General features: G+C 36.4%; 6 protein-coding genes and 1 pseudogene across 9 annotated transcripts; 3 read left to right on the top strand and 4 right to left on the bottom strand.

Annotated features, from left to right (window-relative positions):
• The first annotated feature begins 3,077 nt into the window (after positions 1-3,077).
• On the top strand, positions 3,078-5,250 carry LOC110725107 (small nuclear ribonucleoprotein SmD3b-like). Its single transcript, XM_021904574.1, has 7 exons — positions 3,078-3,134; positions 3,269-3,322; positions 3,960-4,055; positions 4,540-4,592; positions 4,674-4,740; positions 4,837-4,893; positions 5,016-5,250. The coding sequence occupies exons 1-7, from the start codon at positions 3,078-3,080 to the stop codon at positions 5,073-5,075; spliced, it is 444 nt and encodes a 147-aa protein (XP_021760266.1). The 3' UTR covers positions 5,076-5,250.
• An 896-nt stretch (positions 5,251-6,146) lies between these two features.
• LOC110725307 lies at positions 6,147-14,269 on the bottom strand (annotated as a pseudogene).
• A 5,479-nt stretch (positions 14,270-19,748) lies between these two features.
• LOC110725305 (histone acetyltransferase of the MYST family 1-like) lies at positions 19,749-27,537 on the top strand. The gene is made up of 9 exons (XM_021904797.1): positions 19,749-20,194; positions 22,301-22,389; positions 22,764-22,823; positions 24,465-24,674; positions 26,011-26,079; positions 26,268-26,429; positions 26,544-26,637; positions 26,814-26,956; positions 27,110-27,537. The coding sequence occupies exons 1-9, from the start codon at positions 19,882-19,884 to the stop codon at positions 27,311-27,313; spliced, it is 1,344 nt and encodes a 447-aa protein (XP_021760489.1). The 5' UTR covers positions 19,749-19,881; the 3' UTR covers positions 27,314-27,537.
• A 6,682-nt stretch (positions 27,538-34,219) lies between these two features.
• Positions 34,220-38,819, bottom strand: LOC110725304 (vacuolar protein sorting-associated protein 9A-like). 3 transcript variants are annotated; one of them, XM_021904794.1, is made up of 5 exons: positions 38,383-38,819; positions 37,244-37,391; positions 36,969-37,139; positions 35,641-35,820; positions 34,220-35,278 (listed from the first exon to the last, which is right to left on the bottom strand). In XM_021904794.1, exons 1-5 carry the CDS (start codon positions 38,490-38,492, stop codon positions 34,334-34,336), a joined length of 1,554 nt encoding a protein of 517 aa, XP_021760486.1. In that variant the 5' UTR covers positions 38,493-38,819; the 3' UTR covers positions 34,220-34,333. The 3 variants fall into 3 exon arrangements, with proteins under 3 accessions (XP_021760486.1, XP_021760487.1, XP_021760488.1); XM_021904795.1 differs by lacking the exon at positions 38,383-38,819 and having other exon boundaries at positions 37,221-37,312; XM_021904796.1 differs by lacking the exons at positions 37,244-37,391; positions 38,383-38,819 and adding an exon at positions 36,260-36,384 and having other exon boundaries at positions 36,969-37,082.
• Positions 38,820-39,129: 310 nt separating this feature from the next.
• On the bottom strand, positions 39,130-43,852 carry LOC110725303 (beta-1,3-galactosyltransferase 7-like). Of its 2 annotated transcripts, none has more exons than XM_021904792.1 (11): positions 43,388-43,852; positions 43,151-43,247; positions 42,984-43,042; positions 42,668-42,882; positions 42,524-42,587; positions 41,253-41,325; positions 41,045-41,165; positions 40,806-40,893; positions 40,565-40,690; positions 40,134-40,243; positions 39,130-39,737 (listed from the first exon to the last, which is right to left on the bottom strand). In XM_021904792.1, exons 1-11 carry the CDS (start codon positions 43,480-43,482, stop codon positions 39,589-39,591), a joined length of 1,197 nt encoding a protein of 398 aa, XP_021760484.1. In that variant the 5' UTR covers positions 43,483-43,852; the 3' UTR covers positions 39,130-39,588. The 2 variants fall into 2 exon arrangements, with proteins under 2 accessions (XP_021760484.1, XP_021760485.1); XM_021904793.1 differs by having other exon boundaries at positions 42,668-42,873; positions 43,388-43,850.
• Positions 43,853-46,077: 2,225 nt separating this feature from the next.
• Positions 46,078-48,018, top strand: LOC110725106. The gene has a single exon (XM_021904573.1). The coding sequence runs from the start codon at positions 46,078-46,080 to the stop codon at positions 48,016-48,018; it is 1,941 nt and encodes a 646-aa protein (XP_021760265.1).
• A 3,000-nt stretch (positions 48,019-51,018) lies between these two features.
• On the bottom strand, positions 51,019-53,054 carry LOC110725105 (scopoletin glucosyltransferase-like). Its single transcript, XM_021904572.1, has one exon. The coding sequence runs from the start codon at positions 53,052-53,054 to the stop codon at positions 51,516-51,518; it is 1,539 nt and encodes a 512-aa protein (XP_021760264.1). The 3' UTR covers positions 51,019-51,515.
• Positions 53,055-56,140: the final 3,086 nt, after the last annotated feature.

Genomic DNA, 56,140 nt, shown 5'->3' with positions numbered 1-56,140 from the left:
AGCCTAGGTGGACAATACATTGGGAATTAGTTTATAAACCAATGCAAAGCACGAATAAATTTTTGTTTTAGCAATTTTCATGGATAACGTTTTGATGTTTTATATCTTTTTTGCTAAATGCCTTTATTTTCATAAATTATAAAACACATTAATTATCAAAATACACATTGTTACGAATCTAACAAGAATCTTGAGTCAAGTTGATAATCAATCTAGATCAATAAAATAAGTTTATATCTCTCAAAGCCTTAATCCCATAAGTGGGGTCAGTTACATGAACCAAAAGTGATTATTCCGTGTAGTCATCGACAAAAATCTTCATCCTCCATCCCTTACGATCGAATGCCTCATCGTCATGCAAATCCATATACTTCATATCCTTTCTAACTCCTTCCAACCAAGTCATTTTCGGTCTCCCTCTCCCTCGTTTAACCCCTCCATGGTCCCACTCTTCCACTCTTCGAATCGGTGCACCTTCGGGTCTTCGTCTTACATGCCCAAATTAACGCAGACGATTTTGCCGTAGTTTGTCTGCAATGCCTGCCACACTTATTTTCTTGCGAATAACCTTATTTCTGATTTTATCTCGTAGAGTGTTCCTGAACATCCACCTTAACATGAGCATTTCTGTAACCTCCATCTTTTTAATGTGCTCCTTCTTAGAAACTCAACATTTTGTACCATAGAGCAACACTGGTCTTACGGAAGAAAATAAGTTTATATCATATTTATATATAAAAAAATAACTACGTAAATTCAAATCAGATCTAATAGGCTATAATAAAGTGCACTCTTCATTTTATTTTGTACTCATAGCTTATTTTACTTACTTCGTATAGTAGTAATGTGTAATGGAAGAAACACCGTACCGTATATTTTCTTTTTAGATTTAGATTACGGAGTATATATTTATGGTAGAGAAAAATTAAAGTTCAAAAGTCAAAACAAAATTCATATATACTTGCAAACATATTTATGGTTGAGAATAATTGTATACATTTACACCATAGATTGAAATAAAATATGTTTTTTTTTTTTTTTTAAAAAAAAAAAATCTAGTTTCCAAATATGTTAAATAGGTCAGTTGGCTCATTCTTTATTTTTCGTAATAACCTCATCAGGTCGCCCATTCTTCACATCTTGTAATTATTTCATTTTCGTTATTGCTCTATTCATCCTCCTCACATTAAAGTCACTACATATGGATGGCACTAGCAGTTTACCACCATTTTATTAAATTTGAAGTCACCGCTACATACAATCAATCTCTCAAACAAATTTCTCTACCACTTCTATATATACAAAACCACATACCGAGTGTGTAAACCTTAAGGGTTGAACAAAACCTATTTTCACATGGCCAATGGACCATACATGTGCCTCACTGTGTCTGAAGTGCCAAAACTCAAGTTGCCTAAACCCAAAGTGCTTGAAGTGCCAAAATCAGAGGTTCTAAAGATACTTGAAGTACCAAACCTCCCAAACTTACATCACTAGAACTACCTAAGCCAGAGGTCCCAAAAGAGTAAGAGAAGCCCGTGATGACTTAATTAATTGCCTAGACAAAATATTTGCTTATAATTAGCATTGGATTAATTTTTTTTAATACTATATTGTATCTGTTTGGGTATTAAGATGGTCCTATCCATTTTAGCTAGGGGTAATCCTACCCCTCCATTTTAGCTTAAGGAGTATCAAATGCCTCAAAAAGATCTAAATAAGCCAAATACAATACATGGGCCTAGTATTGCCCATTCATATGCTACTATATATACCCCTCTTGGGAGCCATGGTATAGAAAGTCTCACTTTTAGTATGTAAGAGGACCATCCACCATTCTTTCCCTAAATGTTCTCAAGTTAGACATTGTTTGACATCTAACTTCGGTGCCAGAGACTCAGCCCCAAGATCCACTTCGAGGCTCGGAATTCATCTTGCATGTTTGTACGTGACTCGGATTCGAGGCCCACAATTTTGTTGCCGAACCAGTTTGGTGTGTCTGTGGGAAAACGAGCACAATAACCTATGAAAATTCACTAATTCATAACTACTGTATTTAGCAAGAAAAATAAGTCGTAAATTCTAACAAAATTAGCTCAAAGATCTAAATTTCTTTTGCTAATGAAAATATATGCCTAAAAAAATGAATAACAAAATCTCCCTATAAAGGTAAAATTTAAAAAGACATCAATTTTAATTTATCCTCATAAAACAATAAAACTAAAATTCAAGCAATTTTTTGATGACAAGACTAAATTTAAGCAGTAAACTCCCACTATTTAAAAAAAAAAAAAAAAAAAAAGAGCTGAGGGTTAAGGAGTGGAGGGATGTTAGTCCCTCTATCTTCCCATACCGGTGTTCGATCCTCACTCCTACCCCTCCTGTGATTTTCTCTTCGTCCTCTCCGTCTCTCCCGCTAACACTTTTCCGGTGAGAAGACAAAAGATGAGTAGAAGCTTGGGAATTCTGGTTAAATTGATGCACGAATCCACAGGTCATATGGTTACTGTTGAGCTCAAAAGCGGTGAGCTTTATCGAGGTACCATTATTGAGTGTGAAGATAACTGGAACTGTCAACTTGATAGCATTACTTTCACTCTCTCATAGGTTTTCCTTTTTTAGGGATTTTTGCAATATGGGGCTTTTATAATTGCTGGCATTAATTTGTTTGTCTTTGAAACAATGGTTCATTGATATTTTAATTTGATACTGTATGTTTTTATGGTTTTGGAATCTGATTATAATGCTATGGTTGATGATGGTGTTTGGAATATAATTGATTTTCATATGAATTGAGAGTTTGCATTTTTTTTTTTTCGAGGAAAAGCAAGAGAGTTTGTAGTTTTGTACTTAAGTTCAAAGAAAAGTATTAATAATGTGAGAGAAATAAGTTAAAATTACTTTTATTTTGTACTTACATTATGGTTTTAATGTGATTTGATTGATTATTGTGATTGATTAGTTTTGGCCTTAGAAATTTCAATATTAAGGGTGTTAATTAGATGAAAAGGTAAGTAAAAAGATTTGGAGGCTATAATCAGTAAATCAAGGAAGTTTAGAGACTGGAGACTTGAATCATGACTGTGTTAGTTGTTCCGTGGAACGAGGTCTACTGTGACTGGTACTTTACACTGGTAATTTCTGCTTAGAATAAGAGCTCGCCAATTGATTTCTTTGGAGCTTTGGTTCTGATCACTCCTTCCGATAGTCAATGACACCTGCACTTTTATAAGAATGAAGCTTTCTTTTGGGTTGGAAATGGTTGCAGGGTCAACATTCAAGACGCTTAAGAGGAAACTTGGAAGTGTTCAAGAATGGGAGGGTATAATATGCGTACTAATATGATCCTAAGTTTGGCAACTTGCTTATTGTAGTGGGTTATTGGGTCATCAAATAACTGTTTTAGGACTCCCACTTTATCTCTCTCACTGATGAGGGCTTTTTTATTCGTAGGATTAAGAAAATATGGCATGATCCGGTTGACAGGCTTGTGTAATTGATGCACGGATCATAACAGTTGGGTGTAGCTGCTTAGCAATTGGGATAGGGAAAGGTTTGGAGAGTTTATCCTAATAGGTGCTTAGATAGTTAGATGAGTTAAAGGACGTTGAGCTGTAGATTGTAGCCAGTACAATAAGGATTTTGGAAAAGATTAGCCATGAAAAGTGATTATGGACTTTCTTGTGATTTTATAGACCAAGGCCTGTTGTGGCTTGATTCTTATGAAGTTATATTCTAGATTTCAAATTGCCTACTGGGAATTTTGTAGACCATGGCCTATCTTGGCTGATGAATTTCCCTGCTAAAAATTTGAGTTGTGTGTCTGATGTTTACTACTTGCTAGGTTCCTTTTTTTTTATTGATTATTCCTTTGGTAGTCAATGTCTCTAGCAAAATAATCAAGGACCAAAAAGTGGCATTTGAAGTTGTAGGTAGTTATTCGCAAAGGTTGCATTCAGGTCATTCAGTCTGGGTCTATTTTGGTCGTTCAATTTCCAAGTCTAGTTCTTGGGGTGGTGGGGAGGGCCGGAGGGATTGCTTTATCTGGGGTTCGTGTAAGTAATATATTTTGTAGGCTGGAAGAGCACTTGTAACTGATGAAAGGAGAATGATGCTTACTTAAAGAAACAAAGAGGGGGGGGGGGGGGGGAGGCTCTGAAGTGTCAAGGGATGGACCTGTGATTAGGATTTTTATGACTTGGTTATTTATTGGTGTGAAAGTGGCTAATTATAAATGTGTGAGCTGGTATGAATAGGATTTTCTGTATTTTTTAATAGCAAAGGATGGGAATTAGTATTAGGGCATGCTAATTACTTCCATAGGTTTTAATGAATTAAGGTACACTTATTACAATCTCTATTCATGAGTTCTGGTTCCCTAATTAAGCTGGAAATGGTGCTGAAATACGTTATTCTCATGCCACTTGTTTTAGAATGATTATTCCTGTTTGGAATTGTTAAAAATTTTATGTGAAGGATTGGCTGGTGAATCATGGAATTTCTTCTTTCTAACATTGATATTTGTCGTTTGATCTGCAGGATGGAAAGATCTCCCAACTTGAGCATGTATTCATTCGAGGCCGCAGAGTCAGGTGAATAACCATCATAATTATCCCCCCTGAGATTGTGTATTTTATATTGTGAGGCTAATCGTTATCTGGAAATTCTTTCAGGTTTATGATTACACCAGATATGCTGAAGAATGCTCCAATGTTTAAACGTCTAGATGCCAGAATTAAGGTTTTTAGCCAATTCTAGTCTGTCACTCTCTTTTAATCTTAGTAATGTCTTCAAGACTATATCACATAATTGATTTTCCATTAAAATTTCTCTCAGTGCAAGCGCACATCACTTGGAGTTGGTTGTGGTCGTGCTGTAGCAATGCGGGCAAAGGTAAGATTCTAATTTTGTTGCCTCACTCTCTCTCTCTCTCTCTCTCTCTCTCTCTCTGTGTGTGTGTGTTTTTTCCCAATGTTTCCGTATGCTAACGTGTCTGGTCATCTTTTCTTTTGTAGGCACAGGCTACTGGCCGTGGTACTGCTGGCAGAGGAGTTGTGCCACCAGTGCGAAGGTAAAAATCTGTCGGATAGCAGGTCCAACTAGTCAACGTTCAGAGTCTTGCTGCATCAGTGTAATTATACGAGGATTTTGGTTTTCAGGCTGAAATTTCTGTTTTGTATCTGAGTATATACCTGAACCCTAGATGTAATTTGATTTCAGAATGGCAATATCTAGCTTATTTGTTCTCAACGTTCTTAAAGTGTTTTCATTTGTCTTGAATAGTTTAATATTCATAGATGAAGGTTTTTGGGTAGTTTATGGAGTTGTTTGGCAATCGGCGGTTAGCTGTTGGCTTGTTTGACTAGGTGGAAGTATTAACTGTATGGATTAACTATTTAAGTTAGTTGTTTAAGCCAACTGTTTACAAAAGTGTTTGGTAAAATTATTTATGGTTGTTAGCACTTTATTAGTGATAAAGTGGGCCAACAAGCCAAAAGTCAATGAAAAAAGCTACTCCTATTAGCTTTTGGCGGAAAAGTTAGTTTAAAAGCCAACAAAAAAGCTAACTACCAAACAGACCAAACTAAAAAGCCAAAAGCTAGACAAAAAGCCAATTGCCAAACACTCCTATATAAATGAACTTGAAACATCTGTCCCAATTTTGTGTACCTCATTTTGTGCTAGTGTGCAACTCTTTCTATTGGTTCATGTTGAAGCATTCTCATTTTTATTATGGAGTAACAAAAAGTGATGGGCATAATAGCATATTATAAGTGCTGCCATAGGAAAGTACAAAGTATGATAGTGAAGGAACATGCATATTCGACTTGTGATTAATGACTCACTATCAATTGGTCTGTATTACCTGACCTAAATTTGAATTGTTCACGAAATAACATAGTAACTTGATCTTGCCTGACTTGAACCAACCTAAAAGCCAATAAATCACACGCTAATTAACAATGGATCCCAATGAAATCCAATGCTACTGAGTACTGACCCTATTTTATTTTATTTTTTATTTAAACGGATTAACAGAATACATTACTTCTTTGAAAAATTTGGTAATCAATAGTTAGTACCCAGCAGTCCAGCATGGGTAAGTTTTTCTAGAAGCCGAATAGTTTGTTACCAAGCAAGGCTAATTTATACAGGCAAAAGCTCATGCATGTGGGCTTTAAGTTGCCTTATGAAAGTTCAATCGGGCAATATATATATAACATATACAGAGTCAAATGTCAGGTATTTGAGGCACTGTGATTCAAATGTGCCAAATTCTGTACCCAAAAGTTTTGTGGAAGCTCTATACATCATACTGTTCACACCCCTCCACAACACAGCAAAAGGAAGGGAACAAAAAGAGAAGCCAGTATCTTATGCAGTATTGAAATATCACTGCAATACATTAGGCAAGGGCTCCGACATAAGAATGTACTGGTGAATTAACCATCATGTAGACTTATCTCCAACGTTGCATTCCCGTCCCTGACTAAGTTAACAAGATGGAAAATGGAGCACAAATCACGGACAGCAAGAACAGTGCAAATTTGTGACGCTTTACACATGATAATCAACATCCTCTTGTGCATTCTTCAAAGTTCTAAAGTTTTTACTTAATTACTCTTTGACGACCAATGACCACGGATCATGTATCCCCTATAGCTTTGATCACTGCTGCTCTCACCAGCACTTTCACCTGCATAACCTGATTTTTAATGGTGCTTCTGCTTTCTTCCTTTTGAGGCTCCACTATCACTGATGCTACCATTTAGAAGTGGGTCATTAATACCACAAATCACTCTCCTTGGGGGTGAAGATGTGATGCAGCTGTCAGCCTTTGTTTTATCTTCAATAGAATATCATTCTATTAGAAAAAAAACATGATAAACGCCCACACATTCAATGTATTTCAGAGGTTTTCTAACGGCAGAAGACCAGGGAACATGCCAAATACCATGGCATGGGAGGGAAGCAAGTTCAACTGTTTTAAATCCATATTCGCCAAAGGAACAATGCACAAGCAAAAATGAAGACCCAACAAACATCAATACTCATTAGATCAGCTCTTCCACATCCCCTTTAATGCCTCTTTTAAGGTGCAGTGGGGTCCAACAGATAACAAGAAGCCAACAACCCACTACTTAAGTTGCAAATCGGTGTCACACTTGGTTATTACTGGCATCATCTTCCACCCTTTCTACAGGCTCGCCCACATCTCCATCCATCATAAGTTTATTCCCATCTGCCTCATTGATCTGGTTACTGAGCTCCCCATCTATTCCTTGTGTCTCCAGTTTAGAGATAGAAACAGGCTCTCCATTGACAAAACCATTATTTTCAAGAGCTTCCCCTACAGGATGATCTGTATCATGCTCCTTGGCAGCTTCAGATCCCTTAGCCTCAGAGGCAAGAGAAATGCTTTGTGTATGCGCATTTGATGCCACTTAACCATCCTCCTGAGGTTTTACATCATCAGAGGAATCCACTTCCATGGCTCTTACAGGCTCTGGAGTTTCATAGCTCATTAGTGAAGCCTGATTAGCTGCTTTCTGAGCCAACTCTTCTGAGTGTTTCTTAGCTTCTATTTCTTCCACTTTTCTGAACTGATCCATGAGCTGCCGGATCCTCTCCAGTTCAGCAACACGATCTCCATAACGTTTCTGTAATGTTTTCTCTACCTCTTTCTGCTTCTGGACTTCTTCCCAAAGGCCCTTGATCCTAAATGAAGCTGCCATATTTTCCTGTCTCTGCAAAGCTAGGAAGCAATCCAATTCAGTCCCAGCAGTATTCATCTGTTTGAATGTGAGCTCGATTTGTGTCTTCAATTTATCAGCCCGCATCTGAAATAAATGAGCTATCACAGCTTAGCATCATCATGGTTACAGATATTACAAATACTACATCTAATGTGCTCTGTATAACAAAATAACTGGTACACAAACACAAAGATGAGCAAAGGCTGGCTGTGGTCTTGACCTATAGTCAGAATGAACCAGCAAGATAATAACTAATAATGGTGAACACCCCATCGGAAAGCAATAAGAAGTAGAGCCATGAAGAGCATGTTACCTCACATGCAAAACCATTTATATGTGATAAATCTGTTTCTATAGACACAAACAAGCTAGAAAAGCATGCCAAAAAATTGTACATTTAAATCTTGTCATAGCCATCATATCCACAATGCTCCAAGAAATTTGCTGGACAAATCTACACTAAACCTTCACATCAAACTTTAGACATAAAAGTAGCAGCTTCACAAAGAAAGTAATGTCTTCTGTCCTAATCTCCCTAATCCATAGTACTTGACTTAGTGTAAAAACAATTCTAAATACAATATATTTCTTGAGAGGATCCAAAGAAATTGGATTACCCTGTAATTTGTCTCTTTGGTTACAATGTGAAGAACTGAAGATACATTGTCCTCTAAAGTAATCTGTTACTTGATTGATTAATAATTTAATATAATACTTTTTTCTTATTTTACAAAAAAGAAATCTATGTATGATCTTTAGATGCATAACATTTTTTTATTGCTAATCAGAAACCAAACCATTTCAATAAAACCTCAAAATTCCAAGGTAAAATGAAGAACTTTGCTGTCAATCTGTCATCATAGTTGTTTGGCATATGTAACATAAAAGAAAACGTGACATTTCACTAGGCAAGTACTACTCATAAAACAGGTCTGGGCTAGGCTTAAGACAGCCAGAAAGTTGATCTTCACTATAAGTACATGAAGTAGAATGTAAAAGGTCAGTGGCTCAATGACACTGTGTTTCAATCTATATGTGATGTCATGCAAATTAAAGTATGAAGTTGCTCAACATATGCTGTCCTTACTGAGCAACCCCAACCCCCTAACTTAACACAAAAAATAAATATAAATTAATAATTGATAAACTGAAACAAACTGTGAATACAGAAATATCATTAAATAGAAATGTAACATAAAAACCAACCTTATAACCATGAGTAAGAACATCAATCTTTTTCTCAAGCCGTTGTGCCTTTTTATTATCATCATCCATCTTCTTCTTAACATTTTCAAATTCATTTTGTAAGGCAGCAAGTTTCTCTACAGTTCCAGCCACACTGGAGAGACCATAAGCATTACGAGTGGGGAAATACATCAAATCATTTAAGCAACTCTTGTGTGCCTCAACAAAATCATCTAAGGTCTCTTCCTGATGTCCCATTGCTACACATAGATACTGCACCTCTTCCTCAATGAATGAACCGGCCTGACATAGAAAATACAAGCCATTAAAACAAAAGAATATGAATTATACATATTTGATAATACTCACAACATTGAACATCAGCAAATGAGGAAACTCGCGCACTTCAATAATATTAGATATATGCAGCAAACAGAATCGTTTCACAAATAATTCACCTACAATAACCAATCTGCTTGAATGTGCACAGTGCAAGGAGCACAAAATATAACTCATGCTTGAGAATGGATAAGGGGGAAGCAAGGGGAGGAATCAGCAATACAATTCCATCATCATACCCATATAAGTGATGCACATGATGCAGATTTTTTATTTTTGAAAGAAGCAGTCATTGATACGATATAAAATCCATATTTTCTCAATGGTTACAGCAATGTACTTTGGCCCTGTTTGGCAAAATGTAGTATCACAGGGGTTGCTGTTAGTTTCTCTGTAGTTGTGGTAGTAGCGGTTAACTGAGAACATGATGTTAGCTGGGAAGATTGATAATTAAAGTATCAGTGTTCAATAAAGTAGCTGTTGACTAGCTGTTAGTTGTTACCGGTAAAAATTATCAACGGCTACTTGCCTACTCTTGCTAGATAAAAGCTACTCCATAATAATTTTAGCTTTGATAAAAGCTACCTCCACGGCTCCACCTAGTTACACTACCCCTGCCACTACATTGCTAAACACTCAAATATTTTATCAAGGAATGGTTTGACTTGATCAAACCACTAAAAGCTACTCAAAAGCTAGTGCCAAAAATGCCCTTAACAGTTTACACAACTTCCAAGTTGGGCATAATTAGAACACAGATTGGACCCATTCGTGTAGCATCTAGAATTTCAATTTATTGCATTGTGTTTAGCCAATTAGCCTGATTGAAAAATAAGTAAACCTACCACCCACAATCAATTTCAAAATATTGACTTTCTCTTCCTGGATAATACTAGACTTTCTGTCAGCCATCAATCACTGAGAACTCTCATACAGTAGTCACTAATGGGACAACAAAACAACACAATGTAGAACTCAATTGAAGTTATCAACAAAACAAAACAAAACAAAACAAAAAAGGGACCATATGATTCTCTCACAACTGTAAGATACGAACACACATTGCTCATCGCAATAATCATAAAAGGTAGATATTCTCTCGTACATATTAATGATATACTGCACATTAGGAAATATTGAGAATCATGTCATTTAATAGCCAAGAGAACAGATGACATGAGCTAAAAGAACACAAGTGATCAAACAATGGGAAAGGGTTGCCTCATCATCGGTAAATGCCCTAATGTTCCAATCTATTACATTCAAGCAGATGGCTCAAAATTTAAGAATGAGGGATTTCAAATCTAAACCCTAGATTTGAGAGTGATATACTACTTATATATCTTCTTTTTCAAATTTTAAAAAATAAAATAAAATTGTTCCTAGACCAATAAAAGTATAAAACAGAAACAATACTTTGTCACTTTTTATTAAGTGTGTCTCAATTCAATGAGGTGTGCCTAAGGAAATCCCGATCACCTTGGTGAGCCTTAGCTGCTTAGTGCACCTTCAGCTTTTTTTATACATTACCCAAATCATATACCATCTTAGGCTTTCAGCAGTCAGCACAGGATCCTAGATTATTAGATCCACTATGGGGGTTTGGTATAGAGGTTCCTATTTCATTTGTTCCAGAAAAAGTACCATCAATCTCAAAACTTTGCATTGATGAGATTAGTCACACGGATATTTTAGGGACAAGTAAAATTCTTCAAAAGACAATAATATTTCTAGGATGGAATATTAAAGCAGCTGACTGGTAGAAAAAAAAAGCTTTGTCAAGGTTTGTTGTGGTGGCTAAATAGTATATGTTATCCTTAAAGATAAAGGTAGAGAATAGTGCTTCTTAATTAATAGATTCTCAAAATCAATTATGAGATTCATCATCTGATTTCCATGTTGCAAAAAATTTAAATAAAACCATTGTAGATTTAACAATTCAAATGGAAATGAACAAGGAAAACAGTGCATGAATAAATTTGTACCTCGTACAGCTCATCCACTTCAAAATCCTCAATGACAGGTACTGTATTAGCACTTCGCTTATGTGCTTTCTTCTGCTCTTTCTCACTAAGTGGATACTTGGCATTATCATGCTCTAGCAAACTCAGCAACTCTTTTCTTACCATTTCATCTGCCTGCTCAATGTCAGTAGGAGGGACAAATGAGCTCTTGTCTTCACCAGCTCTCATCAATGAATTCTTAATGAGCCCAACATAGGCAGAAGGAGGTCGAGGAAGCTCCCTTTGCAGCACTTTCGACCTCTTTCTGAGTAACGTCTGCAGTCTCGCTTCTTCTGCAGCCTTCTCACGGGCTAACCTATCAGACATATCTTCTTCAATCTTCTCCTCTGGATCCTCGGAATCCTCGGGTTCTGGGCGAACAACTACTTCATACTCATTTTTGGGCTCTGGTAGACCACTTAGACCCATACGCAGGTTCCTTTTCAGTTCAGCTTGCCTGCGAAGTTCAAGTTTTGCACTATCATGCATATCCATTTCTTCATTAATACGAAGTTTATCCCTGATAGGAGTTCCTTTTGGGGTCATGCTGAAAGAATTTACATCCCTAGAGGGAGTCATACCAATTCTCGGAGTAAGACTTGTTCCTCCAGGAGTTGCTGAAGGAGTAAGCATTGGATTAGGAGTTTGAACATCCCTTTTCTTTGGAGTGATGCCAGAAAAATCTGATGGATGCAAATCTGGGTTGTCTCCTCCAAGCAATGGTGTTTGAGATTCCCTTAGTCTTGCCAGATTTTCAGCTTCCATCATGATAGCATCACCCTTCCCAGCAGGGGTTCTCTGAGGAGTACGCATGGGTGTCATCCCCTGTCGAGGTGTCTGGGAATAATTTGCAAGAAGAGCATGGGTTGCACCACTCCCATCCGCAAGTTCCTGATTTCCAGCCAAAAGATCAGTAGCATAACCCATTCGTGCAATTTCTTCCAACTCCTGGTCAGAGATCTGTGGAGGAGGAAGCATCAGTTTTGACCTTTTTCTAACTGTCCCTGGATCATTAAGTTTGTTGGCTTGCATTATCGCTCCTGGAGCGTCTTGCCTCTCAGCAATCTTATTCTTTGCAATGTCTTGTTTCCTTAATCGGGCTTCCCTATCCACCCTTCTCTCTCCTTCAAGTTCATCAATTGTTGTGGGAAATTTAGGTTGCTCTACAGGTCTTTCTTCTTCAACAACATCATAAAACCCTGGTGGAGGCCTTTTCTCAAAAGGGATCTCGGCATTATAATCTATCCCTTTTCTTTTCCTCTTCCTTTGCCTGATGTCTATACCAGCTGCCTTGAGTTCTCTTCTTTTTTGCAAAGAAGCAAGCCTCCTCGCCTCTTCAAGCTGCTTCTCTCTAGCTTTCCTTTTAGCCTTTTTACCCCTTGTATTGGCTAACCGAGCTCTTGCTTCAGAGAGCATTCCTTTCTCATCTTCATCCATATCAACAGGATCTGGCCGTGCCGGTTTAGACTCTGGATTAGGATCAATTTCTCCAGGACGCAATTTACGCGGGTCATCTCCAGGTTCATAATTATCGTCCTTAGTACAGGCTGCATCAAGAAGCTTCTCATAACGCTCAAGACATTGAGATGGAGTCCGACCAACAATAGGTGCTATAGTTCTCCACTGAGTTGGCATAAGCTTTGCAAGATGAAGTAGCTTTTCATCTTCTTCTCTAGTCCACTCTGTCTACAAGTTTCAGGGAGATTCAGAATCACTCCTAAGGCTTATTCAAGTTAATTTAAAAGAAGGGGAGAACGTAAAAAAGCAAAGAAAAGCTCTATTAAACCTTTGCCAATGTACTTGCTACCAAGAATGGCAGAGTAATACTGCATTCAATTTAATAAACAAACTGAAAAAGGAAAACCAGATTGGAGGAGTAAATACAGTAATAACAAAAAGGCTATCAAGAGGTTTACCAATATCACGCGCCTCCAACAACACCCCAGCTTATGAACTACACAAAATGTGGTCACATATGCTCTGGAACATCGCAACAACTTACGTGTAATGATATCCTATATCCCCCTCATTCTCTCTCTCCGCCATCCAATTAGATCAATTCTTCTATTTAATCAACATCTAATTTCTGCCAGTGTGAATGTGTGATTAGCATAATAGGATATCAGCATACATGCAATCTTCGCTACCCACGTTACGAAATGCATATAACTCCGGAATCCAAGATCAAATTTAGCTAAGTAACCACATAATTACACTCATGATAAATAGGATGAACTGAAAATCAATCCTTCAGCTTTGAAAACCTTATGAAGAAGCACATTGCAATCACAATCACCCTCACTAATTCAACTTCAGAAAGCATAAAAATCACCAAAAACAACCTTAAATTACATAAAATCAAACCCCGTTAACTTGAAAAGAGAAGATATAATTCATGAAAAAATCATGAATAACACTGAATAATCATTCAAAAATGAGGAGAGAGAAAGTAAAGAAGATGAATACCTTCTTAATGGAAGGGTCAAGCCACTCATACCAACGAGCTTTACACTGTTTAGCAGATTTACGAAAGAGAAGAAATTCGAGCCCATTGATTCTTCCCATATTTCATAACAGCAGCTTTAAGGATTTCATCTTCAGTGTTCTTCCAAACACCTCCTTTGATCATAATCCTCATCTTGAACCCCTTTAATTAATCGAACCACAATCAATTTTTTTTTTGATATGGCTTTTTGTGTTTCGATTCAGCGAAGTTCGAATTGAGGAAAACCGAGAAATTGTTCGCTTTCTTAATGGGATTTTTCTGGGGTTTGAAGCGAATTGATGGTGGATTATTTGGGTTCATGAGCTCAGAAATTGACGGCAATGGCGGATTCAGAGGAAATGGAAAGGTGAAAGGGAGTTGGGGAAGGGAAGAGAGAAAAGAACGGTAATTTTTTGGAGTTTTCGTTGGTTTTTCTCTTCTTCACTCTTCAGATCCGCAACCCGAACTCATCACAAGGGTAATAAATTACTCGTACCACTTAACAAAAATAGATCAATCCGTAGAAATGGGCGTGGACCATGTTTACGCAGCATAATTATGGTTTGACCCGACATACCATAAGAGGTTTATCGATAAGTTGTGAGTACAAATTTTTCTCTCAACTCCCCGTCAAGTAACATTTCATACACCCTCACCCCCTAAGACGTCGTATATCCATTTCACAACACTCATCATCAATTTTTTTACCCATGTGTATTCTTTCTTCCTCGTTCACGATATTAACAACGGTTTACAAAGAGATGAGAGCAAATTGAGGGACGACGACACCAATTTTGTGTTTCGACGGAGGAGAGAGAAAGATGCGGTGACAATTTCTTTTACCCAGAGGGAGGTTCAACAGGAAGCTTATAAGCACATTTTAATGGCTAACATACTGCAAGCCTAATTGAAGCAATTACAATTTACAAGCAAATTGCAATGTTGTTGTGGTAGTAACAGAGGCGAGACAACGGAAGTCATCATATCAAGCTAGCAAGCTCATTAGTCATCATAACACCATATTCTATCCTCCTGCAGATCCTTGAGAAAATTTGGAATCCAAGAGATTTGGGATTCAAATATTCAATTGTATGCAAATGAATACATAGAAGAATGAATATGTATTACAAAATACTTGTATTTGAATACTTACATTACTAGTGGCGGGCCTGGCCCCCCAATTTATTGCAAATTATTATCCGATAAAGGTTTTCAAAAAAAAAAAAAAAAAGACTATTATGCAAAGTAATATGATTTTATTATTTTAGGAAAGTTAAAATAATTGTCGTAATACATAATCATTACGTAGTATTTTGGGGTGTGTCCAAAGGTTATACTTGAATTTGCATTTATATAAAATCGAATTAAGAAATTTCTAGTTTAGTTTTACGTTCCTTGAAAGGGATTTGTTAAACATCGCCCACAAATTACTACATAAAGCCTGCAAAATATACTTGGTTTGACACTTTTGCCCATTTGTGAATTCTAAACGAAAAATTATGACGTCGGAAAATCAAATTAAAAAAGACACTTGGTTTGACAGTTTTGGCCATTTGTGGAATCTTACCAAAAACGAAAAACTCTGGCATCGAAAAATCAAATTGAAAAAGACACTTGGTTTGACACTTTTGGCCATTTGTGAAATCTTACCATAAAACGAAAAATTCTGACATCGAAAAATGTGGAGCCGTACTAGGTTCGCGCGGGAGACCGGAGAGCCGAGGGACGCCGAAGAGTCGTCGTCGTCGCAGCAAAACGAGGTAAAACATCGTCGGAGGCGTGACCATGGACCACCACCGTCATGGTCGGGGCGCATGGCCGGGACGCCGGTGCCATGGCGGTGGCGCCTGGCTAGGACGCCGGCACCGTGGAGGTGGCGCCTGGCCAGGACGCCGGAACCGTGGTGATGGCTTCCAGGCTAGGCGCCACGCCCACGGTCCTGGCTTCCTGGTCAGGCGTCACTCCCACTGTGGCGGCGTCCTGGCCACTGCCATGGTAGTGGTGGCCCAGCCAGGCGCCACTGCCTTTATTTTTTTTTTTAATTTTTTTGTTTTGTTTTTTTTTGTTTTGTTTTTTTTTGTTTTGTTTATAAATTTGAAAAATTAAAATTCTAAAAAAAAAAAAGAAAATGTTTTATTTGTAATTATGTTTTAAATATTTGTTAATAAATTTATTTTGTATGTGGAAATTCGGTTTTAAATTTTTTTGTTTTTTTTTTGTTATTAAATTTGAGAAATTTAAATTGTAAAAAAAAAAATGTATAACTTGAAATAATGTTTTACATATTTGCTAATAAATTTATTTTATAATTTTGTACGTGGAAATTAGATTTGTGTTAATAATTTACAAAAAAATTAATTATGTTTTAATTTTGTTTGTGTATGAATACTTTTACACATAATTATGTTTTAATTTTGTATGTGTATGAATACTTTTATAAATGATTATGTTTGAATTTTGTATGTGTATGAATACTGTTATACATAATTATGTTTTTAATTTTGTGTTAATTTACGCTTTACATAATTATATGTATTTAAATATAATATCTAATTTATGCAGGATTACGGTGGAGACGGAAATGATTACAGTAGGATATTTGTACATGATGGTCCCTTCGAAGATGCTCAACAAGCGATTGATTGGGCTAAATAGGTTGCAATTACTTCTGGTTTTTGCTTGGTAGTAACAAGTCATAAATCTCAACGGGATGGTAGAATGGATCGCATTTTGAGATGCGACCGTTATCGCAAAAGAGAAGAAAGAGATTTCAGTACAGCCACTTGGTTTGATACAAAGCGGAAAGGTTGTGGGTGTGAGTTCAGAGTAAAGGTTCGGCAACTAGAGAGTCGTGAAGGTTGGGAAGTGAAGGGTTACTCCAAATGGGGGTATCACAACCATGAGATGATAGTATATGAAGTGGGTCATCGACAGTTGAGCGGCTTAAGTCCTGCTGCAAAACTGGTTGTCAAAGAAATGAGTGATGCTCAAGTGAAGCCTGCTAAAATATTAGCATCTGTGCTAGAGAAATTTCCTGAAGACCAGCCAAATCGAAGACACATCTACAACGTCAGACAGCAACTGAGGTTTGAACGGTCAGAGGGAAGAAACCCTATACATCAGCTTCTACACCAGGCGCAAGCACGTGGTTACCTGTTCTGGTATGATTCTGTTAATTTCTCTACGAGCCGAGGCCGAAATACCACGGGATCTAAGATGTCTGGGCCCCGAGCTCTCCATCGAGTAGTTTCCAGACCTAATAAGGTCTAAATTCTTCCCCGCACCATGACGAAAATGCGACACCTTCAAAAAATTAAAAAATGTATACACATTAAAAAAATTATAAGAAAAATAACTACCAAAAACCAAATCAAATGAACTAAAAAAATACTAGCAAACTACCCTAAAAAAGAAATTAACAAAACACTTAAAATAAATTACAGAATAAAATATACACAAACAAAGAAAAAAAAAAACCAACACATACAAAATTATATAAACATAAAAGAAAAAAAATAACCTAAACGAAAATATATCAACTAAACAGAGAAACATACTAACAAATTGCAATAACAAATATAAAAAAAAATTGTACAAAACAAACATACAAAGAAATGTAAAGGAAGTATAAACGTAAAAAAAATACAACAAAATTGAAAAAAACTTACAAAAACATAAAACAGAAACAAAATTTTATTTTCAAAAAAAAATTAGGGGAAAAAACAAAAAACAAAAAACAAAAACATAAAAAAATTATGATTTTCAAAAAAATAATGATTTTCAAAAAAATAAACAAAATAAAAAAAAAACTGGTTTTAAAAAAAAACCATAAAAAAAAACAAAAACCCAGAGAAAAATACTCAAAAAAATAAAAAACAACAAAAACATAAAAAAATTATGATTTTCAAAAAAATAAACAACATAAAAAAAAAAAAAAAAAAAAACTGATTTTCAAAAACAAAACCATAAAAAAACAAAAACCCAAACAAAATTACTTAAAAAAACAAAAAACATAAAAAAATAATGATTTTCCAAAAAAAAAAAAAAAAAAAAAAAAAAACTGATTTTCCAAAAAAAAAAAAAACCATAAAAAAACAAAAACTCAAAGAAAATTACTTAAAAAAAAAAAAAAACAGGTTTTGAAAAAAAAATTTCTGATTTCCAAAAAAAAAAAAAAAAAAAAACAGATTTAAAAAAAAAAAAAAAAAAAACCAAAAAAAAAAGGGGGCGCATGGCTGGGACGCCACGCCATGGGTGGCGGCGCCTGGCTAGGACGCCATTCCTGTGGTGGCGGCGCCAGATCCAGACGCCATGTTCGTGGTTCCGGCGTCTGATTCTGGCGCCACCACCGCCGCCGTGGCGTCCTCCCCATGCGCCCCACCTTGCCACGACGTTTTTTTTTTTTTTTTTTTATTTTTTAACGGAAAAAAACCAACCTTTCCACCGCGAGACCTCCTTCCCTTCGCCGCCAATTCTTTGCCTTGCCGCCTCGACATTGCCGGACTTTGATTTTTTTTTTTTAAAAAAACGTATAATGAAAGTGGCACAGATTTTTTTTGTTTGGGTGATGAGAGAGTGTTTTTTTTTAGGTCAAAGGCAATATTGTCAATTCAATGGAAATGTGTGGGCTTTAGTTGGTAATTTGTAGGCGATGTTTAGCAATTCGCCCTTGAAAAACCCGATGTGAGGTTTCTATTCCGATTTGATTCATATATTACAATTTTTTTTATATTTTTTAAGGAGTAATTTTTATAATTACGATTAATACCATTTTTTAATCCCAACTTTCACCAATTTATTTTTATTAATCCCAACTTTGGATTATTCCTCAATAATCTCAACTTTAAGGTGGGTTATCATTCTTCATACCCAAACCGGTCAACAAAAGTCAACAACCTTCTATTGTAGGTTGCTGGACACGTGTCGCCACGTGAGTGGTCCAATTTTTTTTTTTTTTTTTTTACTGAACCCAATTTTTTTTTTAAAAAGAAAGAACAGAAAAAACTGACTCAGCCATACAGCCACCCCAATCGCCACCCTAACCTGTCGCCGCACAGTCGCTACCCACCTAAACCACCTCCTTTCCCGACCAACCAACCAGAAACGACCCCCTCTCCCCAGCTCCACCGTTGAAATCGGCCAAAAGCCCAAACCCTTTCCCTTGAAACCACTCCCATCCCTCAAAATCGCCCAATCTGCGAGAACAAAGGCGGGGTATGGTGTTTGACAGTAAAGGGTGGAGAGAGAAAAGCAAAAAGGGAGGGGGTACGGTGTTTGACGGTGTTAGAACACTCGGTCCTTCCACATGAACTTGACCGAAATATCCTCATTCCCCAGCCCCGCCCCCGAAACCACCCCAAACTCGAAGTCCCACCCCAAACCACCGTAAACCCACTCGAAAACCACCCTAAAACGAAACCCACATCACCCTAAACCAATCGGAAACCACCCAAAATCAAACCCCAACCCCGAAACTACCCTAAACCCACTTGAAAAATACCTCAAAATCGAACCCTCACCCTGAAACCGCCCTAAACTCACCCCGAAACCACTCTAGTGATAGAGGACCACTAGATTTAGGGTGCGGAAGGGAGAGAGAGAAAACGGGGAAGGGGAGGTGCCGGAATCCTTAGGTGGCCGGACAAAGAGGTGGAGGTGGTGGTTTTCGGTCAGGTTGAGGAGTGGGGAGGAGGAGATTGAAGGAGGTTCACGGTGGGCTGGTAAAGGGAGGGGTTTTGTTGGTTTTTCCTTTTTTTTAAAGTTTTATTTTTTATTTTTTTGGTTTTCATTTTTGGACCAATAATTGCTCGACGTGTGGCATATATTATAAAAAGAAAAAAAAAACCTTTTCATCAAGTTGCCGGTTTTTGTAATTGAAGAAAGAAAAGACACCCTAAAGTTTGGATTATTGCAGAATAATCAAAAGTTGGGATTATTTAAAATAAACCATGCAAAGTTGTTATTAAAAAATGGTATTAATCCTTATAATTATAAGGGATTTAAAAGTATGTAAATCCCAAAATGAAAAAAAAAAAGAAAAAAAAAACTATCCAGACTAATTTTAGAGCGATAAACCGTTTATTCGAGGCTTGACTGAAAGAGGAAAAAGAAAATGGGGTCCTTAGATCCACCCTCAAATGCACAAGGCGGCAAAACCCTAATTCATGACGATGTCGACGATAATCAGCAATCCACCGCCGATGTTCGATCGGAGCTTTCGCCGGCGGCCAACGAAGACGTCGGAAGTCCACCGGAAAACGAAGGTTTGAAGAGAAGGAAGATTGGAGTGCTTCCTTTGGAGGTCGGCACTCGCGTCATGTGCCGTTGGCGCGACTCCAAATACCATCCTGTTAAGGTCATTGAGCGCCGGAAAGTGTCTTCCGGTGGCCCTAATGATTACGAGTACTATGTTCATTATACTGAGTGTATGATTTCTCTCTCATTTGCACTTTAATTTTTTTTTTTAATTTAATTTTGGGGGTTGATTGTGGTTGAAATTAGGGTTTGATGATAGTTGATTGTTTAATTTTCATGACAATTGAGGTTTGTCTGGTTTGGTGCTGAATTTTGTAGTTATTTGAGTAATTTTGGGGTTAGCTTTTGCCAAGATCACCAGAGCTACAATTTTATACGAAGCAGCTAATTTATTGTTGATTTTTGTTTAGCTTAAGAATATCGAAGACTAGCATCCTGAACGCGAATTTGAATGAAACTGTGTTTTGGACTGCTGAGTTGAAATTGATTAATATGACTTATATGGATTATTCTCTTAAGTATTTTGCTATTGTTTTTAACTCTTGTATAGGAAGAAGCTAGCGTGCGTGTTTGTGATGAAAATACGATCATGCATTTGTATTTGCTCATAGTATCTGCCCAAAAAAAAAAAAAAAAAGAAAAAAAAAATGAATATGTTCAAACCACAGAAGCAGATGATAATCACGTACTGCTTTCACCAGGAAATAGATATGTTGTTTCTACTCTTCGTCGATAGGTATACGCAACTCGGCTGAAATAGGCATGGAATCCAACTATTTAAATCACGAATCATAATTATGTGTATGTCCTAGAAAAAGTGTCAACTCTTTATGATATCTTAAAATGGTAGATATTTTATTTCCAAACAGAGAAGCATTTATAAACCTTCCATGGACCGGATCTATGTTTATAACGCTTGGATATAAACACTGCTAACAACCTTTTTAGATAGCTCAATGGAAACAATTAAAAAGGGAAAGAAAATAAGAGAGGGAATTTGGTCGTTTTGTATTATGTAAAAGTAAGTACGGAGTCTTATTTTCTTTTTCTTTCTTTCTTTTTTTTTTTTTTTTTTTTTTTTTTTCTCTTTGCTGATTGAAAATGAAAGAGATGATAAATCCGTCCCTACTGTCTATTCACAATCATCCTTTATTCTTCACTATTATTTCCATATCCCCTTTTCCCCTCTCACCCATCCTCAGTCATTGCCACCCACCTCAACCCTCATTTCCGCCGCTGACTTATTCCCTTGCTTACATTGGCAAAGAATAGAAATTGAAGTTCATTGGTAGCCTATTGGAGGATAAATTTGACCTTAAGTTCAAACTTTAAAGCAAATGACATGAATTTGTTTCTCTTCCCTTGGTTTGGTTAGTAGGCAAGTTTTGACCGTATGGTTGTAGTTTGGGGCAGGAGGAGGGGAGGAGGGTTGCATGGTAGTTTTATCTTGGAGACATTTAAGGTGATTGTTTTTGTCGTGAGAGGATTGAAGTTGTGTGGTTTTTGGTGTGAAAGACTCTGAGGGATCAAGGCCTTTGGTTTGGTTGATGAAGGGGATTGGCATCAGGCTGTGGGGGGCTGATCATGAACTGTGGCTAGGCGCTTTTGGGTGTTCAGTGGCTTATGGAATGACCAGATGAGGGGAATTGGGGCTAGTGGTTTTGGAAATTATTAGAATGTTGCAAAGGAAGGGATTTGCTTCTGGTTTTGAGGTAACACAATTTTTATGAAAAGTATAACCAGCTCGTCTCCACAATAACCTATTTACGCTAGGTAACCGAAAACTCAAAAATAGAGCTGAGTGACTGCTCTTCATGAACAGGGGTCCATAAGTAAGCAAGTAAACTGCCCTGTTTGTGGCTAAAATCTATTGAGTAGTAAACATGGCTTAATGAAGGTAACATTAAAGCTATCTTAGATGTGGAATTGGCTTTGTGTTGGTGTTGTGAGAAAGGGGGAGGAGGTGGAATTCATTGGATGGGTGGGCTGGGGAATGTGGTTAGGGATTGTATAAAGAGTGCGAAGCACTAACTAAGGAAAATAAGCTGACCCCTGATTGTGTCACTTCTAACCAAGAAGCCCCCAGTTTGCACTTCCTTTTAGGATTTGGTGGGTGGAGTGGTGGTTGGGTAGGGTGTCGGCAATATATTGTGGAACAAGTACACATGGAATGTGCCTGAAATTGACTGCTTTCAGTGATCATTTCCTCACGATTATCATACTGTCTATCTTTGATGAAGGTTGCTAATAGCATGGTCTTTTGTCATTCTTATCAGTTAACAGGAGGCTTGATGAGTGGGTTAAGCTTGATCAACTTGATCTTGATTCAGTGGAGGCTGTTGTTGATGAGAAGGTAGAAGATAAGGTAAGTCTATTGGATACCTCTATTATGTACTTTCGCTGTAATAGAATGATGAAATTTGCATACCTAAAGCTTCTTAAGCCTTGCATAAGCTCTTTCTTTGCTTAATGTTCTTAGTCCTATGAAGGGTGATATCATATTAAAAGACCATCTTTAACTGATTATTTCCTGGCAAGCCCCCTTCTTTTTCCACCGAATTTTCTTTATCTATACCTGCTATTCTTGCCCTTTCTCCTCCCTGGTTTTCTCCCCTTTTATTGTTCTTCTCTCTCTAAAATGTTCTTTTATCACATGTAATATCTTTTGGCTTGGAATCTATTGCCTACCCTCCCTTTTTAACGCGTTGAGTGGATGTTCTGACAAAGGGTTTCTCCTAGGTTACAAGCTTGAAGATGACTCGCCATCAGAAACGTAAAATTGATGAGATTCATGTGGAGGTATGTTTGATTACTGTTATCTGCTGAATTCTTCATGTTATCTATGGTTAGTAGAATTGACTTGTTCACATTTGATTACAATGGAGAAGTTGAACTTAGTGAGGATATGAACATGACTGAAGTGCAACAACATTGTTATAACTCTTTTCTTGTCCATAATTCTGCAAATACTGCTGCTTTGATGTGCAAACTTTGTGCACTCTGTAGCAATGATATCTTATGTCTATGTAAAAATAGGCAACCTAGAGGGAGTAGTGATAGGTGAACTTGGTTTGCTTATATTTTCCTCATTATTTTATGTTTTGTTATGACGCTTGTATATCTGTTAAACTTACCGTTGCCTTGAATCTTGAATGAAATGTGAAGTTCATTTAAATCTTGAGATTGTGTGTTAGGAAAAGCTTATAAATGTGTTATGCTATATATTACATTTACTAATTTGGAAGGTTCCCTATCAAGTTGGGTTTTACTTGGGGTGAGGTGGGGGAACTATTTTATTTGGTGACGACCGAGGCTTTATCATTTTGTGCTGAGTTATTTCTCACTTTAATGGCTAGACTTAGTAGGATGGCTTGGCTTTTGGGATGTTCTTGGATTAGTAGGAGGTTCTTTCGAGGGCTGTTCCATACTGTGAATTGTGGTTTTGGCCTTTTGGGTGAGTTTCTATCAAATTGGTGGCCATGGAGAACCACAAGGGCACTGTGTTCAATCTGAACTGACGTTTGGTGGCTTTGCTTGTTACCACAGTTGTGGTCAACCCATAGTAATCCAATTGGGCCTTTTAGTCCTGAACATGGGTGTCTGTGTTCAAAGTTTAATTATCTGCCACTTAAATTTGTTTGAAAACATTACAGATGGGTTCCTCCCTATATATATGCTTTTAAAATTATTGTGTTGCTATTTTCGTTCATCAAAATTAGTGACATTGTTGCTTGTCTTAGCGACTTGTAGTTGGGCTTTATGAGTAAAATCTACTTTGTACTTACCAGTTTTCTTGTATTATTATAGCTATCCCATACAAATTGTTCTTTTGGTTTCCTCCTATTTTCTTTTAGAAGCACATAATTACGTCAAGGCCTCCTCACGTGTATTACATTTTACATACGATGTGAGACTGCATGCAATATCCTTCAGACTTTTCATCTCCGTGCTTGACAACATTAAGGTTTTGATATATCTGTTGGGTTTAGTTTATATAGTATGTGATTTATCTTACTATGAGTTTATATAGTGTGTGATTTATCTCACTATGTTTACGGGATAACATAAAACTCAACAACGTGATGAAGTTGTAGTAGAGACGGGACTTAAATCTGCACGTAAATACTGTGCCTTGATGGCCTGTCCTGTATAGGTCTGTACTTGATACTAGCCAGTGAGTGTTAGAATTGTTTGGAGGAATTGAATTTTACCAGCTCAGCATATAAAAACTTGAGCAGTGAGTACTATCATTAATTATTAAATGGCATATATTCAGAATTTTTTTGATCTCCACCATTGGTCAGTGGAGTTTAGGATGAATTGTTTGCCATAATGAGGATTTTTTCCTAGTGATTTAGATGTCAGCTCTCATGCCTGGATATAAATATTTTCTTCTCAAGGTATGTTGTGCTTATGAGGCTTGTAATACTTTATGTTCAGGGTCATGAGGAGCTTGATGCGGCAAGTTTGCGCGAGCATGAGGAATTTACAAAAGTAAAAAATATAGCAACTATTGAACTTGGTAGATATGAGATTGAGACTTGGTACTTCTCTCCCTTTCCACCAGAGTACAATGATTGCGTGAAGCTGTACTTTTGTGAATTCTGCCTCAATTTCATGAAGCATAAAGAACAATTACAGAGGCACATGGTAAGCTTTTTCCGTCTCGCTTTCGGTTTTTTTGTCACTAGAGAAGTGATTGCAGGATTGGAATTGTTTTGTTTATTGTACTTTGGTTTAAATAGAAGAGTCAGGCAGTCAGCCTTCGATATGGTGTCTAATAATTTTGAAGAATTGTGCATTTATACCCATGACCTTACACAGGTATGGCCGTATGGAAAGATAAACGAAGGTATACAACAACATAGTTCTGGTTTTTTGGAGGATAGATTGTGTGTTTCTCGTGTCTGTGTTGTTTTGCTATTGTTACTTTTTCTTGCTCTTCTCCTTTTGTCCCCATCCAACCAATAAAAGCCAGGTCATTGGCAATATAATCATATACCTCCTCCGTTCTAGTAATATTGCAACAAGGATGAAATTACGCATTCCAAAGCACGTTTTGTATGTTAAATATTTGTAATTATATAAAAGTTGATATTATGAAAGTATGATACGAGATGAATATAGCAAGACCCTACATGACTATATTTTTCTTAACATATTAATAATAATACGTGGTCAAGCATGAGCGATGAATAGTGCAAAAGTTCAATTGTTGCAATATTACTAAAATGGAGGAAGTATACTTAAATGTTGAGCTGGGCTTATGTTTCTTTTGTTAATGTATAACGATGTTAAGGGTTTATTCTTATAATTGGTTGGAAGCTCATTGGATTTTTTATTTTATATATTATGATTGTACATCTGTTGACTTCTGATTTGTGCTTTCTTTTGTTATCTGCTGAATTGTTTGAAATTTACTTTTATGACGTGTTTCCCATCTTTTGCAAATTACTTACAAGTACCAACAGTTGAATTGTTACCTGGATATCGGATATCATGGTTTATGATTGGCTTGGAAGTCTTTCTAAATTATCATTTAAGACCATACCTTTATGGCTGTGCCACTTGAGTTTGTATATAATCATCTTTAGTTATGTACTTGAGTCTCCAATCTCCATAGTCAATTTTGTTATGCTTCTTTTGAGAGGTCATGGTCACCATGATATTCAAGGTAGAATGTGTTTGATGACTTGTCTGTCAGTCATTAGTTTCTGAATTCATGATCGGTTTGGTTCTGCAACTTTTTTTTTTTCATTTTTTTGGTTCCAATTTACTCTGTGGTTTGTTTATGATCATTTTCAGTCATGGACTTATCAGTAATTCAGTATCTAATTTGCTGCTGTTTTTATCTGAGATACATATGAGAATATTAATGTAAAATTTCCCCTGAAATGCCATTCCCTAATGTTTTTCGATCCGACCTTTTTCTCTGGCAATATCGATCTTGTGCTCTAAATGTCCGATAATTTATTTCTGGTTGCAGAGAAAATGTGATCTTAAGCACCCCCCTGGCGATGAGATTTACCGGAGTGGAACTTTGTCAATGTTTGAGGTCTCTCTCTCTCTCCCCCTCCCCTCTGTAGTCTCTCCTTCTCCCCCTGTTTTGGTTTCCTTCTCCCGGGTAAGGGAGACTGGAATTGCAAGAGATTAAGAACTTTAATTAAATGAGATTTTAGTTTGTTAATTTTTTCAACACAACTTTTGTTCTGATTTCCACATCATTTTTGATGCTTTATACAGATTGATGGCAAGAAAAACAAGGTTTATGGGCAGAATCTTTGTTATTTGGCAAAGTTATTTCTTGATCACAAGACGCTTTATTATGATGTCGACCTTTTTCTATTTTATGTTCTCTGTGAATGTGATGATCGAGGTTGTCACATGGTTGGCTATTTTTCGAAGGTAATGCTTTGCTTTTTTATTTGTAACTGTTAGGAAGCTTCTTCTTTTGAGACCCTCTAGTCTGGCTTCACTTGTTTGACAACTTATCTTTGGCTTCACTTGTTAACTATGCAGGAAAAACACTCAGAGGAATCCTATAATTTGGCTTGTATTCTTACTCTTCCTCCTTACCAGAGGAAAGGCTACGGCAAATTCCTTATTGCATTTTGTAAGCCTCTGCCCTTATCAATTTCTCTAGTAATTTTTGCTCTTTTAGCCATATCGGTTCAGTGCTTCTAAAGATGCAATGCAGGAAGGGCTGTTATGGTCTTATACTTGGCATTTTGCTAATATATGCATAGCCATTTTTCGCTTTGTTGCTAACATTAGCTGTGGATGCAACAGCTTATGAACTTTCTAAGAAAGAAGGTAAAGTGGGCACACCTGAAAGGCCACTCTCAGATCTGGGGCTGTTGAGCTACAGGGGATACTGGACACGTGTTCTTCTGGATATCTTGAAGAAGCACAAGGGAAACATATCTATTAAGGTTTGTAGAATGAAAACCTTTTTTTATCTCATTTTTTTTGTAGACTTGAAACTTCTTAGGATCCCTGTACCTATTTTAGTGATTTTGGCTAAAACTTTTGCACTTTTGTTTTCCTGCTCAATTGTGACGAATATGTGGCTTCTTGTTTTGCAGGAGCTCAGTGACATGACAGCTATCAAAGCAGAGGATATATTATCTACTCTCCAGAGTCTGGAGCTGATCCAATATCGCAAAGGGCAACATGTTATATGTGCAGATCCAAAGGTTTTGGATCGTCATTTAAAAGCTGCTGGACGCGGTGGTTTGGATGTGGATGTTTCCAAGCTGATCTGGACTCCTTATAAGGAGCAAGGCTGATGGCTTCTCTTCATACCCCCCCCCCCCTCGTCAGCTAGCTAATGTAAATCTTCAATTAAAGTTCAACTAGTAGTAACTTAGAGATCAAGCTTAGTTGTTTTACTACTGACCCATGTAATATAGGTTCGAATATTGTATGTAAAATTGTATTTTGCTGATAATCCATCTGTTGCATTGCTTTCAGATGCAATATAATCTGTTTGCCCGAGCTCCATTTTAGATTATATCATCACTCGATTAAACTGTTTCAGAATGCTAGTGTTTAACTCAGATCAGTCATTTTTTCCACTGATTATGTTCCTATCAACTGACATTCGTTGTACCGAAAAATTACCCTGTGCAATCTATTTCCCAACAGATTTGCAGATATGCATTACATAACAATGATAACATGTTTGAAAAATAAATGGTACAAATTAAAGAGCACTGCAATACTAATAAAACTTGAATTAGTACTTTCAGTAAAACTATGTATTGCATAAGAGCAAAATCTATTCAAATTAAAGGGAAAAAATCAACCAACTATTGCATTTACAACTTTATATCCATCCAAATTTTTGTTTCTCTCAGCAGTCATACAGTAGTTGACTGAAGTAATAAAGTACAACTCTGTTGAGAAACTTGAAGCTGTAAACCCTTCAATGGAGCTCCACCTGATCTTCTCTTCCACAAACTCGCATTTTCGCCATTATTATTCTCCTGCTGCTGCTGCTTCTGCTTCACTACTGGCAATGGCGGATCCAAATCAACCAAATTTACCAAACAACCCTTATCATTTTCATTATTATTATTATTATTATTACCACAATTCCCTTCATTATTAGATCTAGATATTATAGTACCATGATTATCTCTTACACTTCTAGTATTTAACTTTGTTCCTCTACTCCTAATACTATTACTACTATTATTACTATTTATAGTACTTCTTCCTGCAATGATCTTCCCTTTCCTAGGCACGGCAGCAGCGGCGATGGCGGTTTTTGGGCTGCTAGTCAGGCTTTTGGTAGAGAAGAATCTTATAAGGTTATGATACTTGACAATACTACTGCTGCTGCTGTAGTTGCTGCTGATCTGATCACTTTTCATGTTGTTACTAGGACTGCTAGTACTACTAGCAGTAAAACCACCAACAAAACTCATACTTGGAAATCCAACCACTTTGTTGTTCCTCTTCACCTGACCCATGCACCCAACTCTAGGAGACAAAGGTTCATCGGAGACAGTGGAGGAGGAGGAGGAAGAGGTTGAGGCGTTACGACGGTGCGAAAGCTTAATGACTTGTTTGGTTGATGAAGAGCATAACATTGGCAAGAATTTGCTCCTTTGATGGTGATGATGTTGTTCATGTTCTTGTTGAAGTTGTTGGTGTTGGTTGTATTTGTTTCTCATTATGCTTGAAAAAGTTATTTTTTTTTTTTTTTATTTTTTATTTTTTGAATGTTATCAAACAAATTGGAAAAACCAATTTATATGAAAATATTGATGAAGTTTTTTGTCAATTTTTTTTGTTTCTCTAATCTAATCTATGAATAAGAGAGGAAGAATGAAAGAGAAAAAAAAAAAAAAAAAAGAGGGTAGAGAGAATATGGGAAAGATTGTGAAAATGGTGGGATTTGAAGAAAAGGGGTGTAATTGTGTAAAGGTGAGTGAATTAGATGTGAAACAGTGAATGGAAGAGTGGGGGCCAGCTGATAGGGAAGAGACAAGGTAACCTATTTAATAATGCAATGAATTAGTCAATCTCACTAATCTCTAACGGCCACTGTTACATTGCTGTTATTAATTAATTGGGCTGACCCTCTGACCGCGCTCATTTTTCAAATCATAATCAACCATTTTTTTTAATTAATGAATAACGATTACTTGATTGCCTCCTTGTTTAATGTTTGTTTCATTTGCCCTTTTGCATTGTTTTCAAACATGAAACTTGACATTACATAGTAGTTTAAGGAATTATGAAAAAATAAAATGTGACCCGACTGACCCCCTAATTTTTACCATATATAGTACGAGTAATAAGCTATTTTAAGTTATTGAATGATAAAATTCAACTAGTTGCTCTTAAAACATTAAAGACCATTGTCCGACTAAATATTATTGGACATTTACAAAGTACGAGTAACTTTTCATATATTTTACTTAATTTTAAAGCATTTTAGTGTAATTTTATATCTCTTAAAAGTTTTGGACACAACAGCAATTTACTAATTATCTAAAATGATGAAAGAGTAGCCATGATCCATGATATAATTAAATTAGAAACATAGAATGGTACATTAGTATTAATCCATGATCTAATTAAACAGACACGGTAAAAGTAAAAATATCATAGGTAAAAAATGAAAATAAGGGACCATGACGTTGGAGACTGCATTAATTTGCCTGACTGCCAAATAGTTGTGGCAATTAGCAAATGGTAAAAATGTAGCATCCCCCTAAAAATTCTTTTTTCTGGAGTTTAACATGACATGAAGCAATCAAATTTTAATACTGTCATTAATGCTTGAAATAAATAATTAAATAGTGTAACAGCAAAGGTAAAATTTGTTTTACATATACTTGGAAAAAAGATTCATTTTTTACTTTAATAATGTACTTGTAGTTACTGCTCTGCTCTCTTTGTTGCAGGGAACGTACGCATGGCCTGCAGCATGATGCCATCACAAATAATTTAATGTACTGGCCTACTACTACTATTATGCTAAATTATATGCCATCAAAATTAGATCAAATTTAAAAAAATTCAAAGTTTTTGGGAAATTGTAATGGAATGCCAAGCACACCTTATAAGAAGTTTTAATCATAGCGTTAAGTTTTTTGTGTTTGATTTTATGGGGCATGCGTCATTATGTAAGATCAAACTCCATTGTTATTACTATGAGTAACGAGTATCTTTCACTATGAATTGCTTACTGGTGAAACAAAAACAAAATTATGGACTACCTTCTCCATTCCTTTTTGCATTGTTACATATATTTCATTTGAAATCTTTTTATGAGATGAATTTTTTTTTAAATAAGATTCATGTTGATATAGAATTATATTTTTAAGGACAATTTTCATTCTTGTAATAGCAAACATCGAAAATCATTATTCTTATTGTTTTAACAATGATTGATACGAGAGTTGAACATAGATTATCGCTCTTAAATCTTCATTGAATAATTTGTGGTGATCTAGCTTAGCTACCTTTAAAGTTCAGCCCTTATGACAATTGTTTTTTCCCATTAATTTTATCAAATGTTATAGACTTATGGAGGGTGTATTCTTCTTCTTTTTTTTTTTTTTTTTTTTTTTTTTTTTTTTTTTTATTAATCTAATCATCAAGCGTATAATGTTAATTGAAAAAAGGTGACTTGATTTGTATTAGAAGTTGAATTTAGTAAAATTAATTTTCTTTTCATAATACTTGTATTAAAAGATGTCGTGCCTATTTCTGTAAAATGTATAACATAAATATTAAATACGGAATAGTAAAAAAGTTGACGGCAATTACGTATGAGAGAATATCAAGGGAAGAAGTCAATAAACTTCGTATGTCAATTTTCAGCAAGTCTAGCCATTTCTCACTAATCTTGGTTGCTTATTCATACATAATTAATAAATAGTGTGATAAAATTTCGTAAAGTAGGTGAATACCTACCATTTTCGACTTTATTTAGCCTACGATAATGATATATATTTGCCTTGATTGTTGACTGTATGGAGCAAATTACACGTTTTCAAATTATTTCTTGTTCTTGGTCAATATATATGTTTAGCTAGTGATTGAGTTTGCTGAAAATGATAGAAGTCATGAAAATGTTCAAGAGTAAATAAGGGGTTTAATTATTCATGCCTTGAATGATTCATAAGCAATAATACGGACCAATTCAATTAAAATTTAATTATGTATTTAATTAGGATAATGATTATCAGTATTAGTAAATATCTCTTAAGTCCTTTACTTTACCTTATCTTTTGTGAATTATGTGTTAGGTCAATTAATATAATCTTACTTAATTTGTACAGTGTAGTTTGTTGGATATAGCTTTTGTATTAGGGAAAAAGGTAAGGGAGTTAGGGAGTACATCCAATCCCTTAATTAGGTAAATAATTAATCTATAGGTTGTCAGTTGTCACTTTGTTAGTGATGCATGAGTAATGATATGAGATGGAACAATCGATTTAAACTTTATTAATTTTGTCTCAATCATACGAAGTATAACAATTATTTCACTACTTTTATATATATAAAAAAATAAATTATTTTACTAGTGTAGCTTTTTTTAATTAACATCTTATTGACCATCTCTGCCAATGCATGCATGATCTCAGCATGAGTCGTAATTAATATTGGAAAAATGATAATTTTTATTAGCTTGCTATATTTGAAATTCAGTCAAATATTTTGAGACAATGTGTAATAGATATATGGTCTTTATATCATTTTGAGATAATATTAGTAAATGCTTTCATTGAATACCAATAAGGTATACCATATCACATTAATTTATTTAAATTCCTCTATGAGACATGCATTACAATTAAATTCATAGTATTATATATACATGTATAGTCTACGACACATGTAATTTGTACGCATATAAAGGATACAAGATCGATTTGATCTCCACACACCACCACCCACCAACCAGTGTGTAAAGAACACACATTCGTGTTTATTGGCCTGTACAAACTAGCAAGAGCACCATTTTACACCTTTGCAAGTTTATTATGCAATACTTCACAATTCCAAACAATAATATGTGCTATGAATCAATCAATATTAATGTATATAATGTAAGCAAGCATAATATTACGACTTTATGAGTCTTATTTCAACATATATCATTGAATTGCCGTTTCTTTAAGATACGTAGTATAATATTTCACTAAGGTAGCTACTTACGAAATTCATGTTCATAAATTGCAAACTATATGCTACATATATTATATAAAGTAAACGTGTTTCGAAGAAAAAAGTAGGAAACAAAATAAAAAAGAGAGTTGTACTGGTAGTAAGTTTTAGTGGTTGCGAAATGTAAAGGCCATGGTTGGTGGAACAATGCACATGCAAAAGTACGCCGGTGTTATGTCGCAATTCAATTTTTATTTTATTTTAAAATAAGAAATGTTTGATTTCAGACATATATGTTCACATCTTCCCCGACCTTCTTCACATGGCTCATTCCACCTTTCTTCATCTTTATTTCTTATTTTATTATTGCTCTATTTTTCTAAGCTTTATTTATTTAACCAACCAACAATTAATTACAACTGGTCGTCACTTACTCTAATTACATGTTTATTGGGGTTTAAACTTTGACGTAAGTAATTTTATATGTTGTTCTCCAATTTCTAGCTTAATTATTTACATTTATTGGCCTGAAGAATCTAGATCTATATACCAAGTTGATTATTATTATTTCCATCTTTTATACTACTATAATTGCTGTTATACCATGTTATATTTTAGTTTATAACCATGCTAAACTTCTCGATCATAGTGTTAAGGATCAGATTATTGTAACTTTCAATTTTAAGACGTGGATTTCTTCTTCATTAGGGGCACTCTGAAAGTAGAGATACTCAGATAAATTAGCTTTCACTTTACCCTTAATATGTCTTGTCCGCTAACTTGAGCTAGGTTAGCCCATACAATTAGCTAAGCTAACATGATGAATTGAATAAAAAATAAAGTAAAAAGACAATGAATAAAGGGATAATAATGGGATGATTCAACCACATTAGATTCCACCTGAGAAACACAGATGGAGTGATTAAATGCAAAATAAAGTCATTAGTTGTTAAGATACTGTCAATGGTTAAGTATTGAGTATCAAACACTAATGTTGTGTTTGTCGGCCTCTTTTGTCACCCTAGGGCATCCCCTACTACTCTAGGTTAGATTTATTTATACCATTTCATTCTAATAACGCATATTTGTAGGGTTAATTGTAATAAATAACAACCATAAGGTATAAATTATAGTAAATTAAATATACTGCCAGTTAATTGAGTTTGAATATTATATGATCAACCATTGTTATGTATTTATGTGTCTCGAGGGATAATGTGACATATGATGCTCCTACATACTTCTACCTTTTAATTATCTTTTTCTAAAGTTAATTTTATGTATTCAAGTCTACAACCTTATCTTTAAGGAAATGAATAATGTATCATGTTTAGAGTCTAGCTCGTTTAGATTGAATATGGACAGCTTATGCAATCGAACATGATTTGTTCTTTTTCTCTTTGTCTCCTAACATTATTGTTATCTATAATGTTGGTGATGAATTGAATTTGTTTTTAAGATAATTTATCTTAGGCTTAAATGATTGAATCTCTTTTCAATTATTCAATTTTTAAATTTATTGTCTTCTCATACTCCTAAAAAAAAGATTCAAAAAGAAAGAAGGAAAAGGTAGCAAAACTTCTGTTTCATGTAGGAGAGAAGAGAAAAGTGTATGGACGTTCTTTACTTGTTCCCATGCTGCCTTAGTTAAATACAATACTGTATATGGTTGAAAAATTTACTCTCTATCAATCGATAAAGTGTAGCCATCTTTGGTGCAAAATAGAAAACACATGTATACAATACTCACGGTGTACCCAATAATGATTTTGCCTGTAGATGCGCTGATATATGAAGATGTGACCATGTAACCAGACGCAGATTAAAAAAAATGTGTTAATTTTGGGATCTAAATTTCACTTTGGTCTTTGGGCACTAAATCATGCATGCATGAGCTTACAAGATATTTGTATAATGTTCTGAAAAGGAGTTAAGCGATTGCTAGGAGTTCAATAAGGTCTTGAACAATTAGCTTCTGGCTTAACCTAAGGCGTAGTTACGAATTTCATGGTACCTTACATACTCTGTCTCTCAGACCTTAACAATATTCAATAAAGAGAGTCTTAGGAGAGATTTAGAGCAATTAAACTATAACTTACCATTCGTGCAAAGCAATTTCAGGAGAAGATGGTCTTAATGTACATCTGACAACATTTTGCAAGTATATCAAAGAATTATCATTGTACATCATTTTGTGGTTCTTTGGTTAGTGGTGCAGCAGAATGCTCCTGTTGCTCCTTGTCTTCTGAATCTTCTTTAGGTGAAACCAAATCTTCATTTCTTTCTTCTTCCTGCGGAGAAGCATCAGCATCTTCATGTGGTGACTTGGATTCAGAAATTACCATGTCTGAGTGTGAGCTTTGATCAGTGCTATCAGGTTTTGTAGCTTGATGTTCATCTGTTTCTATTACTTTCCCAGGATCTGTTTCTATTTCTTTCCCGGGCTCAGATCCTTCCACAGTTTCTACAAGGCTCTGATCTAGCGCTTGTGAAAATGAAGAGGTTGACAGTGATGGTGCAATGCCCTTTCCCTTGGCAAGGCAAACATACTTGAATACAAGCTGTTTATAATTATTCAGTAAATTTTCAACATCACGCAACGTTAGATCCCCAACACTAGCAAATACATATGGGAACTCCTGAAAAACATTGTCAATACTATGATCCCCTTTCAAAATCATAGTTGCACCTTTCTCCTCAAGATCAGAGATGGACATATTTTTTGTCATTGATGATTGATCCTTACTAGGTGGATCCTCCTGGCGGCTAGATTTTGAAGCAGAAGAATCCAAGGGTGTTTGTGATTGTTTTGTGGAGTCACTATTAGAAGGAAAAGTTTGCTGAAATTCTTCCATGGGAGGTTTTGAGCTGGAAGTATTGTCAACAGTATTCGTTGTAGTCTGAAAATCAGTCGTCAGCCCAGATAGAATTGCTTGAGCAGAGTCCATATTCCTTTCAAATTCATTTTCATCCATTGAAAGAGCTTGCGCATCAATGTTTGAGATGAAGGATACAGCTGAAAGGATGTTTGTGAAGTAGTAAGCTGTTTCTGAAACTAATCGAGACTCACGCCTATAACGCTGTATATATTGCAAATTCAAGTGCAGCTGGGGAGGATTTGCCTACATAACAATGCCATGTAAGATTGCGTAAGTTTTTATTGGACCAACGTAAGTTATAAGGATGCAGCACACTAGATTTCTAGGTGAATGCTTCAAGCATATATGTAAAGAAAACACAATAATCACAACATTGAATGGTGTTGTAGAGAGTTTGCCTTCCCATTGTTATAAAGTTTGTTTTCGTCCCAACTTAAGGGCTTCTGATTTCATTGCAAGTGAATGTAACACAATTGAAAGTACAGTAGAATCAAAAGTGGTTTCTCTTTTTTAATATACAAATAAAGAAACTAGATATGCAAAAGTCACACCAGCACATGCAAGGAGGCAGAAGCAGAAATTACTTGCAATAATGCAGGACTGACCTTTATAGTGACATAAATAAGAACTGGAAGAAATTCGTCAGCTCCAGGGGTATCTTCATTTGCAGTGACAGCAGCATTGTGCAACAAATTAGTTATGACTTTGCAACAGTTAAGGATACAGGCAAGCTTTTCCCTAGGTGCCTTGTACATATTAATCTTTTGCAGCTCCTTCTGTGCAAGCTGCCAACATTAAGATAGTGTATAAAGCTTGAGAAATACTCCTTGTGTCTCAAGATGGTAGTTGCATTCAATTAAGTACCGTTTCAAAGCAAAAAATTATGTTCTATAATACTATATGATTCAGATTTCATTCATTTCACTTACTACTCTCATGCAATTAGCAACTTTACTTCAAATGATTTCAATAATTATTGAAATTGATTTCAATAATTTCCTGTTCTACTATGAACAAATTGTAATTTCAAAAAAAACCCAAGAAAGTAATTGAAAAGATATATGGAAACAAAAACCTCAAGATTTTTTTTGAAATTACAATAACTGAAAACTGGCATATTTTCCAAAAGTGCTAACACTCAAGTATTCAACAGTCCAAGTATTTTGTTACTAGTCCACATAATGTGAAAGAGTTAATGACAGCTACAACTAACGAGTATCATACTTGAACAGAAGTCCAAAATTGCAGTAAACTTGTAAACATTAGATGGAGTGATGTTTCCATTCTAGCAAAACTTATCTTATTCCTGATTTTGTGACTGTACTTTGTTGGATGCGTGGTTATCCATTCTGCCATATCAACAAATGACAAAGGTCATACAACCAAGTATTTGGATGCCTCATTTATAAACTTATGACCTGTGACAACTTAGATACCTTGAAAACTAAAAGAATTATAATCCCTCTCTAGTTGTCTTGCTTTAATAGGACAAATTTGGTCATAGGTTATTTTTAAGGATTTGGCTCAATATACCATAATTATCCTAGATAAGATATGCAATCGTTGAGAGCAAGCATTTTTTTTTCAATTTGCGACGCATAAAATCCTAAATCTAGTCAGATATGGGAAATTTCATAATTTAGCTTAGTAGATAAGAAGAGTGGTTGTTATTTTGGGACTATTTGAGTGAGATGGAGGGAGTTTTAATTTTCCCTGAAAATATTTTAAGTGCAGTGAGATACAGTCAAATCTGATGCAACTCTAAATGAGGAGAGCTGAAATTTAACTCACTAGTAAAAACTACAAGTCATTCTATTCAAAAGATGCTGTTCAAGATGTTACAGATACAATAATATTAAAAAAAATAAAAAAAATAAAATAAAAAAAAGAAGGAAAGAAAGAAAAAAAAAAAGCATCAACTTATCATACTAACCAGCCATGATGACTCATTTTGAAAGGGTGGCTTGATATCCAAATTTTCTGGCCGGATGAATTGTTGAACTAAAGCAATCTTTTCAGTTAGCAGCTCATCAATTTTTACATCGTCAGGAAATGAAGCAAAAACACGAGGAAATAATTTTGTCATGACATATTTCTCCAGTCCCTGCAAGTGAAAATTGGGCAGGTCAAATGTAATGCCCATCATTGAATCAAGATTGCGTGTAGGGGAGAAAAAAGTGCATACAGCAAAGAAGCAAGTTAACTCACTTCACCAGCACTTTCAAGCTCCTCTTCTGAGCAACCACTCCAAAGTGGATGAGCCCTGAAGGCAGCTTCCATTTTGGCAAAGAATTGCTGTACTGCAGCACTATCCTTTTCTGGATCAGGAGAATTGTTCGAGAAGGAAACAATGAAACTGCCACAAGCAGATGCACCACTTAAAACATAACATTCGAAGACAGCTAGTTACAAACAAGGAAACCCTTGTTGTCAGATTAAAAATGCAAACTCAACCAATAATGTGATTTAGGCATGACAGAACAAGTCTAGAAGAACATCATATTAGTTGAAAGTTGGAAATGATGGTAAGATAATGTACTATTAGTCAAAATTCTCAAAACCAAAATGCTTCAAAGGGGTCTGAACCCACCAATTCTGAAAACTCAAAACCTTTCCAGATATCATAAGGTTGTCATATTTTATAATCATCACTCGTTTTACGTGGATAATTGATATACATTTCTGTAGCTTTATAACTATATCCTGAACACAGGGGCCCCTTTAAATTTCTCATTAAATCATGCCCAAAATACAAAAGGCCAACAAAGTACTCCCATGAAAAGCTCAATTGTGATTGTTAATCATAACAGGCTTTCTAAGCAGATAAATCAAATATGCGTTACATGAAAACACATACAAGTATTCAATTTCTCACAACCTCATTAGATTCACAATGACAGGTAATGGCAACAATTGCAATAGTGAGTGTTCAAGAAGCTAATATGTTACACTATCACATCATCTGTCAGCATCTAATTACCTAAAAATTTCACATAATACCAACTTTAGATAAAATTATAGTTAAGACATTTGAACTAATTATTAAAAAAAAAAAAAGTCTACACATTACTTGAAAATTTCAATTCATCAAATTAACTGACAGTTCATGTGTTGATATTTAATTAAGTTCACCATCAATAAATCAATTGAAGGACAAACCCTGAAAATCAACACAAATCAGTAATATTTCTTAATTTCTGTAGCTAGAAAAACACATCTCATAATATCAGACAGCTAATTCTGTAACAAAACCCTTGAAACTTTCAAACTTTGAAATTGCAAAATTTTAAACAACAAATTCAATAAAAATTAAGAAACTGGGAAACAAAAATTAATAAAAATCAAACCTTTTAATGGCTTTGACAAATTCAGCGGCGGAAGGTTGACGCATCCGGTCAAGAAAGTCGTGCCAAGTGTGTTGCACCGTCGATGAGCTAAACATCTCACTGTTCTCCATTGAAGCTAAAACCCCTCTTTTGATCGATCAAATGCTGTAAATATTGATCAACAAATTCAAGCAATTGAGATTTGAGAGAGAAAGAGAGAAAGAAGTCAATGCATAAAATGGTTTTGATTGATTTTGGTATGGGTTTTCAGTTTTCTTCTCTTCCGTTGTAGTTCCCACTTTTTTGTGTTTGTTCTTTTCCTTCTTGTATGAGCGCATATTAGGCTGGGCTCTCATTTGCGCTTTCATCAGACTTCACGCCACTACGGTCTGATGTGATTGAAACGTGTTCGTTTGTTTTGGTCTAGTCTGATTAGCCTAATTTTACGATATAACTGTATTATGTAGTGACATTTCCCTGTGACCCTATTGGGTTCGGGTTATTTTGGGAAAATTCTGAATTCTGGTCTGTAAAAGTGAGCAAGCACGGGGTCTTTGATGTGGTATCTTTTGTACTACATATATAATTATGTGGAATCTTATTTGTACTAATGAGTTATGAGTAGTATTTTGAAATGAGATCTTTAATGGATACCATTGCTCGGTCCATAGATTTGAAGGGTAGAGATCGCATTCTCACCACCAATTCATAAAGAAGTGTAGTTGAATGTATGGTAAGAAATTTCACTCTTCTATAGAGAAGCAAGACTGACATAGTAAACTACCAAACCTTTAGATTAGAAAATTTCATCATCAATAAATTCAATTACAGCGCAGGATAAACTAAGAATATCAAGTAAACAGACATGTAGTTTGCCTATATGGGGCGCTTTAAAAGAGAAACAATATGCTAAATATAGCAATGCCTAAAGCATGCCCCTGCCTATACAGATAACCAAAACTGTTTTACACTCCAGGAAACAATTACATGTCAGCGATTACGTGTTGTACATATTCATGCACATTCAACACCCTAGATAAGCAAGGTGTAGGTCTTCCAGAAATCTGTTATCCATCCATTGTACAAGGTGAGCCAAACCCTTGTTCAAGCTTCATGCCCAAATCTAACTCGTCTCTGCCACTCTGGTAACACATACTATTCTATCCATGCCTCAAAACTCCAGAATGGTAATTTTGGCCCTTGCTTGAATTTAAGTAGAAGTTTTCATTACAATGATACACCCCATATTCCTTCATCTCCTTCACCGCATTTTTCATGGACAAATTTCATCTTCTCTACTGATTGGCAAATTCCACTGCAGCTCCAATCAAATGATGCTACGCAGACATTACCTGCTTGCGCCTTCCATTCACAGTCTGTAAAGCCAAAAAAACAAAGGGAGTGTGAGCAGGCAGGCTTTTTATAGGACATTGTTGGCAGTTCAAGCTTTGCAGCTTCAGTCCTAAAGACGTCTCATTTGGATGCCTTGATTTGGGAGTAGTTGGGACTTCAGATCAGAGTCCAACCAAAGTGATAGAGAATATGACAAGAAAAGGTTTGGATGATGAAAACTCTTCAATAGAAACTTCAAGTTGCCATCCAATCATCAGATTCAAATATTACTTGATCAGAGTATCTCCAAGTGATCATGTCAAGAGTTCAGATATTTCAAGCAAAGCATACATAATTTACTTAGGTCTGATCCTTATTATTGTATCCCAATGCATTGCCATGTAGCCTATCATTGCAACAAAAAATGATAATGAAAATACCTGGAGGAGTTCCACAGCACATGCTACGCTCATCAATATGTTCCACATCAAGACCAATAAACCATGAACCAAGGGACACATCTTCATTTGCAAATTTGTGCAGTATAGGTCTGTAATTGCAACATAAAAGTACCACTTAATGACGATTATTAAGCAAAGCATCACTAAGAAAAAGGTGACACATGATCTCATAGGTATCCCCTAGAATGTTCAACATTTTAGCTGTACATGTCAAATTTCATTACTGCACCAGTGTATCGAGTTTGGAAAATGCTTAGCAAACATATAACTCATGTAATAATAAATTCTATAGCTTCCCACGTAAATTGTGAATATGTATTCAACCCAAATGAGATGAGAAGCATAAAGAGGTTAAAAAATGCATTCGATATAAAAGAAACACATCAGGATAAAAGAAGAACAGAACTCACTGATTAATTGAAATATATGTTGCCAAATCCTTGGAGATGGCATAGATCTGTCCAGTTGCATGGCGAAAATACTTGTTTCCTTCCTCCCCGAATTTCCAGAATTCTGGCTCGTGGTATTTAACATTCCTATGAAACAAATAAATGTATGAGTGGGACATCGAAAATCATGGTATGACTACTCCCAAACAACAAATAATAATAACAAATGGATGACCAATATACTGAGTTCCTGGAGTCTTACTTTTCAGCGAGAACGGGACCAGATTTCATACATCCAATATACACTCTTGGTTTTGATCGATAATGAGCAAGAGTTGATGCAAAAACTCCTGCAATGAAAAAAAAAATAGATAATTAAGAAAAACAAGCAGAGAAAGTGGAAATAATGGTGTTGAAGGACATGTGCCAGACTGCCAGATGCAGAATATCAGAAATGGCCTGAAATGAGTAAGACTCTGTAGGATAGTTTTATAAATGTACCTAAGTTTAAATGGACATCGTCATCCACCTTGACATAAAAATCAGCATCCCACTTCGCAACTGCCGTGGTAAAGAATATCTTGGTTTTTGCAGACAATTCATGATATCCTTCAATATGCTCCTAAAAATGTTTTGGGATAAGATTCTCACGATGACCACAAAGTTAAACAGTACATAGTCATATTAAAGTTGGGGATTGCGATGTTACCAGCCTAAGAAAGTCATGATGTTGAGCCTCCTCTGAATCAATGGCTCGATCTAAAATGCTGTTTGATGTAGCACTGTTTCAAGAATGCATATTTCAGTCAGTGCACATTTCACAATCATAACAAAACTATCTTCTACCAATCATATGAAAATATTTCTGCATTGTTAGAACATAGATGTGTTCACCACCATATAAAATGTCCTTTTCTGGACCACTACAGGCAATAAAAGCCTAGTTCAATTTTGTAAACCTGGCAAATCACAAGTTGCAACAAGCTCCATACCAATTGCACAAATGTTTCTATATATTAAGTGTGTTTATCAAACATACTTGTATTAATTTGTATCCCATATATTCTATTTTTAGGCTTTTCAAGTTTTAACCCTTTAGGATTTGTATCCCATATATTCTATTTTTAGGCTTTTCAAGTTTTAACCCTTTAGGTACTCAGGTTTAAATGTACAACTCCCCTGAATGCCAAAGATTCTAAATTTTTAATGAATCTTTGTCACCCTTGATCCCTTGTTATTGCATAAAAACTTATATTCTGATGGCAATCAAACTACACCAAGTAATTAACATTCAATTATTTTGAAACACATATCACCAGAATTCAGAGCATTACACAAGAATAAATCAGTAGACTAAAGGAAGTGACCTCTTTGCAAGTATAGGTGTAAGGCTAACAGAGCATCAGTGTATATATATGATGAACGTAGCATACATCTGAAACTCACCCCACCTCACCAAAACAAAAAAAAAAACTACCCTAATTGAGATCAGCAGTAGAGGCATTGTACAATGGCAATGTATGTTACATTATTCCGTATAAACTTGTAGTGAATTTAGTAAGAGCTGGACTTCGTGATCTCCGATGATCAATAGGAACTTCAGACATAAGAGATTCAAACAATGGCAATACTAAAGAGTTGGTGGCCTGTTTACACTCTGTTATCTTTTGTCAATGTGTAGACAGGTATCCATTCTACTTGTACACCGAGCATTAAACAACTCATACATAGTAAATTTCAGATTACCACACACACTACACTTAAGATGAGGCTCCACATGGACCACACCCACATAAATACATAATAACTCCCCAATCTTCACATGCAAAAATCACATGAAACCAAAAAATATATGCTCATTTTCAACAACAAATGTTATTTTTCAGTAAAATAACAAATTCCTTTCAAATCAAATAAATTGCGCAATATGAGCATGAGATGAAGGAATAAGGAAGCATTATGAAGCAACAATCAACAGACCTGTGACCAATCATAAATCGTATCACAATCCCTTTATCTTTTTCCAACTTTCGCAATTTTTCTCCTGAAGACACAACGACCGCGGTGAGTACAATGCACACAATTAAGTTCAATGCAAACACAACAACGAAATAAACCCAATACCTTGAGGCATCCAAGTCTCCCTGACCGAATCACGGCGCCTCCTACTACTAAAAGCAGTATTAACTCCAATTACAACAAAAGCCTTTTTCTTAGGTTTTCCATTTTGAGCAGTGATCCCTACAGACTCTCTAGGGTGAATTAGCTCCTTAGAACTTCTTGAAGCAGCCAATTCCATTTGAAGCATTGAAATTGACTTGTCCAAAGACCTAAGCATTCTCCCAATCATCAACACAATTACAAAACTTGTTAAAATCTATTCAAAACTAACCAGAATTAGGCAATTAGCTTTATAAAAAAACCATATAATAATACTCACTTGATTGAATCATGGGTTTTTTGTACTTCATCCATTACATCTGTATCTTCTCTAGGTTTCTGCATCAAATCAAAAGCTCAATTTTTTCAGATTTCCATTTCCAAAGCTGAATTCTTTTTTCCCCAAAAATATAAAAAAGTGGGAATAAAATCTGAAAATTTTCATACCTTTTTCGTCCCACAATCTTCACAAATCACTTTGAGCTCTTCATTCCGCTGATGGCTTGAAATCAGCTTATTATCAGATTCTGGTGGTTCCCACAACCTTTATTTTTCAAAAAAATTGAATCAAATTCGCATCTTATCAGCTAACACAACTCAAATTTAGCAAAAGCTAATAACTTTTACAAGATCAAATCGAATTAAATACAAACACCCAGAAAACCAAAAGAGCACAAACCAAACCTGTTAGTAAAGAGCATTCCAATGAAGAAGAAAGAGATGCAAAAAAATGGAATCCATTTTGTAGAGATTTTACCACTACCTCGATTCTTCATCATTTGGGAAATTTCAACCCCAAAAAATTTGAAAAAAAACAGCTCAAAAACTTGAAAATGGGTGTTAATGAGCTAAGTAAACAGTGATTAATAGTAGAAGAAAATGAAATGGGGGCGTTTTTTTTGTGTCAGGAAGTTAGGCGTAAAGTTGACCAAAGCGTCAATAGAGTTTAACTTGAAGAAAAGGGAATAAATTTCCAAAGAATTTCTGGGTAGATGTGAATTAGCCGCCGATCAAATTTAGTCTTCCCTGCAATTACAATTGAATAGACTAATTTAGTATTGGTCAATTTTCTAGCAAAGATGACTTTTCTTTTTGTGTTCTTAAATTAAAGTCTTTATCTCACATTCTATGTCTCATTTCCTCTCATCTTCTTTTGTTGATTGTGGATTTGGACCAAAAAAAAAAAGTGATGTGTTCGTTTATTCTAGGTTTTTAGGGCCTTGGAGCCTTTTGTTGGTCCTTGGGCCTTGATTGAAGCTACATGATTGACATGTCTTTATCAATTATCAATGAAAGTGCTGCTTTGTGTTCATTTTCTAAGTACTACGTACGTACTTTGGATGTACATCGTTAATGAATGATACAATACTCCGTTACTCCGTATGATAAGGAGATGTGTTGATGTGTCGTATGAACCATATTAGATTGGGATTTTAAGTGGATTGACTTGACAAAGATTTAAGATGTTGATTTTAATGAATATTTTCATTGCCGGAAAAATAATAATTATAGAGTAAATGTGTTTAAGGAGAAAAAAGATATGAGTCATATTGTAATTTTGTTGTTTTTTTTAAAAAAAAAAATAATTACTTTTTAATAATAAATCTATATTTAGTGATTGGCAAGTGGCAACAACCACTAAGGCACTAACCAATGTGTAAGCCTAGCTAGCTCCTTGATGAGTACCATTACCATTCACGTTGATAAATTCGATTGCCAAATTAGACAATTAGTGGTAGTCATTGAAATTTGATAATCTCTTATAAATACATGTATCAATCAAAATTATTGCCCATACATTGTAAAAACAAACTTGAGAAACTACTAGTGACTTTTGGACGTAATTCTTGTTTTCTTAACCCCACATATATACTAAATTCATGCATACTCCCTCCTTTATGCCTTTCTTCTTACTAAACACTTTTTTGCATCATTATTCTTCAATAAATACAAAATACACCTTTACTACTTCCGACTTCCAAATTTATTACATATTTTATCTTTGCTTTGACAAAATTATATTTATTGTAATAAAATACATATTTTATCTTCCCTCCTTTTGTAAAAAAAAAAAAAATGTGCAATTTATTACACGTATCATTTGTTGAGAGTGGGAGATAACAGAAATTTCCTACAAAATTTTGAAAGACAAGTACTTATGTAATACTCAAAAAATTCATATGTAATTAATAAGAAAAAAAAAACATATCCATGACCTATCTTATACCTCAATTTTAGCTATGACTAAAAATGAATTATGCTCAACAATCAATATTACAGTTTTTCACCAGTTATAATATTACATTCTATTAAATTTTCAGGGTATTAATAAATTCGGATTGAATCATTCAAAAGAAAACTATACTTCCTATCGTATCATCTCATACAACAACCGATAGACAAACATTTTCACAAAAGAAAATAGAAAAAAAGATGATAAAATATTTTAATGGCTAAGCTATTAATACATTATTGAAATCAAGGCGCTAGATCTTCATATTTCTAGGGCTACCAAAAATTAAAAACATTTGGAGCTATATGTCACGACCCACACATTCCACCCCTCACTAGGGCCATTGGACGGGAGGCAACAATCGTGGCCAGGGGGAATGCCCTTGGTGCACACTGACTAGGCCAGACACACCCTCCCCCTATAGAGCTTTATATTGCTACTGTGCTGTCACCCTAGTGAACACCCAAGTGACAGTAACACAATAATGGGCTATTTTGGGACCCAAATGAAGTCCGATCGAGCCCAAATTTGGGGGTCCACCATATTTAGGCCCAATGAACACCATGGTGGTGTTAGATTTTGAAGGAGAAGTCCGGAAGGTTCCAGAATACTCAAGGAGACTCGAGATGCATCCGGAAGCTTCTAGAACCTCCTAGGACATCCTTGAATCATCTGTAAATCTAGAGTTGAGTAGATAATTCTAGAGCCTTGTATATAGAGGGAATGTACTAAAGAAATGTATAGAATACTCTAGAAAGGATTAGATCTAGAACCCTCCATTTGAGGAGGTTAGGGAAGGTTCTAGGCCATGCTTAGAACACTATAAATAGGGGACTTGGCCTTCATTTGGAGGCACCTCAGAAAATACTTGTAAACACTCTCTCTCAAGCTATCAAAGCATTCAAAATATTTATATCCTCTTGTGTTCTCAACATTCCTTAGCTTTCGTTGCACATTCTTGCTTGAAGCGTTTCGGGGTTAAGCCTTGACTAGCATCCGAGGGAGGGAAGTTAGTAGGCTAGCGTGCATAAGACTAGGGGAATTAGTCAGCACGTGACAACGTGGTATCAGAGCAGCTACGGTCGCGGGGGACTATAGTGCTGTCGAGCTTTGTTAGCAAGTTGTGAGCGAAGGAGGAAGGATGGCAAAGAGCAAGGACGGTAAGGACGCTAGTGCTTCACAAATAACCGAGGGCTATGCGCCTGAGGCTCTCATTCAAGCTGTCCAAAAGCTTGAGAAGCGAGTGAATAAAGTTGATGAGAGATCGGCCAAAGCCGAAGTTGCTGCTTGCGACATGACGGATTCTGTCGGCAAGGTCGAGAATGAAGTTATTACGCTCAAAGGGCAATTAGGGGAACTAGACGATCGTCTAGAAGAGGTATCCCTTGATGCTCAATCACTCGCTGATCAGGCTTTTGAGAAGATGATGGGCGAGATGGCAAAAATGCGTGAGGAGTTCACGGGGGAACTCCTTGCTTTGAAGAAGGAGAACGAGCTCCTCAAGGAGGAACTCACGTCGCTAAAAAGGACCACGATGGCTGGGGGCGCCACCATTCAAGTCGGTCCTAAGGTGGAAATTCCCAAGCCTCCAAAGTATCATGGAAAGAGGGATGCTCGGGAAATTGACAACTTCCTATGGAGCATGGAGCGATACTTTGAGGCTGTGCACTTGGAGGAGGATGCCTCCAAGATTAATGCTGTCACTATGTATCTCGGAGATGATGCCATTCTGTGGTGGAGAAGGCGTGAACAAGACATCAAGAATGGTTCATGTTCCATCCGAACATGGGACCAATTCAAGGAAGATTTCAAGAAGCAATTCCGCCCGCATGACGCAGCCAAGGTCTCCATGATGAAGCTGCGTGAACTCAAGCATAGCAGCACCATCAAGGAGTACATCAAGCAATTTACAACCCTCGTGCTCGAAATTGATAATTTGCCGGAGGCTGCACAACTTTTATATTTTATTGGAGGGTTGCAACGATGGGCTCAACAAGAGGTAGAAAGGAGGATCGTTCAAACACTTGCTGAGGCCATCGCAGCTGCAGAGTCCTTGGTCGATTACAGGGACACAAGGAAGGAAGGGCGTAGCAACGGCAGCAAGGGAAAAGGTGGGGGAGCCAAGCCCACGGATCGAAGCAGCTCCAATAGCAACAAGACGGTGAAAAAGGACAAGGCAAAGGGATCATCGTCGTCTTCTTCATCATCTGACAAGCCCAACAACAGGGGCTGTTATTTGTGCGGAGGGCCGCACTGGGCAAGGGATTGCCCTGGGAGACAGAAGCTCAGCGCCATCATAGCTTCGGGCGGTGAATCGTCGGGGGACGATGCACAAATGGGGTCGTTGCGCCTCTTTAGTAGCGTACGGGCCACACCAAAAGCTGAGGAGAGCACCAAAGTGGTCCAGGTAAGCACGTTACCTCGCCCGAAGGGCTCACTTATGTTTGTTGATACATTAGTGAATGGGAGAGCTTCTAAGGCACTCGTGGACTGTGGTGCCTCACACAACTTCATTACGGAGAAGGAAGCAATGAAGTTGGGAATCAAGTACACCAAGGAACCGGGGAGGATCAAGACGGTTAACACCTCGCCCGTTCCTATCCTTGGTGTGGCGCATAAGGTACCTATTTGTCTGGGACAATGGAGTGGCACCATAAATCTCACAGTCGTGCATATGGACGACTTCTCTTTGGTGTTGGGACTTGAGTTCATCGACACAGTAAGGCCCGTTTCTTTTGAAGCGGACGGGTCAATTATGATCAAAAGGGATCAAGGGTCATGGTCCGTTCCTGTCACACGAGAAGAAGTTGAAGCCAAGACAATCTCAGCAATCCAGGTGTCCAGGGGGATCAAAAAGGGACAAGAGACTTTCTTGGCTGCATTAGTGGAGGAAGAGGAGCCCCATGGGAATGAGGTTCCATCAGAAATCTCCGGAGTCCTTGCAGAGTATAAGGATGTGATGCCTCCGGAGCTACCAAAGAGACTACCTCCTAGAAGGGAGGTGGATCACGAGATTGAGCTGGAGCCAGGGACCAAGCCTCCAGCCATGGCACCATACCGCATGGCCCCACCAGAGCTCTAGGAATTAAGGAAGCAATTGAAGGAGCTGCTGGAAGCAGGGTTCATTAGGCCCTCCAAGGCACCATTTGGAGCACCAGTCCTATTTCAACGCAAGCATGATGGCAGCTTGCGAATGTGCATTGACTATCGGGCTCTCAACAAGATCACTGTCAAGAACAAGTATCCAATCCCGTTAGTCGCCGATTTGTTCGATCGACTCGGCAAAGCACGGTACTTCTCCAAGTTGGACCTGCGATCGGGGTATTGACAGGTACGCATCGCCGAAGGGGACGAGGCGAAGACGGCATGCGTGACCAGGTATGGTTCTTATGAGTTCTTGGTGATGCCTTTTGGACTCACCAACGCCCCTGCTACTTTCTGCACCTTAATGAATAAGATTTTTCGGCCTTTCCTTGATAAATTTGTTGTCGTCTATCTCGACGATATCGTCGTGTATAGCGACAACTTACAAGATCATGTGGAGCATTTGAGACAGGTGTTCCAGGTCTTACGAGAGAACGAGCTTTATGTGAAGCAAGAGAAGTGCTCGTTCGGACAGGAGGAGGTGCCATTCCTGGGACACCATATTAGAGCCGGAAAGATAATGATGGAGCATGACAAGGTGCAAGCCATCAGGGAATGGGAGGAGCCCAGGAACGTGTCGGAACTACGTTCTTTCCTTGGGCTCGCCAACTATTACAGGCGGTTCATCATGAGCTACTCAGCACGGGCGGCGCCATTGACTGACTTGTTAAAGAAGAAGGCACAATGGTGTTGGAGCGACAAATGTCAAGAGGCCTTTGATGACCTGAAAGACGCCGTCACCAAAGAGCCCGTATTAGCACTGCCCGACTACTCAAAGCCATTCGAGCTACACACTGATGCCTCAGATTTTGCTATCGGAGGAGTTCTCATGCAAGAAGGGCATCCAGTGGCCTATGAGTCACGTAAGCTCAATGACACTGAGAGGAGATATCCAGTGCATGATAAAGAGATGACAGCTATCATTCATTGCTTGCGTGTCTGGAGACATTATTTGCTTGGGAGTCGGTTCACCATCTATACCGACAATGTTGCAACAAGTTACTTCCAAAATCAAAAGAAGCTAAGCCCCAAGCAAGCTCGATGGCAAGACTTCCTAGCTGATTTTGACTACGCTATGGAGTACAAGCCAGGGAAGGTGAATGTAGTTGCTGATGCTCTAAGCCGCAAGGCAATCTTTGCTAGCGTGAGCAGCATAGCTAGCTCCCTCCTTGATCGAATCAAGGACGGTTTAAAGGAGGATTCTATGGCCAAGAGTTTGATGGACTTGGCTAACGAGGGAAAGACCCGACGCTTCTGGATAGAGGATGGGATACTCTACACCGTTGGACGTCGCATCTATGTGCCTAAGTGGGACAACCTTAGGCGTGACATCATGAAGGAGTGTCATGATTCATTATGGGCTGGTCACCCAGGGATACAGCGGACAATGGCACTCTTGGAGGAGGTATACTACTGGCCTCACATGCGGGACGATATAGAGGCCTATGTGAAGACTTGTCTTGTGTGCCAACAAGACAAGGTAGAGCAACGTGTGCCAGCAGAACTCTTGGAGCCCTTGCCTATACCAGAGAAGCCATGGGAAAGCGTCTCAATGGATTTCATATCTGCCTTGCCCAAGTCAGAGGGGTTTGGCTCTATCATGGTAGTAGTTGATCGCTTTTCCAAGTATGGGACTTTTATACCGGCACATAAGGATTGCACAGGGGAGCAAGCCGCCAAGTTATTCTTCAAGAATGTGGTCAAGTACTGGGGCTTGCCAAAAAGCATCGTCAGCGACCGTGATCCAAGGTTCACCGCCAAATTTTGGACGAAGCTCTTTAAGCTGCTAGGGTCCGGTCTACATTTCTCCACAAGCTTCCACCCACAGACGGATGGGCAGACAGAGCGAGTGAACGCTTTGCTGGAGCTCTATTTGAGGCACTTTGTGAGTGCCAATCAACGAGATTGGGCAAAACTCCTAGACATTGCCCAATTCTCCTTTAATCTGCAGCGGTCCGAGGCAACCCAGCAAAGCCCCTATGAGATAGTCATGGGTCAACAACCCTTGACTCCACAAGCAGTTGTATCGGGCTACACGGGTAGCAGTCTCGCTGCCTACAGATTAGCTAAGGGATGGCACGAGCAGCTCGACATCACCAAGGCTTACTTGAATAAGGCCGCTAAGAAGATGAAGAAGTGGGCCGACAAAAACAGGCGCCCATTGGAATTTCAAGAAGGCGACCTAGTCATGGTGAAGCTCTTGCCACACCAATTCAAAGTCTTCCGCAAGGTGCATAAGGGGCTAGTGCGGAAGTATGAAGGGCCATTCCCGATCATTAGGAAGGTCGGGAAAGTTTCCTATAAGCTTGAGCTACCTCCCAAACTGAAAATACATCCGGTGTTCCATGTTAGCATGTTGAAGCCTTACCATGCCGATCTAGAGGATCAGACCAGGGGTAAATCACAACGGGCACCTACGGCCGTAGTAGCATCATTTGAAAGGGACATCGAGAGTATCGAGGCAAAGAGAGTCATAAGGCGTCGAGGTGTGCCAAGCTACAATGAATACTTTGTTCGTTGGAAGGGTCTCCCGGACAGCGAGGCCACGTGGGAAAAAGAAGAAGATTTATGGCAATTTGCGGACAAGATCGAGGCATTCGAGTCGGGATCTTGACGAGGGCGTCAAGACTTAGGTGGGGGAGCATGTCACGACCCACACATTCCACCCCTCACTAGGGCCATTGGACGGGAGGCAACAATCGTGGCCAGGGGGAATGCCCTTGGTGCACACTGACTAGGCCAGACACACCCTCCCCCTATAGAGCTTTATATTGCTACTGTGCTGTCACCCTAGTGAACACCCAAGTGACAGTAACACAATAATGGGCTATTTTGGGACCCAAATGAAGTCCGATCGAGCCCAAATTTGGGGGTCCACCATATTTAGGCCCAATGAACACCATGGTGGTGTTAGATTTTGAAGGAGAAGTGCGGAAGGTTCCAGAATACTCAAGGAGACTCGAGATGCATCCGGAAGCTTCTAGAACCTCCTAGGACATCCTTGAATCATCTGTAAATCTAGAGTTGAGTAGATAATTCTAGAGCCTTGTATATAGAGGGAATGTACTAAAGAAATGTATAGAATACTCTAGAAAGGATTAGATCTAGAACCCTCCATTTGAGGAGGTTAGGGAAGGTTCTAGGCCATGCTTAGAACACTATAAATAGGGGACTTGGCCTTCATTTGGAGGCACCTCAGAAAATACTTGTAAACACTCTCTCTCAAGCTATCAAAGCATTCAAAATATTTATATCCTCTTGTGTTCTCAACATTCCTTAGCTTTCGTTGCACATTCTTGCTTGAAGCGTTTCGGGGTTAAGCCTTGACTAGCATCCGAGGGAGGGAAGTTAGTAGGCTAGCGTGCATAAGACTAGGGGAATTAGTCAGCACGTGACATATAGCTATAATAAAGTTTTGTGGCTAATATATTAATTCTATTCTTTCAACATATAATATTGTTTGTGCATGCTAATTTCCTTAAGTAGTTCATTAACATCGTTATATGAGGACCCCCCTTCTTCTATAGCTTTGTATGCTAACTCACTAAACTCCTTTACCTTTCTTCTAATTTCTTCTGCTTCTTCTCCTCCTCCCATTACCCTTTCTATGGCTATCTTAATCTTCTCCTTTTGAATCAACTCTGTTTCATCCGTTGCCCACGTTTTCCACACCATGTTTCCTACTTCAACTCCGATTTTAAGGACTTGTGTAACAAGTTTTTCGTTGTAGAATTGATCGGCGAACAATGGCCATGTGACCAACGGTACACCCGCGCATACCCCTTCTAGTATCGAGTTCCATCCACAATGTGTTAAGAACCCTCCTATTGCTGGATGCTCGAGGATTAGTAATTGTGGGGCCCACCCTTTTATAACAAGCCCCTTATCTTTATTTTCTAACAAGGTCTCTTCAAACCAATTAGGCAACCAATGTTGTTGCTCTTCTTCAATTTCTTCTTGATCATCTTGGCTAATTTGGTCATTATTATCATTTTCACTAGATTTCATGACTTTCCCTAATACCCAAATAAAAGAGCACCCTGAATCATTAAGAGCACTAGCCATTTCTATGAGCTGAGATTTCGTAAACCGGCTTAAACTTCCAAAACAAATGTAAAGAACAGAGTTAGGCTTCTTTGAATCAAGCCATTGTAAGCATTTATGTGCATCAATCGAACTCTTGTCGCCTCGTTCGACTTTATCGTCTAACGTAGGCTTATTGAAGAGAAACAACGGACCAATGTGCCATGACTTGATTCCCATCTCATTTCTAAAATAATCCACGTAAGCAGACTCTAAACCATAAAAACTATTCATTAGTACACCAAAACTGTTTTTTTCAGCTTTTCTAAGTCTTTCAAACAATTCATTAAAATCGGTGTTTCTCTTAACAAGATCTTGAAGTTGTGATCTTGTCAATGTTACTTCATCGGGCAAATTCGGAACAACAAAGGGTTGGCGCTCGAATTCGACACGGTCATGAGGTCGAAACTGCTCTAGATTGTAACTAAGACAACAATTAAAAAAACAACCACCACTAAATGCCAACCTTGGAATTCCTAGCCTCTTGGCTACGTCAACGGTCCAAGGGTAAAGATAATCAGACACAATGCAATCTGGTTTGTTATCAACCAACATCGTCTCAAGCATAGGGCGCAACATTTCGATGGTTCGAAAGAGCTTGAAGGTAGTCTCACGTGTCGAAGTGGATACAAGGTTGTCACACCCTTCAGGGAGGCCTACTTCCTTTAATGGTAGAGAGATTGTAAGGAATGTGATTTGGTGCCCTGAGTTATCGGTGTCTCTGGTGATGGTGTCGTTAAAACGGGAGGCGTTCGTCGGGGTGGTGATTATGGTGGCTTTGGTGTTGCCGTGGGTTGCAAAGGCTCTAGCTATGTCAACCATTGGCATCATATGGCCTGGGGCCATATAGGGTAAGAAAATTATGTGAAGTTGATGGTGTTTGAAAGACATCACTTTGTTTTACCGTGAACAAATTAAAATAAAGAAGCAAATTAGAGGGATTATTTAAAGTGTATTTGTTGCATAATGTATTAAAGGACTTTGAGGATTAGAAAAGTTGTTGCCATGATAATAGGGTCTAGATAGTTTAATTGTATGTTCATTATTTCATTTTTGTTTGACATTTTCTATTTTAGATGGGGTGAATAATAATGGCCTAACAAGTGGTAAGATGTTTATGACAAGAAAACCAATTATCAATTTTTTTTTTCTTACCCTACAAAAATTATGAGATAGATGATGAACTGATATGTAATACAATTGGAAGCAATAAGTAAAATTAGATCAAGAAAATGGGTTAGCTACGTGATTAAAACTCGAATATTAATTATTTTTTCGTCCAATATTTTAAATTTGCATTTCATACTTGGTTTAAAAGCATATTGAAAATTAATTAATAGAACATTAAATGATAAAATTTGGACCAAAATTGAAGTTTTAAAGTTGGTAACCATCATAAAACAAAAATATAATACTACATGGAAATTAGTGGATCAATCCATTCATTTGTGTTGTTGGAGATTTTTTTATTTTTTTATTTTTTTTGCATTTTATGTTGTTTTAATGGAGTATTTATTTCTTCACCAAAACATAAAATGGAGTATTTATTTTTCATTGATGTCTTTAGTTTTGTATTAGCGATAACATATGAAAAAAACATTGATTTTAAGTGAATTGATTTTTTTCCCCACATGTTTCAATTTATTTAACCAGTATAAAAATTTTCAATTTGTTGTTCCATTTTTTTTTTTTTTTTAATTTTAACCCACTTGCTCTAACATTATTAGCCAAAACTAAGATAAGAATAATATTATCTAACTATAAAAAGATTTCATCCCTCAAAAAAAAAAAAAAAAAAAAAAAAAAAAAAAAAAAACTAGATTCAACCTGAGGTAGAAGAATTCCTTGACATGTGAAAGTACAGTTTAAAAATGGTTCATTGTGTGTTTCGTTCTATAGATTTATAATTCGGGTTTTATTGCTTAAATTATTATGTAATAAAAAATATCTCAATGTGTTTACATCCGATGTATACTAATTTAATTGTAACTCACCTAATTACAAAGTATTCCGTAACTTTTAACCTATTTTGGGTCTCTATATAGCTTGTACGATATTTTTATCATAATTACAATATATTATTAGTTTAGGGATAGGTTTTATAAAGGTGATATGTTTACTTCTATGCCTTATGAGTGTTTTTATATAATACGAGTAATAAATTTCTTGTAAGGAGAACAATAAATCTCATACAATTTTTTATACTGATGTAACTTTTGATTAGCATAAGACAAATTCAATATACAATAATAACGAGTACTTTACAATCTACACTCACTTCAATTAAAAGTTCAATAAGTCTTGTGTAAGGCGGTGGTACGTTAATTTTATTGTAAGACGGTCAGTTGACAATAATCTAATCTAATATATATAAATAAAGTAGACATTTTTGGAGAGCATTCGGAGCGCCACATAAGAATTATACTTATTTCGACCAATAAGAAAAAAGATTTGTATTTTAAATTAAAAAATTATATCGCCACCTAGATAAAAGTAACGAATTAGATTTGATATCTCTAAAATTTTAATGCCACGTAGATACGAATTAAATTATTTTAATGAAAAAAAATAAAGTAAAAATATAGGAAAAGGTAAATTTATTAATTCAATACTACGAGTATAAGAAATCCAAAAAAATATACTAAGAAATATTTAAATGATAAATGCTTATAATAAAGTTTGATGCCTATCATTATAAGATGGAAGCCCGTGCGATGCACGGTTTTTTATACATAAATCTCATGAAAAAGATTTTTTTTTCTTAATTAAACCCTATAATTTTATTTTATTTTTATTTTGCTTGTTAGAAAACGAATAATTTGTTTTATTTTTATGCAACTTATAATGCGACCTTAATTTACTAATATTAGTTATATGAAAATTATAAGTATGATAGATATTAGAATAAAATCATAATCCTGTTCGTATTTTTTTAACCTATGATTCGTTTGTATAACGAAAACACGTTGTTCCACTATACATATATAGTTATAGAATTACTATTTTTCTTTCACAAACAATAACTTAGACCACCATTATTCTTTTACTCCGTATCAACTTTATACAATGAAAAATTAATAAAGTAAACCCAAAACTATAGGGTTAAAATAATAAAGACAGTGGGAGTAATAGTAAAAGATATGACTTTATAAATTTTTAAATAGTTAAATGAAATATATATATATATATATATATATATATATATATATATATATACATACATATACATATATATATATATACTACCAAGAGTGTTGCATTACTAAAATTAATCTAATTGAATAAAATTAAATCTTTATAATGAAATTTCATTATCATATGTCTTAATAATAGAGTTATATGTATACACTACTACAATGATTTTTACAATAATAATATAGATATTCTACCAGAAACTATAATACACAAAAAATAAAAATTATCGGAGACATCTCTTACAATCTTTATTTTTTTCCCCTACTATTGTAACATTATAGTTGACTTAGAGTCTGTTCTGATTTATTGAACTGAGCTGAGGTGAACTGAACTGATTAAAGCTAAACTGAATTGAATATTTTATGAGAGGGGGAAATTAGGAACTGAACATAACTGAACTGAGAATAAGCTGAAGGGAACAGACCCTTACTTTTCCAATAATTTCCTTTCAATTGGCGCATGGACATAATCCCTTCAAATATAAAATAATTAATATTAAGTTACAATTAAGTTGTTAAACAAAATTCAATACGATAAGTAACATAATTAGATTATGTAAAATAAAACAAAACATACATCTTATAAAATAATGAATAACAATCAATTTATTTTGTTTACCATAAGAAAGCTTGATATACTCACATTATTTCCAATATTTTTTGTTAATCAACGAACTAGACCTGAAAAAAATTCACACCATGAAAAAGTGTAGATAAATAATATTTACATGTTTTTGTTTTTTGTATAGTATATATATATTGTCTATTTACAATTGAAAAAAA

This window comes from Chenopodium quinoa, unplaced genomic scaffold (assembly GCF_001683475.1).
Source record: "Chenopodium quinoa cultivar QQ74 unplaced genomic scaffold, ASM168347v1, whole genome shotgun sequence".
NCBI lineage: Eukaryota > Viridiplantae > Streptophyta > Magnoliopsida > Caryophyllales > Amaranthaceae > Chenopodium > Chenopodium quinoa.
This window is presented reverse-complemented; position numbering and strand designations above follow the sequence as displayed.

Coding starts and splice junctions, on each gene's coding strand:
- LOC110725107 (XM_021904574.1), top strand. CDS start 3,078: ATGACTGTGTTAGTTGTTCCGTGGAACGAGGTCTACTGTGACTGGTAC. Junction 3,135..3,268: donor GTGACTGGTACTTTACACTG/GTAATTTCTGCT, acceptor AAATGGTTGCAG/GGTCAACATTCAAGACGCTT. Junction 4,056..4,539: donor TTGCTTTATCTGGGGTTCGT/GTAAGTAATATA, acceptor TTTGATCTGCAG/GATGGAAAGATCTCCCAACT.
- LOC110725303 (XM_021904792.1), bottom strand. CDS start 43,482: ATGATGAAGAATCGAGGTAGTGGTAAAATCTCTACAAAATGGATTCCA. Junction 41,166..41,252: donor ATCATGACTTTCTTAGGCTG/GTAACATCGCAA, acceptor AAACATTTTTAG/GAGCATATTGAAGGATATCA. Junction 40,691..40,805: donor GGTCCCGTTCTCGCTGAAAA/GTAAGACTCCAG, acceptor TTTGTTTCATAG/GAATGTTAAATACCACGAGC.
- LOC110725105 (XM_021904572.1), bottom strand. CDS start 53,054: ATGTCTTTCAAACACCATCAACTTCACATAATTTTCTTACCCTATATG.
- LOC110725304 (XM_021904794.1), bottom strand. CDS start 38,492: ATGGAGAACAGTGAGATGTTTAGCTCATCGACGGTGCAACACACTTGG. Junction 37,140..37,243: donor AGCTTGAAAGTGCTGGTGAA/GTGAGTTAACTT, acceptor TTTCACTTGCAG/GGACTGGAGAAATATGTCAT. Junction 35,279..35,640: donor TTATTTATGTCACTATAAAG/GTCAGTCCTGCA, acceptor ATTGTTATGTAG/GCAAATCCTCCCCAGCTGCA.
- LOC110725106 (XM_021904573.1), top strand. CDS start 46,078: ATGGCAAAGAGCAAGGACGGTAAGGACGCTAGTGCTTCACAAATAACC.
- LOC110725305 (XM_021904797.1), top strand. CDS start 19,882: ATGGGGTCCTTAGATCCACCCTCAAATGCACAAGGCGGCAAAACCCTA. Junction 24,675..26,010: donor AACAATTACAGAGGCACATG/GTAAGCTTTTTC, acceptor TTCTGGTTGCAG/AGAAAATGTGATCTTAAGCA. Junction 26,080..26,267: donor GAACTTTGTCAATGTTTGAG/GTCTCTCTCTCT, acceptor TGCTTTATACAG/ATTGATGGCAAGAAAAACAA.